The sequence below is a fragment of the Brassica napus genome, chromosome C7 (assembly GCF_020379485.1).
Source record: "Brassica napus cultivar Da-Ae chromosome C7, Da-Ae, whole genome shotgun sequence".
NCBI classification, from domain to species: Eukaryota; Viridiplantae; Streptophyta; class Magnoliopsida; order Brassicales; family Brassicaceae; genus Brassica; species Brassica napus.
This window is the reverse complement of record NC_063450.1, coordinates 41986675-42037426: the sequence shown is the minus strand read 5'-3', so window position 1 is coordinate 42037426 and position 50752 is coordinate 41986675. Positions and strand designations below refer to the sequence as shown.

The 50752-nt window shown below is 35.8% G+C and overlaps 11 protein-coding genes across 16 annotated transcripts; 5 read left to right on the top strand and 6 right to left on the bottom strand.

Moving 5' to 3' along the window:
- Positions 1-363: 363 nt before the first annotated feature.
- LOC106352240 (uncharacterized protein At2g34160) lies at positions 364-7024 on the bottom strand. The gene is made up of 5 exons (XM_013791902.3): positions 6651-7024; positions 1269-1317; positions 1078-1140; positions 918-982; positions 364-792 (listed from the first exon to the last, which is right to left on the bottom strand). The coding sequence occupies exons 1-5, from the start codon at positions 6810-6812 to the stop codon at positions 649-651; spliced, it is 483 nt and encodes a 160-aa protein (XP_013647356.1). The 5' UTR covers positions 6813-7024; the 3' UTR covers positions 364-648.
- Positions 7025-8557: 1533 nt separating this feature from the next.
- LOC106352241 (protein WAVE-DAMPENED 2-like) lies at positions 8558-10562 on the top strand. Its single transcript, XM_048761876.1, has 7 exons — positions 8558-8731; positions 9147-9328; positions 9418-9494; positions 9600-9696; positions 9785-9856; positions 9945-10055; positions 10138-10562. Exons 2-7 carry the CDS (start codon positions 9161-9163, stop codon positions 10333-10335), a joined length of 723 nt encoding a protein of 240 aa, XP_048617833.1. The 5' UTR covers positions 8558-8731; positions 9147-9160; the 3' UTR covers positions 10336-10562.
- A 155-nt stretch (positions 10563-10717) lies between these two features.
- Positions 10718-12739, bottom strand: LOC106352243 (probable WRKY transcription factor 74). 2 transcript variants are annotated; one of them, XM_013791904.3, is made up of 4 exons: positions 12489-12739; positions 11432-12222; positions 11230-11355; positions 10718-11048 (listed from the first exon to the last, which is right to left on the bottom strand). In XM_013791904.3, the coding sequence occupies exons 2-4, from the start codon at positions 12190-12192 to the stop codon at positions 10901-10903; spliced, it is 1035 nt and encodes a 344-aa protein (XP_013647358.2). In that variant the 5' UTR covers positions 12193-12222; positions 12489-12739; the 3' UTR covers positions 10718-10900. The 2 variants fall into 2 exon arrangements, with proteins under 2 accessions (XP_013647358.2, XP_048617832.1); XM_048761875.1 differs by having other exon boundaries at positions 12384-12504.
- Positions 12740-17626: 4887 nt separating this feature from the next.
- Positions 17627-21362, bottom strand: LOC106352244 (receptor-like protein kinase ANXUR2). Its single transcript, XM_048761873.1, has 4 exons — positions 21012-21362; positions 20190-20933; positions 18921-20087; positions 17627-18617 (listed from the first exon to the last, which is right to left on the bottom strand). Exons 2-4 carry the CDS (start codon positions 20929-20931, stop codon positions 17947-17949), a joined length of 2580 nt encoding a protein of 859 aa, XP_048617830.1. The 5' UTR covers positions 20932-20933; positions 21012-21362; the 3' UTR covers positions 17627-17946.
- Positions 21363-21573: 211 nt separating this feature from the next.
- Positions 21574-22896, top strand: BNAC07G27480D. Its single transcript, XM_013791905.3, has 2 exons — positions 21574-22389; positions 22605-22896. Exons 1-2 carry the CDS (start codon positions 21888-21890, stop codon positions 22682-22684), a joined length of 582 nt encoding a protein of 193 aa, XP_013647359.1. The 5' UTR covers positions 21574-21887; the 3' UTR covers positions 22685-22896.
- A 174-nt stretch (positions 22897-23070) lies between these two features.
- On the top strand, positions 23071-24626 carry LOC106350756 (pre-mRNA-splicing factor syf1 homolog). The gene is made up of 2 exons (XM_048761874.1): positions 23071-23629; positions 23700-24626. The coding sequence occupies exons 1-2, from the start codon at positions 23510-23512 to the stop codon at positions 23997-23999; spliced, it is 420 nt and encodes a 139-aa protein (XP_048617831.1). The 5' UTR covers positions 23071-23509; the 3' UTR covers positions 24000-24626.
- A 32-nt stretch (positions 24627-24658) lies between these two features.
- LOC106348854 (sec-independent protein translocase protein TATA, chloroplastic-like) lies at positions 24659-26274 on the bottom strand. Its single transcript, XM_013788669.3, has 2 exons — positions 25465-26274; positions 24659-24959 (listed from the first exon to the last, which is right to left on the bottom strand). The coding sequence occupies exons 1-2, from the start codon at positions 25759-25761 to the stop codon at positions 24822-24824; spliced, it is 435 nt and encodes a 144-aa protein (XP_013644123.2). The 5' UTR covers positions 25762-26274; the 3' UTR covers positions 24659-24821.
- Positions 26275-26290: 16 nt separating this feature from the next.
- LOC106348851 (basic leucine zipper 63) lies at positions 26291-28502 on the bottom strand. 2 transcript variants are annotated; one of them, XM_013788665.3, is made up of 6 exons: positions 28070-28502; positions 27542-27647; positions 27244-27355; positions 27078-27153; positions 26877-27002; positions 26291-26784 (listed from the first exon to the last, which is right to left on the bottom strand). In XM_013788665.3, exons 1-6 carry the CDS (start codon positions 28337-28339, stop codon positions 26518-26520), a joined length of 957 nt encoding a protein of 318 aa, XP_013644119.2. In that variant the 5' UTR covers positions 28340-28502; the 3' UTR covers positions 26291-26517. The 2 variants fall into 2 exon arrangements, with proteins under 2 accessions (XP_013644119.2, XP_022561956.2); XM_022706235.2 differs by having other exon boundaries at positions 27542-27626; positions 28070-28413.
- Positions 28503-32750: 4248 nt separating this feature from the next.
- On the bottom strand, positions 32751-35201 carry LOC106348855 (GDP-mannose 3,5-epimerase). The gene is made up of 7 exons (XM_013788670.3): positions 34961-35201; positions 34231-34647; positions 34054-34150; positions 33849-33978; positions 33631-33763; positions 33342-33549; positions 32751-33268 (listed from the first exon to the last, which is right to left on the bottom strand). The coding sequence occupies exons 2-7, from the start codon at positions 34644-34646 to the stop codon at positions 33113-33115; spliced, it is 1140 nt and encodes a 379-aa protein (XP_013644124.1). The 5' UTR covers position 34647; positions 34961-35201; the 3' UTR covers positions 32751-33112.
- Positions 34993-48693, top strand: LOC125589591. 4 transcript variants are annotated; one of them, XM_048761870.1, is made up of 4 exons: positions 42445-42856; positions 42981-44691; positions 44767-44932; positions 48307-48693. In XM_048761870.1, exons 2-4 carry the CDS (start codon positions 43138-43140, stop codon positions 48522-48524), a joined length of 1938 nt encoding a protein of 645 aa, XP_048617827.1. In that variant the 5' UTR covers positions 42445-42856; positions 42981-43137; the 3' UTR covers positions 48525-48693. The 4 variants fall into 4 exon arrangements, with proteins under 4 accessions (XP_048617828.1, XP_048617825.1, XP_048617827.1 ...); XM_048761871.1 differs by lacking the exons at positions 42445-42856; positions 48307-48693 and adding an exon at positions 34993-35014 and having other exon boundaries at positions 43043-44691; positions 44767-45288; XM_048761868.1 differs by lacking the exon at positions 48307-48693 and having other exon boundaries at positions 42339-42856; positions 44767-45288.
- LOC106350757 (serine/threonine protein phosphatase 2A regulatory subunit B''beta) lies at positions 37856-41777 on the top strand. Its single transcript, XM_048761872.1, has 13 exons — positions 37856-38237; positions 38443-38679; positions 38765-38870; positions 38956-39055; positions 39201-39306; positions 39416-39506; positions 39897-40038; positions 40164-40311; positions 40407-40516; positions 40597-40753; positions 40889-41014; positions 41100-41250; positions 41449-41777. The coding sequence occupies exons 1-12, from the start codon at positions 38085-38087 to the stop codon at positions 41238-41240; spliced, it is 1617 nt and encodes a 538-aa protein (XP_048617829.1). The 5' UTR covers positions 37856-38084; the 3' UTR covers positions 41241-41250; positions 41449-41777.
- Positions 48694-50752: the final 2059 nt, after the last annotated feature.

Genomic DNA, 50752 nt, shown 5'->3' with positions numbered 1-50752 from the left:
CCCATAACATGAAACTAATATGTCTGATCTATAACAAATACCAGATAATCTCACAGAAAAAGAAGGTGAGGAAAAAAAAAAGCACGGAAGTGAGTCTTTTCTCGGTGATGGTGAGAAGCACTACAAACCGGAGAGGTAAACGAAATATATAAATGGTTATGATTCAAAGTCAAGAATGAGAGAGAGTGCAAAAAACACCTAAAAAAAGTAATGTTCAAAAATGAGAAAAATTAAAATACAATTTTGACGCCGTTAATTTTAGAATAAACAAATGCCTAAAGACAAAGTTAATGAAATTCAATATGTTTTACATCAGAAACTCAATTCACCACTAATAAATAGTATTATACATACAACAACACATTATTAAAAAGATAAACACATAATATATTAACTTATTACCTACTACCACATAACATAATAAAACATCAAATAATGTTTTTCACAAATAAATACGGACCACATAATCACATTATCAGAAAATCACATTTAAGAACAGTAAAACTATATTCCGCTAAGCGCGTAAACCCAAGACCACAAAACTTTTTTGATATGTTTTTTGAGTTAGTAATGAAGCAAAAAGAGTTTGCTCGGTATGCAGAGAAACTTATATTAATCCTCGAAACCTGTAGAAATTTGTTTACATGGTCACTCCTTCTTGCCTTCAGGTTTAGCTTCAGCTTCTATTGGTTCCTCCTCCGTGTTCACCGCCTTCTCCTCCTTCACCGTATCTTTGGTCACCGGAGTCATTAGAGAATCGAATTTGTCTGATTTCCCCAATACAATCTCAATCTGAACATCAGTTCAAAAAAAATTCTCAATCTGTACATGACACAAATGCAATATAATAAAATCGAAAATACTTTAATAATAAGATCTTAGTTAAAGCTATTTTAAGAGAGAAATAAATGACTGGCCTTGGCCTTCTGAACTACTCTCCCTTTGTTCTCGTCCTTCATTCCCACTGTTGATGTCAGAACTTCTGTTTGTTTGTTTCACACAAATGAAATTTTCAGCAAAAAAATAAAATAAAATAAGGAAGAGATAAAGTTAACGAAGAAACGACGTTATACTTACTCTTCTCTGTTGCAAGTCCATTGTTCTTCAAAATTTCTGAGATAGTTACCACTGTTGTGATCGCTGCATATACACAATTAAGCGTTATATATATGAAACGTAGTATTTAAAGCACACACGGAGAAAAACAAAGTGAGATAAAAATAAAAATAAAGAAAATCGAAAATGGTTGTAACTTGTAAGCAACCTACCCATTCCAAGTGCAGAAAGCTCGACCTCGTTGTACTGTTGAATGTACCTCTGCATAGATACACACGAAAATAATGAAATCCTAATCAATTTACAGTCACTAGATTTTTTTTTTTTTCTTTTTTTGAATGAATGTTAAATTTATTCACAAAAAAAAACCTTTTTACAACTAGTGCATACTGTTTACTTTAAGACTTTAAACTCCAAAAACATCTTAAACATTTGTAATTCTAGTTGAAAATCAAAATTGCATCATCTCTTCCATTCCTTTGACTCCCTTCCTTCTCAAGACACTGATTTTGTTTCTGATCCATTTGTCTATCATTCTCTGCACCACAGATAGTGGAAGTAACTTATCCCTATGCCTCACTTTGTTGCGTTCCCTCCACACTACATAAAGAACTAACTGAAAAGCATAATGTATGCAAAACAGCCACTTCTTCTCCTTATTTCTGTCTATTATAAGCTCCATAATCTCGGACCAGACGTTAGTATAACAACTCCCCATAATACCTTTGACCGCCTTTTCCCACATTTGAGCAGAGTAACAACACTCAAAAAACAGATGATCTCTCGATTCAGTGCCCAAGTTACAAAGCACACAAGTGGTGACAGTACCTTGGCTCCATTTAGCAATCCTATCCAGCGTCGATAATCTGTCCCGAGCTGCTAACCATGTCATAAAAGCGTATTTAGGCGTGGCCTGCTTCATCCATATTCCTCGAGACCAGTCACAGTAAACTTTGCTCACTCTCAACAACAACCAAGTTTCTTGAGTAGAGAATGTCTTCCTATACCCCGACTTCCTTCTCCATAAACTCACATCCTCCTCTTCAGACCTCAAGTTACTCACTATGACACTCAGCTCTGCTTCAATATCTTTTAGAATGCTCATACGATGTCTCTTTCTCCTCCTTGTATTAAGAACCGCTTCTTCTACCGTCGCATACTTAGCAACCCCCATATCAATAATTCCTCTATCCCCCAACACTTCAGACAATACGCCCTTCTCTGACCAATTGTCAAACCAGAATGAAGTTTGCCTCCCATTCCCCAGCTCTCTCTTGTAGAAAGTCTTTGCAATACTCCTCAGTTTTAACATCTTGCGCCACATCCAAGATCCAATTTGGCCATTTAACTTTACTTCCCAAAAACACTTCCCTTTGAGAAGATTCACCTGAATCCATTTACCCCATAAAGAGTCTTCAGATAGCATTTTCCAGATCAACTTAAGCCCATACACCATATTAACTTCCCTCAAGTTTCTAATTCCCAATCCGCCTTCACCCTTTGTACTACAAATTTCCTCCCATGCCACTTTGGAGTTTGTTGATTTAAGAACCGGTCCAGTCCATAAAAACGCCGAACATATCTGTTCCACCTCCTTAATACAACCTCTTGGGAGTCTGAACACAGTAATCCAAAAGTTGATAATACTAGTAATCACGGCTTTGATTAATTGCAACCTACCCGCATATGATAAGAACCGGCATGTCCAAGAACTGATCTTGCCTCTGATCTGCTCCAAAAGGGGTAGATAATCTTGTTTTCTCATCACTTGTGTCATAAGTGGTAGTCCCAAGTAACGTACGGGGAGTTCCCCAGAAGCAAATTTAAAATTCGTTAGGATTTCTCTCTTCTCTACTTCTGCTACCCCGACCATATAGATGGTTGATTTCTCCACACTTATGCTCAGTCCTGACCAACCTTCAAAATCATCAAAAACAGAGAGGGCTCCCTGAACAGACTCCTTAGATCCTTCTACAAACACCATGAGGTCATCAGCAAAACAGAGATGCGTGAGTGATAACTTTTGGCAACCCGGGTGCAATTTAAACTTCTTCGCTGCTGCTGCTTCATTAATCTTCCATGAAAGCACATTCATACACAACACAAATATATACGGTGATAGTGAACACCCTTGACGAAGGCCTCTGGAACTTTGAAAGTAACCAGCTAGATCACCGTTTACTTGTACTGAAAAAGATGGTGTAGTGATACACAGTTTTATCCAATGGATGAAACTCTCCGGAAAGCCTAACGCACTTAAGCATTTCAAGACAAAGCACCATTGCACCGAATCAAAAGCTTTTGAAATATCGACTTTCATCAAGCATCTTGGAGCTATCTCCTCTTTGTGGTAGTCCTTTACAAGCTCAGAAGCAAGAAGAACATTCTCCATAAGCAGCCTCCCTTGTACAAATGCTGATTGATTCTCCAAAATAATTCTTGGTAGTAGCTTCTTCAACCGGTTGGCCAGGACTTTTGAGACTACCTTATACAATACGTTGCAGCACGCTTTTGGCCGGTAGTCTTTCATCTCAAGCGAGTCAAGCTTCTTAGGTATCAATGCCAGGATCGTGGAGTTTACTCCTTTAGGCAGGAAACCAAATCTGAAAACTGACTGTACCGCAATGGTAAAGTCATGGCCAAGCACTTGCCAAGTAGTTTTAAAAAACTCCGCAGGAAACCCATCTGGACCCGGTGACTTATTACTCGGCATCGCAAAAAGGACCTTACGGATTTCTTCATCAGTAACTTCAGCTTCTAACATACCACAGTCCTCCGTCGAACAACGAAATTTTAGCAGATTCTGCAACTCCTCATCACTAACCCCATGATAACTCTCTGGATTTCTATTAAGAAACTCAGAGAAAAAACGTTCTGCCTCCTGCTTTATTTCCTCATGAGATTTTACTACATTCCCATTCCCACATCTGATTTCCCTAATCGTATTTTGAGCCTTCCTTGTTGTTATAGCCCTCTAGAAGGTTTTATTATTTTGGTCACCAATGTCCAGCCAGTGCAATTTAGCTCTCTGTTTCAGATGTTCTTCCTCCAAGCTAGCGACATGGAGCCACCTCCCATAAGCATCAGCTTCATCTTTTATAGCAACATCACTCGGATTGCTCAGCGTAACTTTCTGCTTTCCACACAAAACCTCATAAGCCTCTTTAGTTCTAACTGTCAAATTGCCCAACTCCCTCCTACCCATCTCTCGTAACAATGGTTTCAAATTTTTAAGCTTTTTTGAGAACCTAAACATCGCTGAGGTGGAGTGAAACAGCCTTTGTGTAGAATCCCAATACTCTTTCACCAGAGGAAGAAAAGCCGGCATACTACCCATCGAGCTGACATACTTGAATGGTTTTTTTATCTTTTCTGTTGGTGGGGTTAACTGAACCTTACACCTCAAGTGATCAGAGCAACCACCAGGTTCAAACACCGAGTACGCATTACTAAACCTCAACACTGCTTCTTCATTTAACAAAACTCTATCCAATTTTTTACATATTACTCCTTCCTCCCTCTTATTACACCATGTATACTTAGGACCTTGAAACGCCATATCCATGAGATGACATCTAAGTACCAGTTCCTGGAAGTCCCTCATACCACTTGAGATCCTCCCCGTATATGCGAATCTCGAATTCTCTTCCCCCTCCAAAATCTCATTGAAATCACCCATTATCATCCACACCATGTTTTTAAAACTAGGAGAGCCGTGATGATGAGCCAGGTCTTCCCACAATACCTTCCTTTCCTCCATTTGATTACTGGCATAGACACACGTACAGTAAAAAGCTTCTACCCCTTGCATCTCCACCCTTACCGTAATTAACTGGTCTGATTTGTAAACAGGAGTTATACATACTGAATCTCTCCAAACAAACCAAATTCTTCCACCTTGACTCTCTTCATAGTTCGTGATCGAAGACCACTCTCTGAAGACTGTATTTAGAATCCTTCCAGATTTTTTTTTCTTTCACTCTAGTTTCCAAGACACATCCAAACTTCATCTCCCTATTATTTATCCACTCTCTAATCACGGAATGCTTCAACTCTTTATTCAATCCGCGCACATTCCAGAAAAAACTCGCCGTGGATCAGAGATTACGTCGAGAAGACCGCTTGCCCTTTGGATTGACATCCTGAGCTTTACCCTTCTGAACTCTTTTCCCACCCTTTTGCATTACTGCTTTCTTATACTCTTATCCTTTCTTTCCATTAAAACATCCTCCATCAGATCCCCCTCTCTTATGTCCTCCACAATATCATCCTCATTGCTCTGTTTCATCTCTCCATTCTGATCATCATCCTTTATTTCACCCTCCTCTTCTTCATCCAAACTCAACACCGAGAATTTGGAAGCTGATATTTGGATATCATGTTCCTCACTTCTTGGAGTTTTATTTTGCGTCCTGCCTACTTTGTCTGGAGAGACTAATGACCAGGCCTTTTCCTTCACTACTCCTCCCGTAACTTCTTTAGCATCAGATAAATCATTATTTATCTTGGCTATTGGTGTCTCTTGCATAGCCCTGACTTTATCTTTTTGAGTTGCTGAAATACTACCCTTCACCTCGTCACTCCTCCCTTGTTTCCTCTCTCTCTTTTTCATCACGCAAACCTGATCTGTGTGACCCCATTTCTCACATAGATTGCACCTAGAAGGCAGCCAAGGATAATAGAATTCAGCAGTGAACTCCTTTCCATCTATTGCAAAATCAATCTCCTTTGGTAAGGTCTTCGATACATCTACATTAACAAAAACTTTTGCCTCTTCAAAGTTTGAGCAGGCAAGCGTCTCTGGATGCAAATGCACTGGAAATCCCACCGTGCTCGTCATGAAACTTAAACCTTCCCAAGAAAACATGTTCAGTGGGACCTTCCTCAAATGAACCCACATTGGAATAACCTCCTCTTCCTGATTCTCTTCATCTGTCTTTGGAGTCCATTTCTTCACAATCATGGGAACTCCCGCTATATTCCACATCCCTCTTTTAATAACCTTCTCACGGACCTTCTGACTCTTGATCTTAAATCGCATCGTCATCGCATTTACATCATACACCTCCACCTTTGATGTTGAATCCCCATAGCTCCAAATTTTGTTCACAACCATATGAACCTTAGCGATGTGCGGCGCAATGTCCAAAAACTTCCCAACAACAAAGTCCTCCCACAATGGAGTAGCATCAGAGAGAATATTATTTGGAATCACCACCTTATGCTTACCCTCAACAGAAGTAACCTCAACATCATATTTTCTCAAGCTTTTCTTATCTTGTACTGCCTCAATCCATTTTGGAATTTCCTTCGTCACCTCACCCATCGATCGCTTTATCTCTCCTTGATCTTCATCACAAACTTCTCGATTCTCCCTATTGCTCCCCAACAAACCCGGAGAGAACGGCGGCGACACCATACCCATGAGAAACCCTCGACGAAAAATCGCACTCAAAATCGCTTAAAATATCTCCTCAGCAAAACGCAGCGTTGTTAAATCCTATTTATTCTTCTTTGAAACTGTAAAATGCTTGACCACCAAGAAACCTTTGTTATGATAAAATGTAACGATTGTTCTTTTTTTTGGCACTTACCTTGGCGAGATTAACGTAGAAGAACAATGGTTTCTTAGTGTTAGAAACTTGAATCCTGTTCTTCTTATGAGTTTCCACAGCGGTTGTTGTTGCTGAGACAATGAGGTTGGTCGCCGGAGATGGCGCCGGTGCATGAACCGGAGTTGCTACTTCCATCGCCATTATAAGTCTTTCGCTCTTCTCTTTTTTGGGAAATTTAGAAAATAGTTAAAGTGGCGTGTAAACCATTATAAACAGCGCTTCGAGGTGATTGTAAGTGACGCGTGTTCGTCGCCGGGTTGTACGTTGACCGAGCAAGAGAGAAAAACGGATCATCTGGCTTCCAAGTATATGCTTATTTGCATTTCTCACGATCTACTTTGTGTGACTCCGTATTAATTTCTTAAAAAAAACGTAGAAATAAATAAATAAATACTAAGCTTACTTAAGAACATTAATAAAGATAAGTTCTTCTTTGAAACTGTAAAATGCTACGGAACGGAAATCGAAATTTCGATCTAAAAGTGTTAAATGTCATTAGTAATTTCATAATAGGCCTATTAGGTTTTGATTGGTCAGAGGAACGGAACAATCTAGGGCTTGGGAAAATTTGACAATTTGTTAATGAGCCCAGATTGAGAGGATTCTATATTGCTCTCTTCTTCTTCACATAATTACTGGCCCATGCACGCACATTGTCACATTTGATAGAAAATAAATCGAATGAAACACTTTTTTTTATAAATTCTACGGCTATCCAATCAGCTCGTACTTAATGTTACAAAATGGACGGTATACAGCACTGTGATATGAATTCAGTTCTTTTAACAAAAGAGAGGAGAAAAAAAATCAATTGAAATATGTAATCACATGGTTGGTCCAACTGGAATATACACGACACATGTTCACATGTACTCCCTCCGTTCCTTAATGATAGACATTTTAGAAAAAAAACTTGTTTCTGAAAGATGTATTTTTTGTGTTTTCTATGATAAAATTGTAAACTTCAAGAAAATTAATTGATTTTTTTGAATTACTATTTGTTAAAAGTTATTTGAAAATTGAAAATTGCAGAAAACAATATATTTATTATGGTTGTTTAATATGTTTTCTTAATACGTGTGAAAATACTAAAAAGTCTATCATTTAGGAACGGAGGGAGTATTAACTAATAACGAGGTTATGCATGGAGAACTTTTTTTAGTCCATCAAATTAAAACTCAAAATATGAAGGTAAAACCTCTCATATCAGGTTAGAATAAAACCTCTCATATCAACCACAATTCAAGGTAAAACAAAATGTAAAAAATTTCATAACAAATGGTTCCCGAAAGATTTAAAAGGTTGAGACAAAGAGGACCCAGAGATAGATTTGAGATCAGAAAAGTTGGGTTCGGAGGGTGTTCTTCCCCGTGTCGGCGTTAACTAACCGTCGTCAGCATTGACTACGCGAATTTAAAAGTGCAACGATTCACGTGTTATCCGAGGATGTTTTATCTTACACGACAATATTTCTATTCAAACTTGTCGACACATGCATATAATATCTAGTGTATAACAAAGAGTTTGTACTTTAGTTTTAGTCGCTGAAAATAAAGATGCAAAATTGATTCTTGATATTTAATCTCGATTTAAATAAGAAAACGTGAGTATTTTTTAATTTAATTAATAGACTTTTGTACTGTTATCAACGGACAACGAGTTTACTTTTTGGTTGGACAAAATTCTTTTCGAATATTTAATCGCCGAGATGAAGAATTAATTGCCAAAAAGAAATGACTAATAATAGAAAAAGCTGTTAAAAGAAATAAATGATAAATTAAACAAGTAAAAAACAGAGCCGATAAATACCCAACAGCTTAACAAATGAATCGCAGTTCCATAATAACAGTCACCGCCAGAAACATAAGCAATCTTTCTTTTTCATTGAGAGATAGATAGAGAGAGAGAGAGAGAGAGAGAGAGAGAGAGAGAGAGAGAGAGAGAGAGAGAGCGAGGGAGAGTTCTTGTTCTTTATTGTCTGAAAAAAGCTCACGACAGACCGGAAAGATTAGTCACGAAGACTTGTTGTTAAGAATAATTGTTCATTTCAGACAAGATCTGTAAGAACATTATCTCATAGTTCTTTGTTTTTCCATTTTTGTTTTGTTTCTTTTTTTTCAAAAAAAAATTGTTTTGTTTGGTTCTCCCCTGTTTTTGTATCGTGTTTGATGAAAAATATGTTCCTCGTATCAATCAATAATATTTGCTAAATGTTATCGTCATCTGGATTCATGCTGGTCATTTCTTTTTAGATCCGAAATGTTCAGATTTCAGATTAATATCAAACCTTTGTTTCTTTATAACCATTTAGGTTGGTAGGATGCTGGAAATTCAATCAGAGAGATGAAAATTTGAAATAACAAAAAATAAAACAGTTTGAAACCTTAACATTAATTAAATTAGGTTCTAATAATATGTTTTTCTCGTAGTTTAATCTCTTACCTCGTCTATTTATTTGGTGATTTATGGTAATAGACTAGTTGTTGGAAATGGGAAGAGAAGTTGTTGAGTCGGTGAACAATGATGCATCCAATGGAAGGATTCACGTTCACGTGGCTCCCAAGATAGCTGCAGAGGAGGATTATGAGGTTAAAGAATGCACTGAGGAGGCTTCTCTCTCCCAGAATCATCAATCTCCTCCTAGTGTAATCACTGAGGTATTGTATATAGTAGTGTATAGAGGGAAATTGTAATTGACTGAGCTATGAAAAAGGTTTATAACCTACTTTTTCTAATTCAATATCAGAATGATGTGAAGAAGCCGTTGGAGCCTGATAACAAGAACAGTTTGGATGAAGAAGATGAATCTTCTCTTACTTCTTCGTATCCTTTCTTTAGTATAACTTCACAAAAACACCAATAAATCTAATTATTTGTGATAAATAGTATTTTAGTTTGTTGGTGATTCTTGACGATATTTTACTCCAGCGCTGCAACATCCTTGAGGAATGCTAAGTCTAGAGCAGTAACTCATGGAACTGCTCCACGGTTTAGGAGTGCTCAGCGCGCTGAAAAACGCAAGGAGGTATGTACTCATAATCAACAAAGACAATTAACAATCACTTATGTTCTGTTCTGTTCACTGATTTTAACTGTCATTTTTCTGGGTTTAGTACTACCAAAAGCTTGAAGAGAAACACCAAGCACTAGAAGCTGAAAGAAACGAGCTCGAACAAAGGCAAAAGGTAAGGTCCCATTAAGTAACTAAATCAAGAAAATGTAAATGATTTTTATCTTTAGAACATCTAAATGGGGAACACATTTAATGTGCAGGAAGAACAAGAAGCAGCCATTAAACAGCTAAGAAAAAACCTCAAGTTTAAGGCTAATCCGGTCCCTAACTTCTATTACCAAGGACCTCCCGTGAAACCAGAGCTTAAGAAGGTATCAATTGTATCTAGATTACCTCACATATGTTACTTGTTTCACAAGAAAGCTTATCAAAATGTTCTTTGTTTCAACATAGTTTCCTTTGACGCGTCCAAAGTCCCCCAAACTCAATTTCTCTAGGAGAAAGAGTTGCGGAGATGCCATTAACTCTTCTGGTGAAGAGAATCCGAAGTCAGTCTCTACACAGAACCGACACAGCGTCGGCAAAACAGAGTTGAAGCCTGTGAGTGTGAATGAAGATTCTTCCATGGAGGAAGGGGTTACCATAACCTAATTTGATTATACCGGAAAAAACCGAACCAAACTCTGATTTCTGGTTATCTACGGTATTTGTTCAGTTTCTCAATCGTTCTCCTCGAACGGTTATTGATTGTTTTTTCTGTTTCACGTTTGTCTCTACTTGATTTATGTTTTAATGTTACGTAACGTTTAAACCTGACACTGTATTTTGTAAGTGTTTGAGTAATCTTAGAGCTAAAGATTGAATCGATTATGCTAAAACTCTGGTTAATAATTTCATTGCTGATGATTAGTTTCAAGATTAATCTCCTCTTATCCCTAACTTATAAAAAAAAAAATATTGAAGAAACGTGAAGCTAATTCTAGAAGAGTTTACTACTAATTACATTCTCTAATGGACTTGTAAAAACAGAGAGGAACCGAATCATATCAGATACATTAGTTCAACAACTGATACAAAAAAAAACATTCTAGACTATGACATTTATAACAATATCTATATATAGATAAGGCTGAAACCAAACTTGTGATGCACGATAACCTACGTTCAAGGTAGAATTTACACTTGCAGATCGCAGCTACTAGACCGGTTTAGCTAATCAGGTGTGAGCTGACTGGGAGGAGAGCATTCTCGCATGGTTATGCTCACCTTCATAAGACACAATAAGCATCGAAGCTTCGTCTACACATCGTTCAACATGCTTCCTTGCTGGACAACCTCGCACGCTGCTGCATTTATAGTATCCCCTGCAACGAGAGAGCAATATTAAAAACTAGTGTTCTAAAAATCGATCTAGGCGCAAATCAGTCATAAACGAAACAATCTTTCTTAAATATTTTTCTCGAAAACCTTATAAAGGGCCTATCTCCTAGCGATTTCTTGAACATTGAATGACACCATTGGCTAAGCATGTAACTGTTTACTAACCTAGGATGAGGAGAACCCTTTATTGGCTTTTGTCCATACTTCCTCCATGAATATTCATCTGGAGGTATATCTGCAATCTTGTTACTGATTGCAGGTACTTTGATGGATCGTTTCACCCTCGACTTCCTGTAAAATAACCAAACATCTTATAAACAAACACTTTTTTTTTTATCTCAAAGAAGAAGACAAAACCAACACACACCTTTTCTTAGAACAATGACACTTGCTCTTATTTCCACATTTCAAACTACCAGAGCAGCTTGTCCTCCTGGAATGCTGCGATACATGATCAGACCCCTGAGGTAATCCGATCAAATGAAACGAGTTTCTATCGTAGTCCGTCACACTCCCATCCATACTAAGAGATGAAACAAACGATCTTGAGCCGTTGGAAACACTTGGGGAATAGCAACTACCACCACCACCAGACCCATCAAACTTTAGGTTTAAACCACTGTTGCTCCTATAGTACACTCCTTGCTGGTGGTTACGGATATACTGATATGGCTTTTGATCAACAGCTCGAAGAGACGGTGGCTTTAGCTCCAGAAACGACTTGTCAACACACATTTTATGGTTAAGCATCATAGGTGGAGGGTGAACCGGTCTCTGTTCACCATAACTAGGAGCAGCAGGTGGTATAACCTGAAGAGGCTTTGGTGCTAGAACTGGAACGCAACCGGTTATAGCATTATTACTGCAAATGGGACTTTCCAAGAAGATGTGTTGGGGCAACAAAGGAGACATAAACTTGTAGTAGTTGTTGTTGTTGTTGAGTTTTTTGATCTTTCTTTGACCTCCTAACCCTCTAGTCAAAAGAGAAGTGACTCTCTTGAACTTGATAACTGCTTCTCTTGTTTCAACCAGTAGGGATTTAGGATCATTGGTTTGTTGTGACAAGAGATTCAAGATTCCATGACAGCTTTCCACTGCTGCTTTGTTTGCAGCTTCAACTTCCTCCATTTTTTTCTTCCACACACACAAGCTTCAGAGCTATCAAATTCAATCAAATCAAAAGTGTCAGAAGCTTCCAAAGATCTAGAACTCAAACCCTAAAAACTGTTGTAAAAGGAAAAGCAAATAATCATGACTCATGAGCACAGCCAAAACATTAAAACCCTGAAATGGATTAAAGGGAGAGATCTTTCCCATACAGATTAAGAAGAAGAATCTCCCAGAAGTTAAAGTGTCCTAAAAGCAAATATATATTTTTTCTTATCTAACTGTAAGAAGAAACAAATACAAGCTTAGGGACTTGCCTTCTACGTCCGAGAGGAAGAGGTTCTTTCACAAATATTCCCTTAGCCCCATTAAAATACAAATCTTTTCTTCTGCTTTGTCAATATGAATTAAAATATAAAAAGGAAAAAGGAAAAGCATAGAGAAGAGACAGTGGAGTGGAGTTGGGTCTTTGCGAGTTGGTCGTCGCAGACTCGCAGTCACAGGGGAAGGAGAGAAAAAAACAGAGTCCTCCGTAAAAGATTTTTTGGTAGGTCCCAATACTGGACCTACTTTGCATCTACTCGTTTGTAGTTAAGTTTTTTTTTTCCTAAATAAAAGCTTAGATCAAAGTTCAAATTTTGTAGCATGATTTTTCATCTTTCATGTTTATATAAATGATAAAAATATTTACAAATAATTAATGTATAGTGATAATCAATGTATTTTAATTATTAGTTTCTGCATAATGTATGAGAGATTTATGCCATTTTTATAGTCCTTCTTGGAAAGTATTCTAAAATTTTAATAAAATAAAAATAGGAAACTGTCGTTAATTGGCCCCACGTTCCAGCTATGTATTCTTTAGAATCTCGGGCATGCAACTTGGACAAATGACCGCTGATATTGCGACACCTGTCAATATGTTCCTGTCTTCATCGTAACACGTGTAACTGGAATGTTGACTGAACATGAACTGTTGTCTGATTCTTGTCTTATCTTGAAAATGGAAACTTTTTTTTTTTTTTTTTTTTCAAAATAATATTTTTTATTCAACTTGTTAAATTCAATTGATTTGTTTTTTTTTCCATTTCGGAACCTCAATGCTTTTTCAGCAACAATGAAACCAAAAAGAAAAAAAAAACAGAGAATTGAAACAGAGTATAGATGGGGAAATCCCATAGAATTAAGCTTCCCAACCACGCAACTGGGTGGCTCGAGCGACTCGGTTAACTCCAAGGGTGAAAGCTCCCATACGGAGGTTGCAAGAATGAGTATGGCACATAGACTTGATGTTGTGAAAGGCTCGAGTCATGTACTTCTGAAGCTCCAGGTTCACTTTCTCCTCTTCCCACATGAACCCTTGAATGTTCTGCACCCACTCAAAGTAACTCACCGTCACTCCTCCTGCGTTTGCGTATATATCTGGAAGTAAAATGGAAACTTTCTTGCATAAATCTTGTAATTTATTTGATTTTTAGAGTAGGTTATTCAATTTAAAACAGTTTAGACTTAAATGTGTTACATCATAAATAAAATATATAAATAAAAACAACACTAAAATAGCTAAAACTAAAACTGTAAATAAACCAAAAGAAAACTACAGACAACTCGCCATAAAGCCGATGAACGAGAGCTAACCCATATCTTAACTTATTCTAGATCAAAAAAATAATTAAGTTAATATTATCCAGCCAATTACTAAAAATTGGAAAAAACGCATATACATAAAATTAACTCTAGAATAAGAGCGCTAGATGGTAATGATGTGCAGACCACCACCGGCTGTTTTTCCGCATTTATCGAACGAGACATGTCTCGCATAATATACACAAAACATACGGTGAACACATTGTTGAGGCCATTTTTTGGTTCCAACGCAAATTACAGATGATTGATTTGGCTCTTTGTCGCCCATAAAAAAAAGAGCAAAATTACAAAAAAAAAAAAAAAACTGGACCCAAACCGAAACAAGAGTCGCAGAGTTGACCTGGCAAAGATTCTCTTTGCTTCTCGTCAAGTAGCAATGAACTCTGATTGTTTCTTCACACGACAGTATTGAAAATAAATTTTATTTTGTTCGTTAATACTCTGTAGTTTCGATTTTGTTCATCCGTTAGTAAATAAATATACTTATAACTACGATTTGAGATACTTTTCGTAAACTATAAAGTCTATTTTAGAAATTCAACTTTTGTATTGTCCGAAGCAATATTTTATGTATTATAGTCGTTTCTTTGTCGTCGTATGTTCGTCCTCTACTCGTTAGATCAAGTAGCAATGGCCGATTCGTTTTCGTCAATTTTCACACCTACAAAGCCACTATCATCATCATCACACTAGCTAGATTGGCCAACTCCACCTCCTTATTATTATTATTATTATTATTATTATTATTATTTTAGTACATGGAGCATCCAATAAGGATCTCGAAACCGTCGAAAACATTAGGAGCAAAAGCCAAAGATCAAATCGATTATTTGGTTGACAATAATCTTTCTGACGCATGAAGCTTTTCTTTTCCTCTTTTTAAATTTGGATATCGTATCAAGCCCACGATGCATATCTTATCACCATTCCTTTCTTCGATTTTACTCCTATCGAATCATGCACATGTATCACATATGTATCCGTCATCCATGTGCCACTTTAACAATGACGTGTCCCGTATTGTTAAATCAACTGGATTTAGTTAGAAAAGAAAACTATAATAACCAAGCTAGGTTATCCGATTAGGACGACGTTTATATATGTATATCTGGGAAGAATCGATATACACTTCATAAAATCATTTAGGTATGATGTTAGTACTTAGTGATATATCATATATGTTACAACTTACATATATGGAACTTTGTTAGATATATAAATAAAACGTTCTCTTAAAGTCTCTTTTTCGTTTAAATCTGAGCGTACTAAAAGTCTAAAATGATATATAGGATGATTGCAAAGCTAATAAATAATTGTCGACATAAAATATGATTTTACTACCATCGTCCACTTTGGTAGTGACCTTTGGTTCCACATCCACTATGAAATGTGAATATGATCCCCAAGACAAAATCATTGAGCCATTTTATAATATATACACACTACCAGTCTACCATATAAATATTGCATTCATAGATAATGGTAAAATACCCAGTCTGCAAAAAAGTATGTCGAACTTTTCTGTTTTCTTGCAGAATTTTCAAAAGAATCAGTTATATAATCAATTTAAACTAAATCACGCCTGTTATTGTGATTATGATTTGACTTCGGTGCCATATGACAAATGACAAATTCCTAAGCCACTACAAATTGCTTTTGAAATATTTTAATTCTATAATGAACCAAAAGTTTGTTTATTATATTGCTTACAGCTTTAGAGGTTGATACATAAGTAAGTTTTGAGTATTTTGTTTGGGCTTCATAGCGCAAGCTGATAAAGTACAATCCAAAGGGGAAGTCGTCTTGATTCCACTTGAGTTTTCGCAGCATTGATTTAGTTGTTAACAAAGAGATATCATAGTACATTCATCCAAAAACGACGTCTACAAATAAATTAACTAGTAACCAAAACCTCAATGCCTATTTCCGACTCTTAAATGAGTGAACGATACTTTCCATAAATTTTTCTTTAGGCTACTTTGGTTTAGCTTCTAAACTTAATTGTGAAAGTTTAACATTATTATAGAGTAAAGTAACACTAGATTTTGATCCGCGCTTAAACGCACAGATTTTTTTTTATTATAAAAAAGTTTTATATGAGTTAATGTTTTGAGATTGTTATACATTATTATTTCAGATTTTATCTGTACATTTTTATCTAACTTTTTCATACGATTCAACAGTTTATCGGACCTGAAAAATTAAATCTGAAACCAAACCAAAAATACAGATGCAGTTCGAGTATGAGTTAAGGAAAAGTACCTATTTAATATCTTTTTGAATCACAAATCTCTGTTCCAGTTTGGGTCCTATCCGAGACTCGATCGGGTACCCAAAATACCTGGAATGATTTGTGTATATTAGGTATGTTTGGGTATTTCATTTATGTTTTCGCCATTACAGATATTTTTAAGTTTCTGGTTCGGGTTTTCGGTTATAGTTTGGGGTTATGGGTAAAATTTGAATCTTAGAAAAATATATTTTGAACTATGTTACTATATATTTATATTTAATAACATATGGGTATAACCGTATAATGTTATAAATAAATTATGTTGCCAAACGTTTGAGCTATGTAAGTGTAAAAAAATTATGTTCTAGGCTTAAAAACCAATTGACCCAAATTAATTATAATCTATAATAGGTGCAATATAAAAAACAAAGATAAATTAGTTGGTGCACAAAAAACAGAAGATAAATTAGCTGAATTCAAATATATACTAATCACTCATCATGAGCCTTGCAGAGCAGCACCTTCAGCAGTCATCTTTCTCACCAACCTTCTAAGAACCAAAGTGAGTGTTAATGGCGCCATCAAGAGCTTCCTTTGGTGGTACTGCACAACCTTGCTGAAATATGTTACAAACAAACAAATCATTAAGCACTCAATACAAACTCATGTTGATAGGAGCAAGGTTCTTCTAGAAAATTGAATAGTTCACATGACCTGCAACAATAGATATATAAACATATGAGTTTCATTCTCTTGCACAAAAAAAACAAAATATTCGCTTCCCCATCGTGTCTTGGAAACCCATTAAGGACAGTTTAAACAAAAACTTTAGTTAGACCAAATTTTGTTTAAATAGATTTTTTTAGGATTCTTTCCATTTTAATAGTATTGATATCTTTTTTGAAAAATTAATAGATCTAAGTATGAGAATCTGCGTATCTTATAGTCTAACCGGTGACCAATGAACGAAAGGGAATAATACACTATTCCTATTATTTTTTTACCATTTACAGGAAATAATTTTTTTTTTATTTCTTCTCATTCATTTTATTCCAGAGTAATATAGAACAAATTTGTTCCATCCAAAAATAGATAAAAAATAATTTTTCTTTTCATTCATATAATTTTATTCCTCTGTATTTTTCCCTATTTGTTCTTAATGTTCATATAATGGTCACCAATTAATCCCTTAATAAGATGAAATTCAAACCACTATTAAACTAACTCATTTTTGAAGATAAATCATTATCAATGGGAATTGATCTTTGTTCCTTTATATACTTAATAGATTATCTGAGAGTTTTAATTACTAAGCCACCTTTTTGTTGTTTTTAATAGTTAGAAAACTTTAACTCGATACCAATAGCCCTGTTCTTTTAATGGTTGCTGCGGCCAGCGGTAGCGTCAACAAAAATCACTTTGACAAAGGCAAATTGAACAGGTTTTGAAAACTAAATCTGATGCCAACAAGTTGACGGAGACACAATTAGCGGAGGTCGCTAACGCTGGTACCTTTTTCAGCGTCAGATTTATTATTTATTTTCGCCGCAGCGACTGGAAAAACAAATCGGTTTTGTCCTGCCAGGAGTGTATTTACCATGGAAATAGGTGTAATTTTTGAACGCCGGTGCTGGTTGCAGCAGTTGCAAAAAGAACATGGCTAATATCTATAACATGTAACAACAGCACATAGATATAGTTTTACAAGTGTTTTGACTTGGGTTTAACTCATAAAGCACGGGTAAATTAAAAAGAAAGAAGATCTAGTTATGTTCGCTTAACATATTACATAAAGAAAATAATAAAAAGAACCGATTGATCCACATTTTCCTCTTAATTTCCATAAACAAAACAAAAATAATGGATGTCTTTTTTTGTTCGGTTTTCAAATTACCTCATCGCCCTTTAGGGTTTACAATTTGAGAAAATATCCCACTGCTTTCCTCGGAAGACAAGTCACTCACGTCATGTTCTCCGGCGCCGCCGACGTTAACCGCCATACCACCACCTTCTCCGGCTAAATCCTCGGACTCACCTCCACGGCTAGGCGTTGTTTGTCGCGACCCATCAGCAGTTTCTTGTAATTGAAGCGCAAACTCAAGATTCCACAAAACATCTCCCATGGTCGGCCGATCTAAACCACTATCGGAGAGACACTTCTCCGCCGTGTCCGCAAACTTCTTCAAACACTCAGGATTAATCTTCCCTTTAAGATTAGGATCAACGATATCCTCTAACGTCCCTTTCTTTTTACAGTTCATCGCCCAGTCTCCAAGACTCACTTGCTCCTTAGGCAAGCTAGGGTTTAACGCCGGTCTAGCACATAAGATCTCAAACAAAACAACTCCAAAAGAGTACACATCTGACTTCTCAGTTAACTGCTGTCTCCTAAAGTACTCTGGATCTAAATACCCGAAACTTCCTTTGACTACGGTCGTGACATGACCTTGGTTCATGTTCGGTCCGGTTTTGGATAAACCAAAGTCGGAGACCTTCGCAACCCAATTCTCATCGAGTAAGATGTTCGTTGTCTTCACGTCACGGTGTATGATCGTATACTTTGCACCTGTGTCAGGGGCCAGCTCAACATGTTAGTGGACCGACCATGGGAAAAACAATTTTTGGCCCTTAAAAATTATATTATATTACACTTTTCCTAAAATTTTACTTTATGAAATTTTATATATTATAATAAAAATAAAAACGGCTCTTTTGTTTTGTTAATATTTTTATATAAAAAAAAATATATATATATATATATATATATTAAAATCAGAGTCTTAATTAATATAACATGGGGACAATGGGATTGGACCAGGGGTGGTCGTACCTATTGTTCCCCTATTAGAGATTTAGAGGCAGCACTGACCTGTGTGAAGGTAATGCAATCCTCTTGCAGATCCAATAGCGAGCTCTAGACGTCGTTTCCAAGTTAACTGAGGTCTCTTCGTGTTGTAAAGATGCTCCCTAAGTGTTCCGAGTGACATGTAATCGTATATCAAACACATCTCTCCTCCATCGTCGCAGTAACCTATCAAGGAGACCAAATGTTTGTGTCTTAATCTCGAGAGAAGTTCTATCTCTGTCTCGAACTCGTTGAGACCTTGTTCTGAATTAGGGTTTGATTTCTTGATGGCCACTTTTGTGGTTCCGTCTATAACTCCTTTGTAAACTTTACCAAACCCTCCAACTCCAATGACGTTAGACTCGTCGAAGTTTTGAGTTCCGTGTTTGATCTCAGACAACGTGAATCTTCGACATAGACCAGCTGCAAGGTTAGATAAGTGGCTTCCCGTGTTGCTCTTACCGGATATAGTAGATTTTGTTGCGGACGTGTGTGAGTTTCCGTATATAGGAAGCCAACTCGATGTGTAAGAGTCGCTTCCTTGAAACTTACGTTTCCTTTGATACATTGTGAAACACAATGCACATAGTAAAACCGCTGCTACTCCACCAGCTGAACCGATGATAAAAGCTGTGATTCTTTTGTCTCTTCGAAACTCTCTTTTACCATCTTGGTTAGCTTGCATAGGAGATGGTTTAGGGTTTGGGCCCGCTAGGTTTTTCATCGTGTCCATCTTGAAAATCTCTAGCCCATTGAGCTGAGAATCGAGATACTCTGGTTGAGCAAATTTAGAAGGAGTCATCTGAAGTGAAACATCTTCACCTCCTGCTCCACCGTTGCTAGCATCAACGTACATCGCGTAGTCCTTGTAGGTTGGGACACCTTTCCCTCCTGACCACGCGATTATATCCGCAGCGTTGGTGTCCCCTTGTGCGGTTCTGTTGTTGATGTATATGTTGAAAGCTTTTTGATTAACTTTAGATTGCTGGAACTCACAGAAGTGGAGTCTCATGATGTAAGTGAAGTTAGTATCAACTTGAAACATCCATGTGAGATTAGAATTAACGTTGAGATCTCCATTTGGTCCTTGTGATCTAGCTGTTTTGTAGACATCAGGTGGTGCGGTCGAGACCGGCATTTTCTGGTAATCAATCCTAAAGTTGTTGCTTGCTCGAAGGGTAACACCAAGACCTGCACTAGGACGAAACTAATATTAAATGTTGTGATTTTATGCCTAAGAGTATTACAGGCTTTGGCCTCGAACCTCCTGGTATTCAAAAAAAAAATACACACCTGCGCTGAATATGTAAGGCGCATCGTTGTACCAAGTTCTTGTTAACCCGCCAGAGTCTTGGCTTCCGGGAATGTCCTGACCACCAACGTTAAGCCTAAACATTGTCTGAAGATTCGCGGACTTAGCATCAGCTGTTTGGTCTGTGAACCCAACGAGAACAGCTGTATCAAACAGTTCCGGCATCTCAACGACTTCAATACCGTTTATGAAAGCAAACGCTTTAGGATGTTTATCCGAAGGAGTAAACGTGATGGTCAAGGCATCTTTTAGGGTTGGTGCAAGAGAATATTCTCTAACGAGGTAAGCTTGTGTTAAGGCTTGACATGTGATGGACGCACTAAAGTTGCTTAGAAGGGTGACATCGTTAGCTGCTACAGAGAAGTAAGAGTCATCAATGTTGAGTCCCGTATATGCTGATGGGTAGAAATGCAACCGGAGCAAATGTCTCTTGTCTCCTTTAACCGGGATCTCGTAAGTGGCAGGAGCTGTGAAGATTCTTGCTGTCATGTAAGGAATCGTTGAGAGAAGAGATGGATCTTGATACGTTGCTGTTGCATGATCCGTGTTTGGTGTTTTCAAGAACTTGGTGTCGGGTTCCCATTTCTTCTTGTCTGGATCAGCAGATGATTCTGATGCCCCGCATGCCAACGCGAGATCTTGGCCGTTAGATTGAGAGATAGAAACTAGAAGAACAGAGAAGAAACAGAGGAGGGAACACAGGGTCCTCGTTTTCTCGTTCATGGCTGAAACATTAGATAAATTACGTGTTTTAAATCTTCAGGAACATAAAAGGTTAATTTTCTTAGTGGGATTATTATTACCTCAAGAAACCAGGAGAGAAAACTTGGAGGCTTGTTTCTTCTCCTCTCTCCAAACCTAACAATGTATGATCAGAGCCATGGAAACAGGAGCAGAAACCTCAACAAGACAAAAACAAACCGTTCGTTTTCCTTGGTCATTGAATTTTTCTCATTTTTTTGGTGTTGTGTCTGAAAGAGAAACAGAAAGTAGTTAGAGAAATCCATGGTGGAGAGGATTAATATTAGAAAACTATTTTAAGCAAATTTGGTTAGAACTTTGAAGAGAGAAAAAATATACTTTTGAGTTATTAATCTTACACTAATGAAATAAAATTCATGACTTAAAACTATATTGACTGGATTCTCAAAATAGGAAAAAATAACAGGTTTGATCAATGTACATTCTTGTAGAGTAGGATAATTATGAAACACGTTTTCTTTTTTGGGAGTCAAGAATCTAAACAAAGAAAGATCCCTAAATAAATGAGGATGAGTCTTTTGTATATCAAATTTAAACAATGGAGGAAAATAGCTTTTGACTCCATTGCATAAATCAATGGTGAAAACTACTTTCTCAAATCCTCCATTAAAAGGCTCTTTGAGTCTCTTTTTGTGAGAGTTTATGTGGTCGGGTTTGGCAAAATTTTCAGGTAGAAAAAGAGTATACAGAAGATTTTCTGATCAACCCGACCCGTAGAAGCTTCTTTGTTGGCCGTGTTAATTGGTTTCACACGCGGCCAGCAGATGAAGAACATACATCTAGACTCATAAGCAAACTCCAAAGCTTTGATATTCTCCTAAAGAAAACAGGTAGTAAAATAAGCCCTAGCTTGTACCAGAAGGCATCTTTCCCAATTCTAAGAACAAATCCCCTGCCTTGCATTACAAGATATAAAAATGGTGAGGAGAAGAGAAGGCCTTACCTTACCAATCTCGTCTTCATCACCATCACTTCCTGAGCCACTAGTGGCCCCGTTAGCCTCGCAGAAACCAAAACAGCGGTTATCAAAGCAACTATCAATGCGTGAGACACCAAGAGATGTTGCTTGGGAGAAAAGGCGCCGTCAGATGTTAAAGATTCAGGAAAAGAAGCAGAAAGGCCTCTCTGACAGCGATTATGATCCTACTGATCTAACCGATGAAGACTTAAGGGAGCTCAAAGGGTCCATCGAGTTAGGGTTTGGATTCAAGGAAGAAGCAGGACTGAAGTTGTGCAACACATTACCAGCATTAGATCTTTACTTTGCTGTGAATAGGCAGCTTTCGCCTCTCCCTTCACCTAGTAGCAGCCGTAGCAGCAACGGAGGAGATGGCTCTTTACCTTCTACATCTGCTTCCTCAAGCAGCATTCCTTGTAGCCCAAGAACCGACTCGGATTCATTAAAGATCTTATGTCCAGGTAAAAACAAAAACTTCATTTCATCTTCTTATAAATGCTGATTTTCTATGGTCAGTATTTACATGCATAGACTAATCGTTAAGTTTCCTAGACTTCTAACTTAAAACCAATTGAGGATAAGTGGATTGAGCTAAGGTTTTGTATATTAATCATGTCCCATCGAAACTCTTGGAGCTTATATTCTCACACTAATCATTGTGAATTGAGTTGTGCAGGGGACAGTCCACAACAAGTGAAACAAAGATTAAGGCATTGGGCACAAGCTGTTGCATGTTCTGTGATGCAGTCTCACTAATGAGTGTATACGTTGTGACTCTTAAGTTTCAACTTGAAACACTTGTTTTTTTACTATTGCTGGTGAGATAGGACAGAGAAAGAATCCTACCAAGTAGGATCTCTCTGAAGGAGGGAATAACAAAAAAAAAGGAAAGTTTTGGGAGAAAAAAAAAAAAAAGATAGAGAAAGAGATCATCATGGCTCTCTCTCTCTCTACATAGTTTTGCAAAAGTAACAAGATGAAGAGAGGACGGCCTTTCTTATTCGTGTACTGTATGCATATAGACTTTTAATGTATGGTCGTGGACTTGATGATGGTTACGATGAAAAATATTTTGAAGTATGTTTTTCATAAGAGCCTTGTATTATGCAAATGCACGGATCTATTATATGAGTGGTTTCAGAAGAATTTTTTGACCGTATTTTACTTGTGAATTAATCATTTACTTGATCTACGTAATAATGGAGAGAAATAAGTAACAATAAATTTCATATTGTGCACTTAAGATTCAAACTACCAATCAACCCAAAAATCCATTTCAGCATCAACACAAAAGCTCCAGTATTACAGACACACCAAAGTCACCAATCACACGAGCTTACATCATTTCTCTCACCTTTCGTCAGGCCAGGAACATGAAGAAATGAAATGGGCCTTCTCAACGTTCGGCTACCTAGCTAGTGATGTGCAACTGTGCAAGTGATTGGTTTCGTAAAACTAACCAATCGGTCACTAGAAATCAGTACGTAATCTCTAATCAGGAAGATACTCAACTACGCTTTCCTCCTCGAGGAGAATAAGTACTTTGAAGATGCGTTCAAGGTTTATGAGAGACGCGTCAAGATGTTCATATATCCTCACGTCAAAGACATTTGGGTAACTTATCTTACAAAGTTCGTCAAGAGGTATGGTAACACAAAGCTGGAGCGGGCTAGAGAGTTGTTTGAACATGCTATCTCAATGGTAAGCTTAACACATTCTTTTTGGTTCAAAGGCTGTTTCTTGATCTAACTTGTCTTTATATTTGTTTCAGGCTCCATCTGATGCTGTGAGGACGTTATATCTACACTACGCTAAGATAGAAGAGGACTACGGTCTGGCCAAGCGAGCCATGAAGGTTTACGAGGAAGCAACCAAGAAGGTTCCAGAGCTCCAGAGGCTGGAGATGTATGAGATATACATTTCGATATACGAGCAAGCGATAGAGTCTTCTGGTCTCCCACACAATGACGTGAAGATCATGTGCATACAGTTCGCAGAGCTGGAGAGAAGCTTGGGAGAGAGAGATCGACCGTGCTCGTGCAGTCTACAAGTACGCCTCTCAGTACGCTGATCCAACGGAGTTCGAGGTGCAGCACGGGAACGAGGACACGTACAGAGAGATGCTACGGATCAAACGGAGCGTTTCCGCCAGTTACAGCCACACTCATTTCATTCTGACGGAGAACATGATGCAGAGGGACAAGATGGTGGACGTGGAGGAGGCGAAAGATGAGCCGAAGAAGGCGGGTTTGCCGGATGACGAGATGGCGGCGCTGGAGAGGCAGCCCATGGCGGCTCCAGTGTCTACCACGGTTGGTGGGAGAAGAGTTGGGTTTGTGAGCGCGGGGGTCATCTCACAGTCTGGTGAGAATGAGGCCAGTGGCTGAAGATATTGAGCTTCCGGAAGAGAGTGACGATGAGTCTGATGGGGAAGAAAGAGTAGAGATTGCTCAGAAGGTAGTCCCTGCTGCTGTGTTTGGAGGACTTGCAAGAAAGAGAGAGGAAGAAGAAGCTGAGGAAGGTGGTGAGAAGACTCTGGGTGCGTTAGAGAGGATAAAGAGATGGAAACTAGCTCAGTAATTAAAAATCATGTAGACAAATTACTCTTTGTGTCATGAGAAATTTTGTATTTTTTGTTTTCGTCTCTCACAGTTCCACCCACCGAGTAAACAACATCTTGAATCTGTTTATGCAGCCTGTCTTTAGGTTCATCTGATGTTAGAAAATGAAAGTTTTGCAAGGTTTTCTTTCTTCTTAAGAAGATGATTATATAGATTCAAACACCATGGAACCATATTTCATAGGAAGACAAGCCTGCTTCCTTCAACAAAGAGTATTTGATCTAAACTCATTTAACTACAGAAAAAGCAAAAAAAAAAGTCTCATCATTCTTTCATACATTATTGTCCTTTGAGCTTGACGAAGCCTCAGTTTTTTCCTCTTCCTTGTTACTCATTGCTACTGGAGACGACGAGCCAGCAACAGAATCTTCAGGTTCCGTCTTAAGCTCAGACTCAAACTCTTTTGCAGCCTGCATCATTACAATACCCCCACAAGCCCTTCATCAATTCAAATATTAAAGAGAAGAGCTGAAAGGAACACAAAACATACAAGTAGAAGCTATATATCTGAGAATTATCAAGTAACTTCTCTAGAAAATATAAATCTAATATCACTCCAATTAACGAATTTACCAGCAGCTTGTTGGAAAGAGATTATTAACCTACATAACAAAATGATTTATACATCAAAGTTATCAATGAGCTTATTGTATAATAGTGAACTGTTTTACACACATTCAATTTCAAATCTTCTGAGTGTTCTTATCAATTATAACAAATTCAGACATGAATCATACTACTAAGCACTTGAAACATAAAATTCCCCAAAAAAAAACACACTTCTCCTTGAGACCTTTTAACATCAATTACAACTACAATCAACAAGCTTTACACATCATGTGAAGACACAGACCAAAACTATAGTTGAAAGATTCCAAATGATATCAGTTTTTTTCTAATAATCGGACAGCAAACCTGTTGAAAGCTCTTGACGGTCTTGCCAATACTCTTGCCAATCTCAGGAAGCTTCTTAGGTCCGAAAAGCAACGCGGCGACGCCAGCAATCACAGCAAGCTCAGGGACACCGAGACCAAACAGGGCATTACAAGTGAGCGACTTTCTCCTCTGCTCCGGTCGAATCGCCACCAAAGAACGGGTCTTTGGTCTTCGGGTGGTCGCTATGAAACAGTTGGAGAATAAGGAAGAGCGAGATGAAGAGAGATGCAGAGTAACTGGTGGCGGAGAAGATAGAGTCGCAACCGATGTCGCCATTACTTACTGCTCTCTTCTAATCTTTTCTTCTTCTTCTGGTCCTAACGTTATCTCTGTTTTTTATTTTTTATTCTTTTATCCAATTAAAATATAATAAAATTCTTAGCTATTTTTTTTTTTGACATCGAAAAGTTATTCTTTTATTCAGTTAAAATAATAAAATTATTAGCTTTTTTGTTTGTCAACAAATTATTAGCTAATATTTTCTTATAAGTAGTGAATAATGAAAAGATAATATTTTATCAGTTCTTGAAAAATATTTTCAAAATATTTATGCATGTAAAATATAATAAATATTTATAATCAAATTTATTATTTATTTTAATATATACATATTTCAATAACTATCAAACAATAATATTTAATCGGTCAAATATTTTCGGTTAATGTATCATAACAGTATATAACTTCTTATATTAATTAATAAAAATGTTTTAAAAATTTACAAAATTTATCTAATTGTAGATAAAAACATTATTAATTCTACTAGTTCACTACCAAGAAATGGTCTTTTCTAATTGTTTTTACATTACCAACGAAGCTTTGAGTTTGATAACTTTGTAGTAGTTTACAGGATACAAACTGTAGATGTTGAAAAAGAGATTGAAAACACATTTAAGAGGGACCTAATCAGAGATAAACTAGGTCAGACAATTCTTTACACAAACACATATAACACTTTTGTCTCAATGCCTCTCTCTATTCTTGATAATGTTATACAAATCAACTTTCTTCTTCTTCTTCTTCTTCACAAAGCTACTTATCCCCAACGCTGCGAATACGTTTCTGCAGATGCTCCAAACTCGCAACTCTCCTCATCGACTCTGTTCTGTTCATTTTGCAACCGATCAAGGCCTTGCTTTTGTTGCTGCTTGAGCTGATCTCCGGTGTAGTCACTTGGGAGCTTGTGTCTAGAGAGTTCGATGTCTCTGAAGGATTAGAGACGGTTGAAACCCGAGGCATAGTGTGGAACATTGGGTTGAAGCCTGTGATTCTCTTCACTGTCTCCTCAGCCATTTTCACCTGAAAAAAGGTTTCAGCAGAAGAGTCTTGTTAAATGAGTTTTGTTAACTTTTTAATCTGAGAGGAGATGGAAATGGATTTTTTTTACTTACTTTAGCTCGTAGCGTCTCTAGATTGGCTTTAAGAACTCTGTTTTCTACAGATGCGTCATTGAAAGTCTGAGTTACGTCAGTGAGACCTTTCATGAGGTTTGAGTTCTCTACACGCAGCTGTGAAACCTACCAGAGAGATGGAGATTGTTAATAATAAGTGAGCTGAGAAAGAAAACAAATGTGGGGGGAGATTAAACATACTTGTGTCTCTAGCTCACTAAGGTGTGCTTGCTTTCTTCTTCTGGATCGTCTAGCTGATTCCCTGTTAGAGAGCATCCTGTAATTACAACAGGTAAACAAAACAAATGTTCAAGCAAGATTTTGTTCTTGCGAGAGAGATTATAAATCCAAGAAAGGATGCTTTTACCTTTTGACACGCTTAACACTGGTAGGATGCATATTTGTTTCACCATCAGCTTCTTCGTCATCACAAGAGAGCTCGGATCCACTTGTCACGGTACTGCTCATCACTGGTGTAGCTGCAAATGAAAATCAATACAGTTTGGTTCCGTTATAGCTTGAGTTTTATTTATATGCAAGAACTCTGGAACACAGCAATGAACAACACACAATAAGTGTCAATAAACTATCAAGAACATCTTAAAGGGCTCAGCATAGATAGAGGTAAACAAACATAAGAGCAGTGTTTGAGCAATTAAAGAAACCTTTAGTAGAAGAAGCTAACGAGCCTTGGTCTGATGCACTAGATGCATACGCAGCTCCACCATTCTCAGATCTACCAGAGGTATCCTGAGGTTTGATGAAAGCTCCCTATCAAATTTTCAAATATTAACACAACAACAAATCAATAATTATAATAAAAAAAAGTGTTAAGTCTTTGGGAAGATAATAGCTTTCTTCTTCCAGCTAAAAACCAATTTCCAAAGAACATATAAAGTTCACAAACTCAAATCATATTATATAATATAGATCTATACATCCCAATACTCATCAAGAACATAACCAGCTCAGTTCTTGAATTAAGTAAGTTTTTTTTTCTTTTTCAAAACAATTTCAGAAACTTTCAACATTTAAATCCAAAGCATGTAGGCTGTTCGACTCAGCTACTACACAACATTAACCTCACATAAGAAAAGGTTTGTTTGTTTTTTCCTTAAAACTTTGAAAAAAAATATTGTCGGTTATATCATTAACGAAGCATGAGCAGAGAGAGAGAGAGGTTAGTGTTTTACCCTTTTCATGGCGACAGCAGCACAAGCTAGATTGAGTTTACTCTTCAGAATCTCTCTGTATTCATGAGAATCTACCGGAGAAGACGGTCCAGAGTCGGACGCGCCATGCGCCGTCGCATCTTCTCCGGCGGAGGATTTTTGAATGGAGCGATGGAATGCCCACTCGGAGTCACTGCGGTTCATTCCCGACGTTCCATCAGATTCTTTGGCCGGCTCCGACCAAAGATGGTTATTACAGGAGGTTTCTTCGACAGAGAAAACTTTTTCCATTTTTTTTTGTTAATTTTGTTGTAATTTTTTCTTTGCTTCGACTTCTCCCTACAACGTTTGTTCTTATCCGATTGGGCAGCCTTTGCGTTTTAATAATACTTTTTTTTGTTAAGATATTAAAAATTATCAGATATAATCCTTAAGGCCCCCGACAAGATTAGCGTCTTCGTATTCTTATTCACACCAAAAACTTCTTATTTAAACTGTTTTATCCCAATATTTGTGTATTTTACTTTATTATTTTGCCCAAAATTATACAGGATTTCCCTAAATAAGTTTATCGTAAATGTATGTTCTTCTTCAGTGCTTCACGGCCAATTCTATTTTACAAATATTTATAATAAAAAGACATTAGTGGGTTATGTTTTTATTATAACAATAGTAATATAATCTGTGAAAAGATAAGACTAAGAGGGCCTTTGATGTAATATTGTTCTTTCTATCACAAGCCTACACGTAATAATATTATTTTGCCTTATTGGAATTGATATTGTTTTCCAACGCTTTTGGGGTCAAATCCAAGTCAGACTGACGTGTTATTAAGGGTATTTTAGTCAATCGGCATGGTAAGAAGATTTAAAATTGTACAAGTCGTCGTTGTTGGTTTTGAAACTTATACTTCAATACGTGGATCCATTTAATATTCCCAGTTGCATTCTATAAGGAGAGATCCGAGAGAGAGACACATGAGATATTGTTTTTTTAGTAAGTGAAGTTAGATTTTAGAGAAATGTACTAAACTTTAACGTCTTTTTGGATAAGAATCTATCAAAACTCAAGTTCATTATCGTGGGTCCATTTAATTTTTGCATATTATATGGTTCACTTGCACTAAATATCTCGTCGAGAGAGAATGATATAGTGGGAGATAAGAAAATGACACTTTCAAGGAAATCGGTCCATTCCTACGTCCAACGGTCCCGATCAATATATAAACATGTTACATGTGCGAAAACATACATCAACTAATACAAAATTTAATTTTCATACATTAATTTTCAAAATTTGGTTTTATCATACATTAACCTAATTTATGTTAGTCAAACGTTGAGTTGTCGTTAACCGATAATAGAAAATCGGCTAATTCATACATCAACATGAGCCAATGGTACAGATCAATACATAAACACTTCACTTGTGCAGAAACATACATCAATTAATACAAAATTTAAATTCAATACATAAACTTTTGAAATCTGGTTTTACCATACACTAAAGCTTGACATTTACCTAATTTCCACTACTCAAACAATATCGAAGATAAATTGTCTATCACGTGTTGATTAAATAAGGTTTTTATTATATTTCGTGGTAATTAAACTGTATTATGTGGTAATTGAATAAGAAAAATAAATAATTTAGGTCAAACGATTTCTTTCTTGTGTAATTCATTAGTTAGCTTTTCTCTTTAATTTTTTCTTCAAAAAAAAAAACACTAGCACCGAGAAAACAAAAGAAGACAAAATTGAACAGAAAGAGAAGAGAATGTCTTCGATAAGCTAAACATTCTCGTTTCTCTCTGTCAATTCCTACCTACTACGGTTTAATTATTACATAATACAATAAAAACTTTACTTAATCAACACGAGACAAACAATTTATTTTCGGTATTATTTGACTAGTGGAAATTAGGTAAATCTATTTTATTAAATTTAAGTACAAAATAAAACTAAAATTATTTTCAATAGATTTATTATATCTTTTTTTTCTTATTTTCACTCAACTTAACTACTTTTTTAATTGCATTTTTTCCAAATAATTTGACAGCATGTCTTATAGAAATATAAAACATAACTTACCTATATTTAAATGTTTTATTATATCTTTTACATTCTTTTTTCATACTTCTTAACTACTTCATTAATTATATTTGTCATAATAATTCAACAACGTTTATTTTACGTGTTAACCATAATAATTCCATACGTTTGAATGAATTTTCTCCATCCGCGAAAAAAATTCAAACCAGTTAACAAAAACTTTTTAATTCTTAACATAATCAGTTATATATGGATATCAGGTATACGGTTGGGTATGGATTGGTTCTTTCGGATATCGAATTTTTTTTTTTTGGGTTTTGAAATTATGCTTTGTTCGGGTATTATAAATTTTCGGGTGAGATTTGAACATGATCTTTCCAGATCCGGGTGGGTTCGGTTTTTATGTGTAGGAACAAAACAATGAACAAAAAATTATATATTTAAAGATGTCATTAAATAATTTATAAAAAATTAACAACAAATATCCACACGGATGCGCATGTATTGAATTTAAATTTTGTATTAGTTGATGTATATTTATGCACATGTGAAGTGTTTATGTATTGATCCGAACCATTGGTCTATGTTGATATATGAATTAACCGATTTTTTGTTTTTGGTTAACGACAACTCAACGTTTGACAAACGGAAATTAGGTCAATGTATGATAAATCCAAATTTTGAAAGTTCAAGTATGAAAATTAAATTTTGTATGTATCGGGACCGTTGGGCCTATTTGATGTAGGAATTGACAGATTTTCCACACTTTTCAATCTATCTTTGGTTCTTGAATAACCCAATATATTTCAAGAACGTGAGCAAAACACTTTATATTAGAAACAAATAAATGCTGGAAAAGTGAGACTACATCAAGATGCACCTCTTAAGTCAGGTGGTCTTTTCTCTGTAAGAGACTACGTATTTAACTATTTTACTAACAACTATAAAAGAACGTAGTGTACGTCGAGCTCTAGTTTTTACTCTTTTATCGATCTTTCAGTTGCGGAAGGGTTGTATAGGCCAGACGTGAAAGGTGATGGCCCATCTTTGGGAGTAACAATGCTCCACGGCCCCCCCGCAGTGTTCACTCCTTTAGAACCACATGAAATATTTTTTTGTTTATGTATTTCCACGAGCAATAATATTTTTGAATGTCATTTGCTCCACATTTTTCTTGGTCCACAATGTTTGGTCTATTCATATAAAATCGAGTATTGTGTTATTCATATTTTGTGTGGTTATGGTTTATCTTAAAGCCTCTGTGTTTGTTGCAATGGCTAAGAATGAAACTGCTACTAAATATAATAGTCGCATTAATTAGTGTAGACTTCATACAGTTAGTTAATATAAGAGATATTTTAAGTATCTGCGGATCATATCTACTGTAAATAATTAAAACTTGACTATAATCTGAAGATTGTGTACGATTACAGTTGAGCTCCTCAACCTTACAATACTAATATTGCTCCCAACATGTACTCTGATGCCATCTTATTAGACTAGTTTGGGTGATTTCTCCTCTACTTAATTCAGTAATTTTGAAAGGGAGAGAACCCAGCCTGGGAAAAAGAAGGTTATTAAAGAGCTTTCACAAAGAGTTATTGGGCTCATAAGGACTTTTGTAGCCCAATAATGCAGGCCCGTAACGCAGGCCTTAACTATATGAAAAGAAAGAGTCCTCTGAATTTGTTTCATGCTAGTTTGGAACAAAATTTTCATCTTAGATGGTTCAGTACGAAGCACGATGCTGGTGATGATGAAGAACTTGGACAAGCACATTCTGAGAAACACAACCATTTTCCACAATGTTGAGATTTTCACTGGATCAAGCCATCAAGGCTTCGTCCGCATTCTCTTTCACTTGTAGAGTATCCAAAGAAACACATACTCAGAAGCTTTCAACATATCTTTCTATAGATTATGTTCTCAGTTTCTGACAGACGAGAAGACACTCAAGTCACTCGTAGAGAAAAATGATCCTGGAGGAATCAAACGGTAAAGACAAGCAAGGACGGGCAAATCTCATAAAGATCCTAATAATAAAGAACTGGGAAAAGAGTTGGAACTGCTTCCTGTATCTTCAGAGAACGAATCAGTGTCTATTCTCTATGAGGCCATATTTTCTCAGTTGAGTAACGGAGAGAAAGAAACCTCAGAAGATGGGCTTATGGATGTTCTAAAGGATATACTCAGGAAATTTCTCTTGAATCCGCACCTGTATATTCTGCTACCAATCTCTAGAGCTGGCTATCAATCTCATTAACTAGAAAGAGAGAGAGGAAAGATTCATATAATGTTTTTGAGTTATATTATTGTTGTATATCCTAGTATCTTAGTAACACTCTGATTGATATCGACTATAAATGATAAATGAGGCAGTAATGTGTTACTTTTGATGTATATATGAAGTGATGTCATAAGGCAGATAGCATACAAGAAAAGCTAGTTTTTGAAAATGAGAGTACCATCATGTGACTTTTATTATTCTTGATCAGTGTGGATGGATATTTAAATGTCTAACAATCTGCATTTACCCTACTTATTTTATTGATCCGATAGCTAGCGAACAAGATCCAAGAGGAGATATGATTGTTTTGGCCGAGGAATGGATGGCAGAAAAAGCATGGGAAGTGATCTCTAACCCCTAGAGATGTGTGAAATACATAATATAAGATAATATGACAAGATGAAAGATAAATATCACAAGACTTGCCAACTTGACTGTTGGTACCACCACAGCATCATCAAGTTGACAATGATGGTGAAAATGTTGTAAAAGGACCACAAGAAAATGACTTCTTCAACTAAAAAAATAATAATAAAAGAAGTTTGCTACAGAAAGAAAGATGAGCAGAAGAGGAAGAAGAGAAGGAGACTCAAAATCCAAAAACACTTATTATTGGCTTTTTTCTTTTTAAAGGAAAGCTTACCTAAGACCTTATATCTAAAACATAATTTCCTGACCTTAATTATTAAATAAGGCCAAGCTTGATAGTAGTGAACCCCATCCCATTTACTCTTTTCCATCAGCAGCTCTGAGTGAGCCAAGCTGAACCGGTGCTTGAGTCCCAACCACCTTTGATGAACCGTAAAGCGTCACATCACTGCCTTTAGCCTTCTCTTTCTCAATCTGTTCCTTTATCCAGAAGTAGGTTATTCTAAGCCCCTCCTGTTTAAACCACACAAAAAACAAGTCACATAAGGTGCAAACTCTCATCCTATCTTTGAGAATGACTTGGTACCTTCAGTCTCATAGTTGGAGCCCAACCAAGCTTCTCTTTGATCAGATTGTTGTCTGAGTTACGTCCACGAACACCTTCAGGGCCTGGAATGTGGTGAATTGGAAGCTTCTTTTCCTCAAAGCTGAGAACCATCTCAGCCATCTCATTCATGCTCACCATCTCATCGCTTCCAATGTTCACTGGCTCACGGAAGTCTGACTTCGTCAACCTAAAGAAAAACAATTTCAGAACAAAAAAACTATACAAGTCTTCAAACATATCATTAATGATTTGGAGCTAGTGCCTTCACCTGAGTACTCCTTCAACACACTCATCAATGAAGGTAAAAGAACGGGTTTGAAGCCCGTCTCCCCACATCTCAAACCTGTCTGTGGAGGTCAGAGCCTTCCTGCAGAAAGCAGCTGGAGCCTTCTCTCTTCCACCTACAAAGTCACATCAAAATATTAAACAACAATGGTAAAAGCAAACAATACTTCAGCGTCAACTGTTTGTTTGTCTGATACTTACCTTTCCATGTTCCAAAAGGACCATAGATGTTATGGAACCTTCCAATGCGGCACTCAATGCCAAAATCTTTGTTGTAGTGCTTGCACAGCTCCTCCGTTGCAAGTTTCTCCAAACCATAAGCATCTTGAGGCTATAATAACATTAGAGATTATTGTACATTATCGTCACAGATAAAAGAAATAATCATCATCAAGGTGACACGAACCTCAGCAGGCCAAGCATCTGACTCCTTGAGGCTCACATTGGTAGTTTCCAGCTGCTTGAACTCCGGATAGATACATGCACTAGAAGCATAGAAGAACCTGAAACACACACCCACAACAAAAACTTTCAATCTTTAAACTCTGTTTAGATAAGTAACTCAAGAAAAAGCAACTCTGACCTCTTGATCCCATTGATCCTAGCAGCCTCAATCATGTTGAAGCTAATCATGGTGTTGTTATACATAATCACCGAGTGGTTGGACTGGATGAAACCCATCCCACCCATATCAGCCGCCAAGTTAAAGACATGATCAACTTTATCGGTGACCTTGAGGCAATTCTCCATGACCCTGAGGTCAACAAGGTGGAACTCGTCGCAGAACATGTCTTCAGTCATGTGCTCGTTCTTCTTCCAGTCAGAAGCAATGACGTAGTGGCCCTCGTGCTTCAGACGGCGAGCAATGTGGGAAGCGATGAAACCACCAGCGCCGGTGATGGAGATCCTGAGCTTCTCGGAAGGCCAGTAGAGCTCCCTCTCAAGCTCCTTGTATGTGTAGGCACCGTAGTCAGTACTTCCATTGGTAGCTGCAGCCATTCTACAAAACACGCAAATCTAAATCAGAAACGTCAAAAGAGTGAGACTTTGTAGTCTCAGTATTATCCAGTAACTTGGGAACAAGTCAGATCTCATGCAAATAGGTATAAAGACATGATTTTTATCTGATAAAATTCTATAAAAAACAGTTTTTTATAGACTCTAAAACAAAAGGATGCAACAAATCTCAGATTCGTACAGGTGAATTACGCAAGTTTTGTAATGAACCCAGAACACACAATTGTTACAGAATCCTAAATCTGAACGTGAGTGGTATTAGGAACCGTAGATTTGAGGAAAGTTCAGATCTTTACCTGAGAGACCTTAGAGAATGTGAAGAAATAATGCAGGGAGAGAGAGAGAGAGAGGTGAAGGATTTGAGCGGAGGAGGGAGAGCAATCGTATATATACAAGCTTTCACAAGAAGACGAGGAGGCTTGGACACAGCAACACCGCTCGTTTTATTATTTTTCCCAACTCCTATTAGTTTTGGTGTTTTTTCTTCTTCAAAGACGAATATACCCTTCAAAATCGATATCAATTTCCTTGTATACTTGACATAATATGTCAATTTATAATTGATATATTTTTTTTTGCTTCCGTATATTAAACATATTTCACATTTTGATAAAATGATTTTGGTGACTAACATTAGTATATTCTTTAAGATGCTCGCTCTCGTTACTGTCATTGGTTCATTTTATTTTGTCCGTAAACAATAACCACTAAATTTTAGAATTGAATGTTAAACTATTTTTAATTAATTGTATTTTGGAAGAGTGATAGCTAACTTAAAGTATTTTAATCAATATATCTAAGTTTAATCTGTATTTTTGTATTTTTTTATTTCTTTTAATAATTAAGTATATTTTAATGTTTATTATTTAAGTAGTTATTTTGAAAATACGAATTGAAAGTTTTTCTGTAAGATTTGTTATAGTAAATTTGGAAATATTCAAAAAAATCTAATAATAAGATAATTTTCATTTGTACTGATGTATTCTAATAATGATCAAATTAATTTAATAAAATATTTACATTTAAATTCTATAAACCATAATTCACAATAAGAGTAAAATTAAATCAATTTATATTTTATTAAGATAGATGAAAAACTGACAAAGACATTTACCATGAATGAATCTTCATTTGTTTCTTTTTTCTACCATCTGTCGTGCCATATCGTACAAGTCCACCGAGGAAAAAGAAAGAACCAACCAACCAGTCAACTTTACTAGATCTCGTCAAAACCAACCTGTCGTAACTATTTTCCTATAAGGTAGATATCATCTTTAATATTTTCATAAAACTTCACGTTTTCAAATGATCAAGTTATCAAAAAAAACTCTCTAAAAAAAGCTCATTTAAAGTTGTAATTGACTGAATCTTTTTATCATCTTGAAACCTCTATATGATGACTTCATACACTGCACAGTCTGCAGTTCATTTTGGTTTAATTAATTAACCATAAATGAAATAGAATAAAAGGAAACTGCATCGTTGACGTTAAAAAAATTATAATTCTCTATGATTAATTTTTCTAATATACTGATACATTATGTGTGTTTTTATATAATATTGTCATATTACCATTTTATCCAACCGGATAAATCTACAAACAAATTTAATAATAATTAGTGATTGTGAAAAAAAAACATGACCAGTTGCGGTAAAAAAAGGCAATGGCGAAGGCGTAGACAGTGAACAGACACAAAAAAAATTTCATTTATTTTTACCATTCTCTTAAATCATTGATTCTCACAATCATACTTTTGCTTTCATATATTGTTTTTGTATTTAAATCTTGTAAATGAGATTGAGATTACCGCATCAGGGTTGATCCATACTAATATACATATCCAGTGGTGAAGATTAACAAAAGCGAGTCATTAAAAGTGTCGCTTTGTCGGGATAAGAGAGATGAGATGAAAACGATCTCTATATGGTGATGAAGAATAATGACGCTGTGAATGATCCAAAGTTGACCGGAGAAGATGGACATTTTTTGTTAAATCGTATTGTATTGTATTATATTATATGCATATAGAATAGAAATGTAAAACTATTTGTATTATGTTTGTTCTATTCATGTTATATAATGCAATATATTCTGTCACTATATTATTTTAACATTGTTCCATTCTATTTGATGATTAACAAAGAGTGTTATATTTTGTTTATAAATATAGTTTGTAATTTTCTAAAGTTCTACATATCGTTATATGTTTTTAAACCTGTAAAAATTGTATTATGATATATATTACACAGTTTAATATTACATAAAATAATTTAATATTACGTAATATTATGTATTTTTTTAGATTTTGATATTTGGGTTTAGGATTTAGTGGTTAGGGTTTGAAGTTTAATATTAGAAAGGTAAGGATGTATGGTTGTGGTCAACATTAACTTCTTCCATACAATCATAAAACATTTCATAATTTCACCAATATGTATTATGCTATGTATTTTGTTTTATTCTATTTGAATTTAAAGTTTATATTTTGGTTCATGGTTTATATTTTTGGGTTTATGATTTACTGATTAGAGTTCAAAGTTTAGTATTTAGGGGTTGAAGAAAGATTGGAATAAGGTTTAGTATTTAGATTTTAAGTTTGAGATAGAATTAGTGTCCTGTACTATTTTGGTGATATGAAATAAAATATCTAAACAATCGATTGGTAAAAACATAAGTGACGTGAAATAGACTGATAGTGTAAATAGATATAATACACTATTTAGTGTGATAATGTTGTACTCTATCCATTCTTTTCAGTAATAACGTATTCGATTATTATGCATGTGACGTGGACGCCTTCATTTTTCTTAGCTGTGAACAATTTATGGTAAATGTTAGCCATACTTGATTTTGTCAACGTCATCTCTGCAATTCTCATTTACCGGATATTTGTATCTAAAAAAAGTAAAACCGGTTCAACTTATGCATAATTGTTAGTTTTCTCGTTATGTTAAAATCAATGACATGCACTTAATTTCCTTTATAATTTTAGTTATCTCCTAAATTCTCCTTAAAATAAAAAAAAATCATAAAATTAAAAAAAGAAAAGAAAGGCGGATCACATACATTTTTTCCTGACCACACACACCGTCTAATTTTTCACGTATACTAATATAATAATACCATTATTTATTTCTCTTTTTTTCTACAAGGTCATAAAAGAGAGAAAATAATAATAATAATATACATTAATTTATTTTTTTCCTAACTTTCTCGAGACCCATTCACTTTTTAGTCTCGGAGAGAAGGAAGCTCATTGGAATCAGATTCTTTTCTCCGTTCTTTGAGATCTAGGGTTTCTTCGCCCCTTTCCGATTTGCCCCCCTCCTCCACGCCTCTCTCTTTCTATCTTCTACTTCATTGGTGGTGTTGTTCCGATTCGATTGATCTGATCTTAGATTCACGTGGAAAAGCCGACTATGCTCGACGCGGTTGCTCCCGGAGACATGGCTTCTCTCGACGCCGATTTGCTCCAGCTTCAGGAGATGTCCACGTTTGTCCTGAAATCGAGACCCGAATTCACTCAGAAGCTATTCGATCAGTGGCTTTCTCTCCCCGAAGCTCATCGTCAGGTAGATTCGATTAGGGATTCACTTATTGGCTTCGATTGATTACTAGAGTTCCAGCTTCAAAGCTATGATCTTTCGTTTGTTGTGTGAGCGCTGAGCACAAGGGAGATGCTTTAGGTTGCTGGGATTTTGCTTCCGTGTAGATCAGATTTGTTGTAAATGTTTTAATTGTAAACAGTTTTCACGAAATTTATACTCTGTTTTATAGGTTGCATCGTTGCTTCAAGATGCAGTAGCTGGAGCTCCTTTGAATGTTCCTGGGAGTGCATCTGGTTCAGGTCCTGGTACCAGCAACTCTTTACCGTCCATGTTTCCTGCGGGAAGTGCTCCTCCGCTTTCACCAAGAAGCTGCGGTTCGCCTCGTACGATGAAACAGAGGGCCCCTTCTAATTTAGGCTCTCCGTTGAAAGTACTCAACGAGCCTGTTAAGGAGTCGATACCTCAGGTTTTGGAGCTTCCACTGCAAAATTTTAATAAGTGCATCTCGTCATTGTTATGTTCTAACAGAGTCATTTCTGAAATGGGTGTAGTTTTATTTTCAAAATGGCCGTCCACCTCCAAGCGAGATAAAAGAGCAATGTATGTTTAGAGTCAACCACTTTTTCTACGGCCACACGGATGGACTGCAAATACAAGGTAACAGATTCATGAGTTTTTTTGATATCTGAAGTGAGACTTATACGGAATGTCTTGTTAACGTTATTCCCTTTTCAATACTCAGAATTCAAATTAGTCACCCGTGAGATCTGCAAGCTTCCATCTTTCTTCTCCACGTCACTTTTTAGGAAGATCGATGTCAATAACACAGGTTTTGTTACCAGGTGTGTGTGCCTCTATACTCTTTATTTTGTGGAATCTTACTTTGCAGTGCGTGCTTCAAGCTTTCTTCTCATTTTATAGCCGCTCTGTTATGTTTATGGTATTGACAATGTTGTTAAACCATTTAACAGTTTTTCGTTTATGCAGGGAAGCATTTATTGATTATTGGGTAAACGGGAACATGTTGATAATGGATAAAACTACCCAAATATTCAAGATACTAAAGCAGCAAAATCAGAATTTCCTTGTGAAGGTAATTTTCTTTTGATTGGTTTATTCAGTGATGATAATTAGTTTCTCTCTCCAACATCCTTTCTCTTCTGTTTGGAGTTTTCGTTCTCAGCTTTCTTTTGTTCTCGCAGGATGACTTTAAGCCACTACTTAAAGAACTTTTGGCCACACATCCTGGGCTTGAATTTTTGCAAGGCACACCTGAATTCCAAGAAAGATATGGTTAGATCTTAATTCATCTTCCCATCTTGGCTTTTCCCTCTTGGGCATTCCTTAGAGTTATGGACCTTATGGTGTTTTGATTTCTGGAAGTTGGGCTGGAGTTTGGTAGTATATCTTTTCCTTATATAGTTATATGTATATTGTTAGCTAATAGCTGCTGTTTTAGGAAGAATGAATCTATTATGTGCGGTAAAATGTCGTTTAGATCTTGCTAGTGATTATTCCTGTTTTTATCATTGCTAGAGGCCTAATATTATGTGGCATTGCTGTGTAGGACTTTGACAAGCTTGCATATGTAGTTTCTGAGCAAATATTGCTTTGTTATGTTAGACATCTTCTCGTAACTTTCAAATAATACTGCTTTCTAACAGTTTGTATTTTGATGGCCAGCTGAAACTGTTACATACAGAATATTTTACTACATAAATAGATCTGGAAACGGTCGACTTACATTTAGGGAGCTGAAACGTGGAAATTTAATCGATGCTATGCTTCATGCTGATGAAGAAGAAGATATCAACAAAGTGTTACGGTAATGATAAATATTTTGTTCTATTGTTGTAAATATCGAGTCAAACTTCTAATTGCTTTAATCTGCAAATTACATGTTTGTCACTTCTTTCGCATTAACGCTTTTCTATGTAATGTGAAAACTAGGTACTTCTCATACGAGCATTTCTATGTCATATACTGCAAGTTCTGGGAGCTCGATACTGACCATGATTTCCTGATTGACAAAGAAAACCTTATGAAATATGGCAACCATGCTCTTACTTACCGGATTGTCGACAGAATATTCTCCCAGGTTTCGTCTAAAAAAATCTTGATCTGTTTGCATGCTTCTTATTGTAAAGTTATTGCGTCTCTTAATATAAATGTCATTAATCAATTTCTACTCAGGTTGCTAGGAAGTTCACTAGCAAAGTTGAAGGGAAAATGGGGTATGAGGATTTTGTCTATTTCATACTTGCCGAAGAAGATAAATCGTCAGAGCCTAGCCTTGAATATTGGTAAGCTGTGATCATTGAAAGGTAGCAGACAGATATAGTATTTTGAGTGTTTTATCTGACACAAGTATATATTGGACTAGGTTTAAGTGCATTGACTTGGATGCAAATGGGATTCTTACGCGAAACGAGATGCAATTCTTTTATGAGGAGCAGTTACATCGAATGGAGTGTATGGCGCAAGAGGCTGTTCTTTTTGAGGATATACTATGTCAGCTAATTGATATGATCGGACCAGAGGTTCAACACTATTTCTCTTGCTATTTTTGGATATTATATGCTTGAGCTCTTTTATATTAAAGGAATATATAGGAGGAAGTAGTTGATGTTTCCAGTCTTCTTTACTGACTCTTACTTTTTTGTTGTCTATCGCAGGATGAAAGCTATATAACCCTGAATGACCTGAAGGGCTCCAAACTATCTGGAAACGTCTTCAACATCCTTTTTAATCTTAATAAATTTATGGCATTTGAGACGCGGGATCCCTTCCTCATTCGTCAGGTATTCTATTGTCTGAGATGTCATCATTGTTGCTTATTGGTGCGAGTGGCCTCTTGTAAATATTTGAATGTCAAAATGGAAACAGGAGCGTGAGAACCCTACATTGACAGAGTGGGACCGTTTTGCACATAGAGAGTACATAAGGCTCTCAATGGAAGAAGATGTTGAAGATGCATCCAATGGAAGTGCTGAGGTTTGGGATGAGTCATTGGAGGCTCCTTTCTGAGTTCATCTAGGTAACTTCCCTTGGATTTCACTCTTCTCTTTATAAACCCTTCATGATGAGATCGAGCAATCTTCATCTAATGGGAGTCGAAGCAACATAAAGTTAAATCAGTGGGATTATTGAAAAAGGGAAAGGAAAAAAACGTAAAAGTTAAAAAGAAAATCTCCGGTTTGTCTAATTGATTTCATCATATTGGTAAATCATGCAGGATGTTCAGTTTATCAGAAGAAATATCGAAATCATAAAGAAAAATCTTGGGAGCGTTGTGAAGTAACGAAAGAGAAAGACGAGAGTATATCCTCTATCTGCTTCAACATTTGCTGTTTTCCTTTCAGTTTATAGCTATTGTTATGCGCACGAGTTTCATTTATTTAATTTAAATAATCAGCGAGCAGTGCTGATTTGCAAGTTACACAATTGGCACTTGTTCATCCTGTGTTTTGTATTTTCTGTACTTGTGTTCCTCTCTCTATATCTGTACTTTTGTAGCTAAGGATCTTCTGTTGTTTTTAGAATTGTTAATGTGACTTTAATCAATTGGTTGGGTTTTTTTCTTTCACTGGGTGACTTCTTAGAAAGTAGATAGTTTCGTTATGCCGTCAGGTTTTAATTCAGAGGTTTTTGGTTTGGGAATAATGCTCTACTTAAAATCATAATCATGCGTCTGCGGGTTTGTAGAAAGAGAGATTATCAAAATATAGATTGCTTTTTAGAGTCCAGAGAAAGAAAATTGGCGAGCAAGTTCTAGACTTGTGTTCCCAACGTTCACTTCAATGTTATAGCTAAAATATACAGAACTCTATTTATAAGAATCGTCTAGCTCATGGCGCTTGTATGTACATTCACACTGGGTTTGTCTATACTCTTTGTAGATGTGCTGCTTCATCATTTACACTTGTTGAGAATTGGGAAAACCATTGCCATAGTTCGTTTTGATTCTTTTTTTTTTTTTTCTTTTAATAATAAAATTTGCTCTGTTATTTAGAGGAATCCAATGAATTTAGTTTCAGGTAGTGGTTGTTTTTATATAGGTCACATGGCTCCAATAACCCCACCAATAACTATGATTTCTCATTCACCAAGACAAGAAACCACAGAATCTTTGTCCTAACTCTGCAGTTTTGCGGGTCCAAAACTGAAATTAAATCTCCGGTTTCGATCTGATTTATAAAAGGAGTGATGGGCGCTTATAAGCTATTAAATGAAAGCTGAACTAGCCACTCTGGAAATGTAAAAAGCATCTGAGAGACATTATTTAAACAAGGAGAAATCAGATGGCAAAGTCGTAGATAAACACCAAATCCAAGGGTAATAATAATCAATACCCCTCTCTCCAGAGAAGCGTATAGCAACCAACCCCCAAATGAGTTGCAACAAAAAAAAATTGCAAATTACAAATTGCAGAGAGAAAGAGATCTGAGCAAAAAAAGCTTTTATAAGGCTTTTAATGGCGAAGTAAGCACCCTAGCCGCTAGATCGAACCTTCCTCAGACGATTATTGTCAACCGTTGGCATTTTCTCTTCCTCATATTCCTTTCTCCGTGTTTTTGGATCGGGTCTGGGAGAGAGAATCAAAGCCCCTCCGTGTTTCGTCTTCTTCGAGCCTCCCTCCTCAGGTGACTTTTCCTTTTTTTTTTCACGTTTTGTTATGAGGTTAGAATATAGATAAAAAAAAAAAAATACAACTTTCGTTTTTGCTATTAGATTTGATGAATTATTATTTTTTTCCGTAATCTATAGGTTGTTTTTAGTCCTGAGACTCTTCTCCTCTCTTAAAGGTCATATCTTTACTTGAGAGAGAGCAAAGTCTCTACTAATGGAAGGAAGTAAAGCTTGAAAGAGACAGAACCTGACTTCTTTAGATAACACAAGTGAAGCAGCTGCCCCGCCCCACCCTATGGAGGATTACTCAAAGTACACACATAGTCCTGCTCATCTAGCCGTCGTGCTTCACGACCACGCGGCTCTTAGACGAATCGTCATTGACCTCCCCAGCTTAGCCAAGGCCGGCGAGGTTACCAACGAGGCTGAGTCTTTAGAAGCCGAGTCACGCGCCGATGCTGTCACCGCCGTCATCGACCGGCGCGATGTCCCCGGCCGCGAAACCCCTCTCCATCTCGCTGTACGTATGCGAGATCCCGTCTCCGCTGAGATTTTAATGTCTGCTGGTGCGGATTGGAGCCTTCAGAACGAGAACGGCTGGAGTGCTTTGCAGGAAGCCGTTTGCACTAGAGAGGAGGCCATCGCTATGATCATCGCGAGGCACTACCAGCCTCTCGCTTGGGCTAAATGGTGTCGTAGGCTTCCGAGGATAACTGCCTCAGCGTCTCGTATTCGTGACTTTTACATGGAGATAACGTTTCATTTCGAGAGCTCGGTGATTCCTTTTATTAGCCGTATTGCTCCCTCGGATACGTATAGGATATGGAAGCGCGGTTCGAACCTCCGTGCTGATATGACACTTGCTGGTTTCGATGGGTTCCGTATCCAACGGTCGGATCAGACGTTTCTTTTTCTTGGGGAGGGTTACGCGTCGGATGATGGGAAAGTGTCGTTGCCTCCTGGCTCCTTGATTGTTCTTTCTCACAAGGAGAAAGAAGTGACGAACGCTTTGGAGGGGGCGGGGGCTCAACCGACGGAAGCGGAGGTTGCTCATGAAGTGGCGCACATGTCTCAGACCAACATGTATAGGCCTGGCATTGATGTTACTCAGGCTGATTTGGTTCCTCAGTCGAACTGGAGACGGCAAGAGAGGACGGAGACTGTTGGGAGCTGGAAAGCTAAAGTGTATGACATGATGCATGTGATGGTGAGCGTGAAATCGAGAAGAGTTCCGGGAGCGATGACTGATGAGGAGCTCTTCGCTGTTGATGAGGACAGAACGGCGAATGGTGCTGAGAACGATGGGTTTGAGGATGTCTTAACCGCTGAGGAAAGAAAGCAGCTGGATTCCGCCTTGCGGATGGGGAACTCCGAAGCTGCTGAGGATGAAGAGAATGACGTGGACGATCATGGTTCGGGAGGAGAAGCCAACGGTGCTCCTCTCAAGGAGAAGAAAGGGTGGTTTGGTTGGAACAAGAAAGGCGCTAAGCCTGGGCATGATGGTGGTGGTGAAGAAACAACAGCAAAGGTTAAGAAAGGCTCCAAGTTGGCACCAGAAGAGAAAGAGAAAGGGAAAAGCCAAAGATCGTCAACGCTATCTGATAATAATTCCAAGGAGGATGCTGGAGATGGCAAGAAGGGAAAAGACAAAGGCGGTGCCAAGAAGAAGAAGAATGAAAGCGAGTACAAGAAAGGGTTAAGACCTGTACTGTGGTTAACACCTGACTTCCCTCTTAAGACAGAAGAGCTTCTTCCGCTGCTCGATATATTAGCCAATAAGGTCAAAGCCGTGAGGAGGCTCAGAGAGCTCCTTACCACAAAACTCCCCACAGGAACATTCCCTGTCAAGGTAAATATCTTTTGCCCTGTTGTGGATTCCGTTTCAGACACAATCTTATCGAGTCTTGTCTTACTTATTGTGCAGATTGCGATCCCCATTATACCAACCGTCCGTGTACTCATCACTTTTACTAAATTTGAAGAGCTCCAACCATCTGAGGAATTCTCAACACCTCCTACGAGCCCTGTTTTTCATGACGCAAAGTCATCAGATAGTTCATCTTCAGCGTCATGGGTGTCGTGGATGAAAGGTACTCGCGGTGGTGGCCAATCAAGTGACGGAGACAGTAACCGGTACAGGGATAGTGAAGTTGACCCTTTCATGATACCATCAGATTACAAATGGGTCGACTCAGCTGAGAAGAAACGCAGAATGAAAGCCAAGAAAGCTAGAATCAGGAAGAACAGGAAACAGGGTGCTTCGAAACCTAGTTCCTCGAGTTCCCGTTCCAATCAAGAACCGGAATAAAATAATTGCCACCTTGAAGAACAGGGTGTCACTTAGATGAGAGAAGGTTTGGTTGTGTTATTGTTTGTAGTAAGCCATGTTATTTGTGAGATTCTTAAGGAACACACGTTTGCTACATAAGAAACAGCCATTTTGCTCTGTTCAGTTAATCAGTGAAGTTGGTTCGTGATTGCTCTGAATTGTTTATGAACCAAACTAGGGCTGGGCAAAAAAAGCCTTACCCGAAAATCCAAACTGTTCCAATCGGTTAAAGGGTAAAACCAAACCAAGTGAACCTGACATAATATCCAAATAGATCTTATTCTACAATAATTTGGATTTTATCCGATACGATCCGAATTCAAACGGATATTCGAAAAATCCAAAAAAACTCATACCAAACTCAAACTCGATCATGAATAAGTATTAATAAGTATCTATAAAGTTGTTAGTTTTATCTTGTTTATGTTTTTCTTCTTCTTAATAGCTACTTATATTTGTGTCTAAGTTTTTGTTAATGCAAATTATTTAAAACTATGTGTTTTGTCCGCACATGCGGGTATAATTGTTTTCATAGATATTTATTAATAAATATACTATTAAATTTAAAGATAATTTTTTAAAGTCAAACATTAAATTTATAATATTTCATGAATCTTTTAATTTCTTAATTTTTATCTTTTATTAATTTAAAAACATTATTTTTGATAACAATGTCAATATCTTATTATTTTAAAATAGGTTATTATCTTTAAAAAAATTTCATTACATTAATTTATAACCAATTATATAATTAAAGAAAATATATATAACTGCTAATACAAAGTGATGTTATTAAACCAAATTATTGAAATTAGCAAAACCTACAAAATCTCAAAATAAATCAAAAGCAAAAAAAAAATGTTCAACTAACCCAACTTTACATATTATATTAATCAAAATAAATAAAATGATTGAATTGTATAATTATATCATGAAATACCTTCCACAATAACTGAATACTCACTCAAACATGTTAATAAATAAAATATTAATATATAATGTATAAGATAAGAACCTTCGTTATCTATTCTTATATTCAATTCTAAATGCTATAATAGAGGAAAAATATGCTATAGTCAATCTCTATTTTTTCATTTAAAATAGAAACATGGTATTCTTTTCTAAATATAGATATTAAAATAATATTTTTAGTATAAAAACATAATTTTTATTTTCAAAATGGTTTTTTAACTTTTAAACCTTAATAATTATAACTAAAACAAATAATTAGGAAAATACAGTTTTTTATAAAATAGAATCACATTTTTTCTTTACATAATAGTCCCTTAAATAAATTGCAATTTAAACAAAATTACAATTCTCTGAAATTCTTGAAAACATTAAAGTAACTAGAGTTAATTTAAATTAATATTTTGAAAAAATTCTCTTTTGAAGACATATATTTTTAAAATATTTTAATATATAATTCTATTCCCAATAAAAAATATTTAGAAAAATCACGAAAGCAAACAAATATAAATAAAATTATTTTTATTACTTATATACCTCTTTTTAGTATTTTAATACTAAAATATAAGTAATAATTTAGAAAAATGTAGAAATAAGCAAATTGTTTTGAGATATTTTTATAGTATTTTAAGAAAGAAAGATGTAGATAAACACAAAATAAATACATGAAATTATCTTTTCTTTTTCAAAAATGTTTTCCATTTATTGTTTTGAGATAATTTTATAATATTAATTTGTAATCAGATAAATAATGAATTATATTTTAATTATAGTTTAATTAACATTATTTATAAAAACTAATGACCCAATCCTAAAATTATGGAGAATGTGACAAATAAGCAAATTCACTTCTCAAATAATAGTATAGATTTTCAAGTTTGTGAATTTAAATATGGGGAAAAGGTCATAAAATTCCCAAACTTTCTAAAATGGCTATTTAAAGCATGAACCTTTTACGGAACAACTTAAAACATGAAGTTTTATTGACTTTTATTTTAAATCACAAAGTTTTGTTGACTGGGTCATATTAGACATGTCGTTAAATGAGTTAACAGAAATTTAAGCATTGTTAACTAAACCATGTTTAATCACTGTTAAGCTAAACTACATAGTTTTGGTTATGTCCAAAATCCCCAATTCACAAATCAAACTAAAAGTATTTGTTCTTGTAATAAAAAGTTGTATTTGAATTAATTAAAATTATAAAATTAATTTGGATTTGAATCAGACAAGACAATACTTGTGTCTGGTTTTTTGATGTTTGGTAATGAAAGGGGTTTTTTCCTGATTTGGTAAGTGTTCTTTGTTGTTAATCTTGTAGGCTGGAGAAAGAGTCTGGGTTCTTCTTCAATACGAAGTACTTTGACGAGAAAGTGCTCGCGGGAGAGTGGGATGAAGTTGAGAAGTACTTGTCTGGGTTCACCAAGCTTGATGATAACAGATACTCCATGAAGATTTTCTTTGAGATTAGGAAGCAGAAGTATCTCGAGGCTCTCGATAAGTATGTGTATATAAAAAACAAAGCTATGCCCATGTTGTATGTTTATGGCCTTCCTCCGCCGGCTCGCGTAACTACATTCGTCTAGGATCAGCGGCTGATCCACCACCTGTCCCGCTACCAGCCCTTCGGTTCCTATAGCTTTCGCCAACTCTCCGACGGCTCTGACCACTCTCGCCGGAGAAACGTCGGAGCTCGTCGCCGACGCCATAGATAAGAGTAGGATGCTTATGCTAATTGTCTCTCACATTGGTTAGCTTGTTTCTCTTCTAGAGATGCACAGAGGATTGTAAGGGAGAAACGATATGAACCAATGAGCAACGCATACATTATATGTGTTTGATCTTTTGTTATGTGTGTTTCAATCGTTTTCTTTATCGTTTATTTGGTGGTCTCAAAAGTTTCAGAGCGTTCGGACAAAACTCAAAAGTGATCAAGAAGGGAGATTTGTGAGGAGTTTATGTTTCCTAGAGCTGCGATTTTCATGGCAGGAGAGAGAGAGAGAGGGGTTTATGGAAGAGGAAGAGGAAGAGGAGGAGGAAGTGGGAGAGTGTGTTTTAGGGTAGAGAGGGGAGAGTCCACTCTGCGTAGAGTCGAAATGTGATACACAGAATATACACTACAGACACATTTTGGAAATGTATTAAATACTATTCATTAAATGAAAGGTACTCGCGGTGGTGGCCAATCAAGTGACGGAGACAGTAACCGGTACAGGGATAGTGAAGTTGACCCTTTCATGATACCATCAGATTACAAATGGGTCGACTCAGCTGAGAAGAAACGCAGAATGAAAGCCAAGAAAGCTAGAATCAGGAAGAACAGGAAACAGGGTGCTTCGAAACCTAGTTCCTCGAGTTCCCGTTCCAATCAAGAACCGGAATAAAATAATTGCCACCTTGAAGAACAGGGTGTCACTTAGATGAGAGAAGGTTTAGTTGTGTTATTGTTTGTAGTAAGCCATGTTATTTGTGAGATTCTTAAGGAACACACGTTTGCTACATAAGAAACAGCCATTTTGCTCTGTTCAGTTAATCAGTGAAGTTGGTTCGTGATTGCTCTGAATTGTTTATGAACCAAACTAGGGCTGGGCAAAAAAGCCTTACCCGAAAATCCAAACTGTTCCAATCGGTTAAAGGGTAAAACCAAACCAAGTGAACCTGACATAATATCCAAATAGATCTTATTCTACAATAATTTGGATTTTATCCGATACGATCCGAATTCAAACGGATATTCGAAAAATCCAAAAAAACTCATACCAAACTCAAACTCGATCATGAATAAGTATTAATAAGTATCTATAAAGTTGTTAGTTTTATCTTGTTTATGTTTTTCTTCTTCTTAATAGCTACTTATATTTGTGTCTAAGTTTTTGTTAATGCAAATTATTTAAAACTATGTGTTTTGTCCGCACATGCGGGTATAATTGTTTTCATAGATATTTATTAATAAATATACTATTAAATTTAAAGATAATTTTTTAAAGTCAAACATTAAATTTATAATATTTCATGAATCTTTTAATTTCTTAATTTTTATCTTTTATTAATTTAAAAACATTATTTTTGATAACAATGTCAATATCTTATTATTTTAAAATAGGTTATTATCTTTAAAAAAATTTCATTACATTAATTTATAACCAATTATATAATTAAAGAAAATATATATAACTGCTAATACAAAGTGATGTTATTAAACCAAATTATTGAAATTAGCAAAACCTACAAAATCTCAAAATAAATCAAAAGCAAAAAAAAAAATGTTCAACTAACCCAACTTTACATATTATATTAATCAAAATAAATAAAATGATTGAATTGTATAATTATATCATGAAATACCTTCCACAATAACTGAATACTCACTCAAACATGTTAATAAATAAAATATTAATATATAATGTATAAGATAAGAACCTTCGTTATCTATTCTTATATTCAATTCTAAATGCTATAATAGAGGAAAAATATGCTATAGTCAATCTCTATTTTTTCATTTAAAATAGAAACATGGTATTCTTTTCTAAATATAGATATTAAAATAATATTTTTAGTATAAAAACATAATTTTTATTTTCAAAATGGTTTTTTAACTTTTAAACCTTAATAATTATAACTAAAACAAATAATTAGGAAAATACAGTTTTTTATAAAATAGAATCACATTTTTTCTTTACATAATAGTCCCTTAAATAAATTGCAATTTAAACAAAATTACAATTCTCTGAAATTCTTGAAAACATTAAAGTAACTAGAGTTAATTTAAATTAATATTTTGAAAATATTCTCTTTTGAAGACATATATTTTTAAAATATTTTAATATATAATTCTATTCCCAATAAAAAATATTTAGAAAAATCACGAAAGCAAACAAATATAAATAAAATTATTTTTATTACTTATATACCTCTTTTTAGTATTTTAATACTAAAATATAAGTAATAATTTAGAAAAATGTAGAAATAAGCAAATTGTTTTGAGATATTTTTATAGTATTTTAAGAAAGAAAGATGTAGATAAACACAAAATAAATACATGAAATTATCTTTTCTTTTTCAAAAATGTTTTCCATTTATTGTTTTGAGATAATTTTATAATATTAATTTGTAATCAGATAAATAATGAATTATATTTTAATTATAGTTTAATTAACATTATTTATAAAAACTAATGACCCAATCCTAAAATTATGGAGAATGTGACAAATAAGCAAATTCACTTCTCAAATAATAGTATAGATTTTCAAGTTTGTGAATTTAAATATGGGGAAAAGGTCATAAAATTCCCAAACTTTCTAAAATGGCTATTTAAAGCATGAACCTTTTACGGAACAACTTAAAACATGAAGTTTTATTGACTTTTATTTTAAATCACAAAGTTTTGTTGACTGGGTCATATTAGACATGTCGTTAAATGAGTTAACAGAAATTTAAGCATTGTTAACTAAACCATGTTTAATCACTGTTAAGCTAAACTACATAGTTTTGGTTATGTCCAAAATCCCCAATTCACAAATCAAACCCTAATTTTTTTTCTTCCTTTTTATTTCTTTTTTTGTTTTCTCTTTGTCGGTTTATTGTTCTTCTTCCCTTCTATAGTTTCGTTTGG

Bases quoted from the DNA above. Each gene is read 5' to 3' on its own strand.
- LOC106350757 (XM_048761872.1), top strand. From the start codon at position 38,085: ATGCTCGACGCGGTTGCTCCCGGAGACATGGCTTCTCTCGACGCCGAT. The intron at 38,238-38,442 runs GTAGATTCGATT...TCTGTTTTATAG, and splicing joins TCCCCGAAGCTCATCGTCAG to GTTGCATCGTTGCTTCAAGA. The intron at 40,312-40,406 runs GTTTCGTCTAAA...ATTTCTACTCAG, and splicing joins TCGACAGAATATTCTCCCAG to GTTGCTAGGAAGTTCACTAG.
- LOC106352244 (XM_048761873.1), bottom strand. From the start codon at position 20,931: ATGAACGAGAAAACGAGGACCCTGTGTTCCCTCCTCTGTTTCTTCTCT. The intron at 20,088-20,189 runs GTGTGTATTTTT...GTCCTAGTGCAG, and splicing joins GCCTTACATATTCAGCGCAG to GTCTTGGTGTTACCCTTCGA. The intron at 18,618-18,920 runs GTCAGTGCTGCC...CCCCTGACACAG, and splicing joins ATTGCATTACCTTCACACAG to GTGCAAAGTATACGATCATA.
- LOC106352243 (XM_013791904.3), bottom strand. From the start codon at position 12,192: ATGGAGGAAGTTGAAGCTGCAAACAAAGCAGCAGTGGAAAGCTGTCAT. The intron at 11,356-11,431 runs GTGTGTGTTGGT...GTTATTTTACAG, and splicing joins TGTCATTGTTCTAAGAAAAG to GAAGTCGAGGGTGAAACGAT. The intron at 11,049-11,229 runs GTTAGTAAACAG...CTCTCGTTGCAG, and splicing joins AAGGGTTCTCCTCATCCTAG to GGGATACTATAAATGCAGCA.
- LOC106352240 (XM_013791902.3), bottom strand. From the start codon at position 6,812: ATGGCGATGGAAGTAGCAACTCCGGTTCATGCACCGGCGCCATCTCCG. The intron at 1,318-6,650 runs GTAAGTGCCAAA...GTATCTATGCAG, and splicing joins TCTACGTTAATCTCGCCAAG to AGGTACATTCAACAGTACAA. The intron at 1,141-1,268 runs GTAGGTTGCTTA...GTGTATATGCAG, and splicing joins GCTTTCTGCACTTGGAATGG to CGATCACAACAGTGGTAACT.
- LOC106350756 (XM_048761874.1), top strand. From the start codon at position 23,510: ATGTTCATATATCCTCACGTCAAAGACATTTGGGTAACTTATCTTACA. The intron at 23,630-23,699 runs GTAAGCTTAACA...TATTTGTTTCAG, and splicing joins TTGAACATGCTATCTCAATG to GCTCCATCTGATGCTGTGAG.
- LOC106348855 (XM_013788670.3), bottom strand. From the start codon at position 34,646: ATGGCTGCAGCTACCAATGGAAGTACTGACTACGGTGCCTACACATAC. The intron at 33,764-33,848 runs GTAAGTATCAGA...GTGACTTTGTAG, and splicing joins TCCTTTTGGAACATGGAAAG to GTGGAAGAGAGAAGGCTCCA. The intron at 33,550-33,630 runs GTGAAGGCACTA...GTTTTTCTTTAG, and splicing joins TGTGTTGAAGGAGTACTCAG to GTTGACGAAGTCAGACTTCC.
- LOC106348854 (XM_013788669.3), bottom strand. From the start codon at position 25,761: ATGGCGACATCGGTTGCGACTCTATCTTCTCCGCCACCAGTTACTCTG. The intron at 24,960-25,464 runs GTTTGCTGTCCG...GTAATGATGCAG, and splicing joins CCGTCAAGAGCTTTCAACAG to GCTGCAAAAGAGTTTGAGTC.
- LOC125589591 (XM_048761870.1), top strand. From the start codon at position 43,138: ATGGAGGATTACTCAAAGTACACACATAGTCCTGCTCATCTAGCCGTC. The intron at 44,692-44,766 runs GTAAATATCTTT...CTTATTGTGCAG, and splicing joins CAGGAACATTCCCTGTCAAG to ATTGCGATCCCCATTATACC. The intron at 44,933-48,306 runs GTACTCGCGGTG...ATTAAATGAAAG, and splicing joins ATGGGTGTCGTGGATGAAAG to GTACTCGCGGTGGTGGCCAA.
- BNAC07G27480D (XM_013791905.3), top strand. From the start codon at position 21,888: ATGGTGAGGAGAAGAGAAGGCCTTACCTTACCAATCTCGTCTTCATCA. The intron at 22,390-22,604 runs GTAAAAACAAAA...TGAGTTGTGCAG, and splicing joins ATTAAAGATCTTATGTCCAG to GGGACAGTCCACAACAAGTG.
- LOC106352241 (XM_048761876.1), top strand. From the start codon at position 9,161: ATGGGAAGAGAAGTTGTTGAGTCGGTGAACAATGATGCATCCAATGGA. The intron at 9,495-9,599 runs GTATCCTTTCTT...ATTTTACTCCAG, and splicing joins GAATCTTCTCTTACTTCTTC to CGCTGCAACATCCTTGAGGA. The intron at 9,857-9,944 runs GTAAGGTCCCAT...TTTAATGTGCAG, and splicing joins AGCTCGAACAAAGGCAAAAG to GAAGAACAAGAAGCAGCCAT.
- LOC106348851 (XM_013788665.3), bottom strand. From the start codon at position 28,339: ATGGAAAAAGTTTTCTCTGTCGAAGAAACCTCCTGTAATAACCATCTT. The intron at 27,356-27,541 runs GTTTCTTTAATT...TTTCATTTGCAG, and splicing joins GTTAGCTTCTTCTACTAAAG to CTACACCAGTGATGAGCAGT. The intron at 26,785-26,876 runs GTAAGTAAAAAA...ACCTTTTTTCAG, and splicing joins TAGAGACGCTACGAGCTAAA to GTGAAAATGGCTGAGGAGAC.